The following is a 72,089-nucleotide window of genomic DNA, read 5'->3' on the forward strand; positions in this document are numbered from 1 at the left end:
AGTATTCAATATGGTCTCCTTCAGCACCTTCAGCAGCCAGCATACCTGCCCGTTTATTTTCACATATTCCAACAGGGGAGGCGATCCATAGAAACTTGACAACTCTTCCCTGGTTGATTAGTACCCTCACAGCTCTCTTAATTTCAGCGACTATCACAAGATTTTCTGCCCGATTTTTACTTAGGGTTTGTGACACTGCTTTTAAATCAGTGCAAATCACTGCGCCATTAGTGTTTTGATCAAGGAATCTTAACGCCATAACAATGGCAGTTAGCTCTGCTTGCGTTGAAGAGGCATAGTTCCCAATATGTGCTTTCACTTCATTTCTGCGTTGAAAGGTATTGTTACGAACCAATTCCATCATCAGAGCATGGAGTAGTGACGTCAATGCCATCTGTGAGTCCGCTCCCGAAACCCCCACAAATTGGACGATGCCATCTAGTGGTGACAGGATCATACCAGCAAGAGGCGCTAGATTCCTGTCCTAGTTAGCTAGAGAGGTAGCTGGTGCTGACCTCTGGTGAGGTGCCGCCTAGAAAATCAGCGCCATCTAGTATAGGAGGAGTTGGGTGTCTATGTCTAAGTCAGTAAGTGTTGTTTACTAGTGTCTCCATGTACTGACCAGTGTACTGATGACATGTCTGTATCCACAGAGTCGACGTAGGGCTGCTGTGGTACGAGAACAGTCAGTCTACCCAAGGCAGCCAATGTCTCTCTACTCCATTTTGCTTTACGGAAGCAGTGAGCCGCCACCGGAGAAGAACTGTGAGGTGTTCTACTGTCTGCCTGTGAAATGGCAGTAACGGAATTCGGCGTACCCGGGACTGGCTAACGGAAGAGTCGACTGACAGTTAAGGTGCGACTGAGGAGTACAACCAGCGAGTTGCAAGAAGCTCCTGCCTAGGGGTCGCTACCCTAGTATTTGTAAGTGAAGTGGCCCAGCAGCGCGAGGCTGATAGTATCTGCCAGCACCAGGCTGGACTGTGATTGTGGGCGTTCACGAGAGTGCACCTAGTGAGACTGTGTTTTGGCTGGCCCGTGGCCAGGGTAGATTCGTTGGTGTTTCCCAGTACTGGTTGAGAACGGTACTATGTGTTGAGGAAACACGGTAGCTGACAAGACTGCATCGAATAGTGCTTAGTGTCCAATGAGAGAGACACTTGTGTACATATTAAGTGTAGTAATATTTCTTTTAGGAATATATATGCGGTGATGGGAAAGTGATAATGAATTTATAAATAATTGATGAAGTGTCGTATTTAATGCAACCCTCCCTCCCCCCTTCTTTGTGTTTTACTTGCATTACCGAGCTCACTCCTTGAAAGCCACTACTAACTTGGGGCCGGATACCAGAACTTTAGTACCACCAGAAAAGAACCCGGTTGCGACCCATTGTGGCTGTAACAGGTATTATTCCTATTTACAGTGTATGCTGCACCAGTCCTGCCATTGACAGGATTAGATGACCCATCTGTGTAGATTTGATCCAGTACATCTCCGGATTCTTTATAAATTTCCCCGAGATACTTGTGCCTCATTTCTTGTGGTATCATGTTGGATTTTTTCGTTGCCATTTCATTTATGACAATCCTGCATGAGTTATCCTCCCAGGGAGGTAACCTCTCTACAGGGAGGAGCTCACGGGCTTGCTCAAGCATGTGAAGTTCTACTAGGTAGTAGACTGATCTGTGATGTCATTTTTTGCTTCTCCTGTTTCCTTCTGGAAGTAGCACAGAACTTAGATTTTTCTTGGCAACATCATTGTAATAGGAATCTCTGGCTATCTTAATTGCAAGCTTAGCATTCAGTTCCTTAATTCTGCTTTTAAACACAGGGGAGGGACAGCTCCCCTCATAGATTAGACGATTTGACAGTTCTTGGAACGCCAAGAATGAGTGTCATGGCTTCATTTTGAATGCTTTCAAGCCTATTCATATCGCTTTGGGATAAGGTTCATAAAACTGGTGCTGCATAGTCTATGATGGAGTGCACATAGGCCGTGTACATCATTTTAAGGACAACAATAGAGGCTCCATGTCCATTTGCATATTTATATGAGTTGGTTGAGCTCCTCTTTCTTCCCCTTGTGAGAGCCGACAGTGACACCAAGGTACCTGTAGTTGTCAACCATTCAATTGTTACACCAATAATTTGTAATTCATCATTTGCGCTCCGCTTGTTATGAGTCTTGTTTGTGGAGAGAGTGAAACCGAGCTCAATACATTTCCTTCCATGGGGTTCAATGGACTGTTTAATTTTTCCCAGGGGGTGGGCTTGTATTAGGACATCATCTGCATATCCCACTTATTGCATCCCTTCCGGAAAATCAATATTTGCAATGGAGTTCATAAGTACATTGAATAGTGTGACTTATGACTCCGCCTTGGGGGAGTCCCCCAAGGCAATTCATTGTTCTTGAGACTGCTCCATTGAAGCAGACCTTGGCTTTTCTCCCTGTAAAGTAGTCTTCAACCCATTTCGTGTACATAAACTGTGTTCAATGTGTGTACTGGCATCCGTGTCCTGTACATTCAGCAAGAGAGCATAGTCTAATCTTCCTCCTCTAAGGTGAGTTGGCTGGTCATCTCCCAGGACCCTGAGGTTTTCACTTGCTCTAACATAGTGACAGTTTCTAACATTGGGCTGATGACAGTTAGCACCAAAGTGTGGGTGCCTGGCATTAAGGTCACCGACCAGCAGGGTAGGTTCTTCATTAGTAAATTCAGGTAGTGTGTCAAGGTCAAGTTTATTCTGTGGCACATATAGGTTGATTATATGTAGGGCATTATTGTTTAAGTGAAGGGTTACCCTCAGTGACTCATACCCATAACACAGAACACCGAGAATTATCATCGGTCATCTGGAGAGCTGGAGGTCGAACCTTATTCCAGCCTTGAGGAATACTGTACTGGGTTCCCTCACTCAAACCTTCAGTCTACCTGCCACCCAGAAACCATCAACGGCAGGAGCCCAAGGGCGTGACAAGTGTGATATTACAGTCAGTACTAATCCCGGATTATTTTAAACGTGCACATAGTTTGGTTGAGCAGTAATCACTCAACCTCGCATCATTAGGGTATTACCTCGCAACGACTCTGCTCTGTCTTGAGATCCAATGAGGTTACGAATGTGTAATCTGTCAGAAGTGACAGCTCTAACCTGTCAAGTGTCAAGTTACTAGAGAAGTGACGTGTTGTATGTGTGTGTGAATAATATTATAATGCAAACATATTTGAGAATTAGGATTGTTTACAAATATATTACAGGAAGTATTGAGAGAGATTTATTACTACTAATGTCTTGGTGACACGTAAGTGGACTAATTAGTGGTTGTCTTGGTGACACGTAAGTGGTGTAATTAGCAGTTAGTGGTGTAACTGCAAAGTTGTCACCATTGTCTTGGTGACAAGTTTACAGTATTATAGTATTTTTACGTATTAGAAATTGATTTGTTTTTTACATAATTATAAATAAATATGACATATTTTCTGTATGACATTTGATGAAAATACATTAACTACTGTATGAATAGTGAGGAAAGTGTAGTGAGAGCTGAGAGTTACTTACCTGTGTGGCGTTGTGGAGTCTGGTGGCCCCAGCGTGGTCCATCTCCTGACTACTGCTGTCAGTGTGGCGTCTGGTGGCCCCAGTGTGGTCCATCTCCTGACTACTGCTGTCAGTGTGGCGTCTGGTGGCCCCAGTGTGGTCCATCTCCTGACTACTACTGTCAGTGTGGCGTCTGGTGGCCCCAGTGTGGTCCATCTTCTGACTACTGCTGTCAGTGTGGCGTCTGGTGGCCCCAGTGTGGTCCATCTTCTGACTACTGCTGTCAGTGTGGCGTCTGGTGGCCCCAGTGTGGTCCATCTCCTGACTACTGCTGTCAGTGTGGCGTCTGGTGGCCCCAGTGTGGTCCATCTCCTGACTACTACTGTCAGTGTGGCGTCTGGTGGCCCCAGTGTGGTCCATCTCCTGACTACTGCTGTCAGTGTGGCGTCTGGTGGCCCCAGTGTGGTCCATCTTCTGACTACTGCTATCAGTGTGGCGTCTGGTGGCCCCAGTGTGGTCCATCTTCTGACTACTGCTGTCAGTGTGGCGTCTGGTGGCCCCAGTGTGGTCCATCTTCTGACTACTGCTGTCAGTGTGGCGTCTGGTGGCCCCAGTGTGGTCCATCTTCTGACTACTGCTGTCAGTGTGGCGTCTGGTGGCCCCAGTGTGGTCCATCTTCTGACTACTGCTGTCAGTGTGGCGTCTGGTGGCCCCAGTGTGGTCCATCTTCTGACTACTACTGTCAGTGTGGCGTCTGGTGGCCCCAGTGTGGTCCATCTCCTGACTACTGCTGTCAGTGTGGCGTCTGGTGGCCCCAGTGTGGTCCATCTCCTGACTACTACTGTCAGTGTGGCGTCTGGTGGCCCCAGTGTGGTCCATCTCCTGACTACTGCTGTCAGTGTGGCGTCTGGTGGCCCCAGTGTGGTCCATCTCCTGACTACTACTGTCAGTGTGGCGTCTGGTGGCCCCAGTGTGGTCCATCTCCTGACTACTACTGTCAGTGTGGCGTCTGGTGGCCCCAGTGTGGTCCATCTCCTGACTACTGCTGTCAGAGTGGCGACTGGTGGCCCCAGTGTGGTCCATCTTCTGACTACTACTGTCAGTAAGACGCCAGGACTACTGACAACTACTGTCAGTAAGACGCCAGGACTACTGACAACTACTGTCAGTAAGACGCCCGGACCACTGACTACTACTGTCAGTAAGACGCCAGGACCACTGACAACTACTGTCAGTAAGACGCCAGGACCACTGACAACTACTGTCAGTAAGACGCCAGGACTACTGACAACTACTGTCAGTAAGACGCCAGGACCACTGACTACTACTGTCAGTAAGACGCCAGGACCACTGATAACTACTGTCAGTAAGACGCCAGGACCACTGACAACTACTGTCAGTAAGACGCCAGGACCACTGACTACTACTGTCAGTAAGACGCCAGGACTACTGACAACTACTGTCAGTAAGACGCCAGGACCACTGACTACTACTGTCAGTAAGACGCCAGGACCACTGACTACTACTGTCAGTAAGACGCCAGGATCACTCCGTCCACTGTCTCTGACGATCTTCAGGGGATCAACAGTCTTCTCCTGCTGATGTTCGTGTGGGAAAAACCTGCTGGGATTGATATTAGAGGAGACTACCAGGGACTTGTAATGAACTAAATTAAAAAATTACTGTCTGTAAATTAATTCAACTAAAATCTCTAGCTAGGGCTGTAAATCCTAGCTCCTCTTTTCCTAATGACAGATTGTGGGCTGTAAGAGACAGGTGCTGTGAATGAATTAGTTGATAGAAGTTCCAGTCCACCTGTAGACAGGGATCTCACATCAGCTTGTATTTTATACAAGGATAAGATTTGATAAATTCAGTTATATGACTGAACACTGGCTCTGTTTAAATCAGGGATTTAAACATGTACATAGTCTAGCCTAGCACCATAACTATTAACAGCCAATATATTCTTATACTATAAACAACAAATTAAATTGTAAAAGTATAATAAATGACTTTAAATGTACTGTTACCAAGTACAAAATTATATTCAATTAAATGAACTTATATGATAACTTAAAAATAACTAAGCAAGCAATTGTTAACTTAATTTATATATTCAAGTATATATGCAATGTATTTATATTCAATTTATTAGAATACGGTACAGTCAGCTTGACTGAATCTCTTCCAACACCACGGACACTTTATGAGGTTTTATTTACTTATTGCAGTTGAATCCTTTTCTGACACAATGGACACTCATGAGGTCTAGTGCTTGGATAAAGATTCACAGCTACACTACAATTTTAATAAACTTACTGAAAAATGAGGTGTTGCCTCGCTTTTTAACCGACAGACAGATTTATAGAATATTAAGGTCACACAAGCATACAATTGGCCAATCATATACCAAATTAACCTTCAATATACTTCTCTGCCAGTCAGAGTGCCTGTCTGACAGTGTGCCAGACTGATTAACTTTCTCTTGTTGAGTTTAGGCACGATATTTGATATCACAGTTTTGCTGCATGATGATCTGGTAGCGTTGCTACGTGTTTGTCCCTGCAGTTGCAGAAGAATGATAGTTGATGGTGAAGGTGGAGCCAAGTCACTGTGTGCTCCACTCTACACTTATAGATATAAATGTTCTTGGGATTTTCCTTTTAAATATTGTCCAGGTACTCCCCCAGTTCTAGAAAGTATTCACTGGTGATAAAGATAACTAGATAAGGTGTCCTAAGCCAAATAATGTTAGCTAAGGATCCGTCACTGTTCACTGTTTTGTCAACAAACGGGTAGTGCCGCGGGGTGTGTCCTGGGCCCTTCTCTCAGCCATCGCCCCCCCCCCCATGCTCCCTGAGAACGGTAGCCTTCTATGAATATTGATTGATTATTTTTACAGTCTAGACTTATGATTGAGATAAGATGTGATTATAATATTAATTAGATATAGGATATAAAGATTATAAGTAGTACTTGATAGTACCACTGATTCTTATTAAGGATTCGACTTTATCCCTACCGGATATTGAATCAATGTTCCAACAGTTTTTAAATTAACAGATCCTTCTAGAAGCTTCTGGATCCTTGAGAGATCATGCACAAAGTCACGTAGGCATTAATAGGGCCCTGTAGCGTACGTGGTCATAGTGACATTGTCATCTAGGATCAAGCTGTATAATGAATCTATTATGATTCTAATATGATTTTGATATGATTTTGATATGTTTTAGAAATAATATAGAAATTAAACATTTCTTAGATGATTATTAGATATGGTGGGGAAAAACTTCCCACAGTTCGGGTCAACATAGCCAACCCGCTCCTCTCGACGTGTCATCAACACAGGTCAACAGAGCCTCACAAGTCATCAACACAGGTCAACAGAGCATCACAAATCATCAACACAGGTCAACAGAGCCTCACTAGTCATCAACACAGGTCAACAGAACATCACAAATCATCAACACAGGTCAACAGAGCATCACAAATCATCAACACAGGTCAATAGAGCCTCACTAGTCATCAACACAAGTCAACAGAGCCTCACTAGTCATCAACACAGGTCAACAGAGCCTCACTAGTCATCAACACTTGTCAATAGAGCCTCACTAGTCATCAACACAGGTCAATAGAGCCTCACTAGTCATCATCCCAGGTCAACAGAGCCTCACTAGTCATCAACACAGGTCAACAGAGCCTCACTAGTCATCAACACAGGTCAACAGAGCCTCACTAGTCATCAACACAGGTCAATAGAGCCTCACTAGTCATCAACACAGGTCAATAGAGCCTCACTAGTCATCAACACAGGTCAACAAAGCCTCACTAGTCATCAACACAGGTCAATAGAGCCTCACTAGTCATCAACATAGGTCAACAGAGCCTCACTAGTCATCAACACAGGTCAACAGAGCCTCACTAGTCATCAACACAGGTCAACAGAGCCTCACTAGTCATCAACACAGGTCAACAGAGCCTCACTAGTCATCAACACAGGTCAACAGAGCCTCACTAGTCATCAACACAGGTCAACAGAGCCTCACTAGTCATCAACACAGGTCAACAGAGCCTCACTAGTCATCAACACAGGTCAACAGAGCCTCACTAGTCATCAACACAGGTCAACAGAGCCTCACTAGTCATCAACACAGGTCAATAGAGCCTCACTAGTCATCAACACAGGTCAATAGAGCCTCACTAGTCATCAACACAGGTCAACAGAGCCTCACTAGTCATCAACACAGGTCAACAGAGCCTCACTAGTCATCAACACAGGTCAACAAAGCCTCACTAGTCATCAACACAGGTCAACAGAGCATCACAAGTCATCAACACAGGTCAATAGAGCCTCACTAGTCATCAACACAGGTCAACAAAGCCTCACTAGTAATCACTCACAAGTTAACTGAGTCAACGCCAGTACTGGTGCTGGCTAACCCTGGCCAGTTATCACTGACACAGGAAATGTTGCAACACCACAGTTGTTGTTATCAGTGTTTCATGACAACAGTTGCTGGTCGCTACAATCTGCTGCCGCCACATTATCATGAACAATGTTCTTAGTTAAACATGCAAGACAAAAGTCACTCCAGATTATGTTAATGTTGTCCTTAACTTGTTACCAACATTCCAGCAACATCCAGATGAATTTATACAAGAATAAGTATTGGTGTTGCTCCTGGCTCCGGGCCTCGCTGGTCGAGTGGTGAGAGTCCCAAGACCATTGTTGTTGTGCAGGAGCTGAGTGTTACTCCTGGCTCCGGGCCCCGCTGGTCGAGTGGTGAGAGTCCCAAGACCATTGTTGTTGTGCAGGAGCTGAGTGTTACTCCTGGCTCCGGGCCTCGCTGGTCGAGTGGTGAGAGTCCCAAGACCATTGTTGTTGTGCAGGAGCTGAGTGTTACTCCTGGCTCCGGGCCCCACTGGTCGAGTGGTGAGAGTCCCAAGACCATTGTTGTTGTGCAGGAGCTGAGTGTTACTCCTGGCTCCGGGCCCCACTGGTCGAGTGGTGAGAGTCCCAAGACCATTGTTGTTGTGCAGGAGCTGAGTGTGGCAATTGTATTAGATGTGCCTAGTGTGTCCCTACACCACATGAAACAGCTGTGTCTAGTGTGTTCTGACGCCCCATGAACCAGCTGTGTCTAATGTGTCGCTACACCACATGAACCAGCTGTGCCTAGTGAGTTCTGTCGCCCCATGAACCAGCTGTGCCTAGTGAGTTCTGATGAACCACGAACCAGCTGTGCCTAGTGAGTTCTGATGAACCACGAACCAGCTGTGCCTAGTGTGCTCGGATACCCCATGATCCAGCTCTGCATAATGTCTTATAATGCCCCATGAACCAGCTGTGCCTAGTGTGTTCTGAGGAATAATGAACCGGCTGTGCCTAGTGTGTCCTGACGCCCCACGAACCAGCTGTGTCTAGTGTGTTTTGACGCCCCATGAACCAGCTGTGTCTAGTGTGTTCTGACGCCTCATGAACCAGCTGTGCCTAGTGTGTTCTGACGCACCATGAACCAGCTGTGCCTAGTGTGTTCTGACGCACCATGAACCAGTAGTGACTAGTGTGTTCTGACGTCCCATGAACCAGCTGTGCCTAGTGTGTTCTGACGTCCCAGGAACCAGCTGTCCCTAGTGTGTTCTGACGTCCCATTAACCAGCTGTCCCTAGTGTGTTCTAACTCCCCATGAACCAGCGGTGCCTAGTGTGTTCTGATGTCCCATGAACCAGCTGTGACTAGTGTGTTCTGACGCCCCATGAACCAGCTGTTTCTAGTGTGTTCTGACGCCCCATACACCAGCTGTGACTAGTGTGTTCTGACGCCACATGAACCAGCTGTACCTAGTGTGTTCTGACGACCCATGAACCAGCTGTGCCTAGTGTCTTCTGACGTCCCATGAACCAGCTGTGCCTAGTGTGTTCTGACGTCCCATGAACCAGCTGTGCCTAGTGTGTTCTGACGCCCAATGAACCGGCTGTGTCTAGTGTGTTCTGACGTCCCATGAACCAGCTGTACCTAGTGTGTTCTGACGACCAATGAACCAGATGTGACTAGTGTGTTCTGAAGTCCCATGAACCAGCTGTGCCTAGTGTGTTCTGACGCCCCATGAACCAGCTGTGCCTAGTGTGTACGGATACCCCATGATCCAGCTCTGCATAGTGTGTTCTGATGCCCCATGAACCAGCTGTGCCTAGTGTGTTCTGACACCTAATGAACTGGCTGTGCCTAGTGTGTTCTGACGCCCCATGAACCAGCTGTGTCTAGTGTGTTCTGACGCCCTATAAACCAGCTGTGCCTAGTGTGTTCTGACGCTCCATGAACCAGCTGTCCCTAGTGTGTTCTGGCGCCACAGAATCCAGCTGTGCCTAGTGTGTTCTGACGCCCCATGAACCAGATGTGCCTAGTGTGTTCAGGTGCCCCATGAACCAGCTGTGACTAGTGTGTTCTGAGGCCCATGAACCAGCTATGTCTAGTGTGTTCTGACGCCCCATAAACCCGCTGTGTCTAGTGTGTTCTGACATCCCATGAACCAGCTGTACCCCAGTGTGTTCTGACGTTCCATGAACCAGCTGTGCCTAGTGTGTTCTGATGTCCCATGAACCAGCTGTGACTAGTGTGTTCTGAAGTACCATGAACCAGCTGTAGCTAATGTGTTCTGACTCCCCATGAACCAGCTGTGCCTTGTGTGTCCTGACGCCATATGAACCAGCTGTACCTAGTGTGTGCTGACACCACATGAACCAGCTGTACCTAGTGTGTGCTGACACCACACGAACCAGCTGTTCCTAGTGTTTTCTGACTTCCCATGAACCAGCTGTATCTAGTGTGTTCTGACGCCATATGAACCAGCTGTTCCTAGTGTGTTCTGACGCCACATGAACCAGCTGTGGCTAGTGTGTTCTTACGCCCCATGAACCAGCTGTCCCTAGTGTGTTTTGACGCCTCATGAATCAGCTGTGTCTAGTGTGTTCTGACGCATATGAACCAGTTGTGTCTAATGTGTCCCTACACCACATGAACCAGCTGTGCCTAGTGAGTTCTGTCGCCCCATGAACCAGCTGTGCCTAGTGAGTTCTGATGAACCCCGACCCAGCTGTGCCTAGTGTGTTCTGTTGAACCAAGGACCAGCTGTGCCTAGTGTGTTCTGACGTCCCATGAACCAGCAGTACCTAGTGTGTTCTGACGCCCCATGTACGAGCTGTGTCTAGTGTGTTCTGACGCCCCATTAACCAGCTGTACCTAGAGTGTTCTGACGCCCCATGAACCAGCTGTACCTAGTGTGTTCTGACGCACCATGAACCAGCTGTGCCTAGTATGTTCTAACGTCCCATGAACCAGCTGTCCCTAGTGTGTTCTGACGCCACATGAACCGGTTGTGCTTAATTTGTTCTGCGCCACATGAACCAGCTGTGCCTAGTGTGATCTGATGCCATATGAACCAGCTGTGCCTGGTGTGTCCTGACGCCATATGAACCAGCTGTACCTAGTGTGTTCTGACGTCCCATGAACCAGCTGTGCCTAGTGTGTCCTGACGCCAATTGAACCAGTTGTACCTGGTGTGTTCTGACGCCCCATGAACCAGCTGTACCCAGTGTGTTCTGACGCCCCATGAACCAGCAGTACCTAGTGTGTTTGACGCCCCATGAACCAGCAGTACCTAGTGTGTTCTGACGCCCCATGAACCAGCTGTACCTAGTGTGTTTTGACTCTCCAAGAACCAGCTGTGTCTAGTGTGTTCTGACGCCCCAAGAACCAGCTGTGTCTAGTGTGTTCTAATGCCCCATGAACCAGCTGTACTTAGTGTGTTCTGACGCCCCATGAACCAGCAGTACCTAGTGTGTTCTGACGCCCCATGAACCAGCTGTACCTAGTGTGTTCTGACGCCCCATGAACCAGCAGTACCTAGTGTGTTTTGACGCCCCAATAACCAGCTGTGCCTAGTGTGTTCTGACGCCCCATGAACCAGCTGTGCATAGTGTGTTCTGACGCTCCATGAACCAGCTGTGCCTAGTGTGCTCTGACGCCCCATGAACCAGCTGTGCCTAGTGTGTTCTGACGCCCCATGAACCAGCTGTGCCTAGTGTGTTCTGACCCTCCATGAACCAGCTGTGCCTAGTGTGTTCTGACGCTCCATGAACCAGCTGTGCCTAGTGTGTTTGCACGCCCCATGAACCAGCTGTGACTAGTGTGTTCTGACGTCCCATGAACCATCTGTGCGTAGTGTGTTCTGACGTCCCATGAACCAGCTGTACCTAGTGTGTTCTGACTCCCCATGAACCAGCGGTGCCTAGTGTGTTCTGACGTCCCATGAACCAGCTGTGCCTAGTGTGTTCTGACGTCCAAATGAACCAGCTGTCCCAAGTGTGTTCTGACGCCACATGAATCGGTTGTGCTTTGTTTGTTCTGCGCCACATGAACCAGCTGTGCCTATATAGTGTGATCTGATGCCATATGAACCAGCTGTGCCTGGTGTGTTTTGACGCCCCATGAACCAGCTGTGCCTAGTGTGTCCTGACGCCATATGAACCACATGTGCCTAGTGTGTCCTGACGCCACATGAACCAGCTGTTCCTAGTGTTTTCTGACTACCCATGACCCAGCTGTTCCTAGTGTGCACTGATGCCATATGAACCAGCTGTACCTAGTGTGTTCTGACGCCATATGAACCAGCTGTGGCTAGTGTGTTCTGACGCCCCATGAAGCTGCTGTACCTAGTGTGTTCTGACGCCTCATGAATCAGCTGTGTCTTGTGTGTTCTGACGCACCATGAACCAGCTGTGTCTAGTGTGTTCTGACGCACCATGAACCAGCTGTGTCTAATGTGTCCCTACACTACATGAACCAGCTGTGCCTAGTGTGTTCTTACGCTCCATGAACCAGCTGTACCTAGTGTGTTCTTACGCCTCATGAATCAGCTGTGTCTAGTGTGTTCTGACGCACCATGAACCAGCTGTGTCTAATGTGTCCCTACACTACATGAACCAGCTGTTGCTAGTGTGTTCTGACGCCCCATGAACCAGCTGTACCTAGTGTGTACTGACGCCTCATGAATCAGCTGTGTCTAGTGTGTTCTGAAGCCCCATGAACCAGTTGTGTCTAATGTGTCCCTACACCACATGAACCAGCTGTGCCTAGTGAGTTCTGTCGCCCCTTGAACCAGCTGTGCCTAGTGAGTTCTGATGAACCACGAACCAGATGTGCCTAGTGTGTTCTGATGAACCACGGACCAGCTGTGGCTAGTGTGTTCGGATACCCCATGATCCAGCTCTGCATTGTTATCTTGAGATGAATTCGGGGCTTTAGTGTCTCTGCGGCCCGGTCCTTGACCAGGCCTCCACCCCTAGGAAGCAGCCCGTGACAGCTGACTAACACCTAGGTACCTATTTTACTGCCAGGTAACAGCGGCATAGGGTGAAAGAAACTGTGCCCATTGTTTCTTGCCGGCGCCTGGGATCGAACCCAGGACCACAGGATCACAAATCCAGAGTGCTGTCCGCTCGGCCGACTGGCTCCCCATCATAGTGTCTTATGATGCCCCATGAACCAGCTGTGCCTAGTGTGTTCTGACGCCCCATGAACCAGCAGTGCCTAGTGTGTTCGGACGCCCCATGAACCAGCTGTACCTAATGTGTTCTGACGCCCCATGAACCAGCTGTGCCTAGTGTGTTCGGACGCCCCATGAACCAGCTGTACCTAGTGTGTTCTGACGCCCCATGAACCAGCTGTACCTAGTGTGTTCTGACGCCCCATGAACCATCTGTGCCTAGTGTGTTCGGACGCCCCATGAACCAGCTGTACCTAGTGTGTTCTGACGCCCCATGAACCAGCTGTACCTAGTGTGTTCTGACGCCCCATGAACCAGCTGTGCCTAGTGGTTTTCGGACGCCCCATGAACCAGCTGTACCTAGTGTGTTCTGACGCCCCATGAACCAGCTGTACCTAGTGTGTTCTGACGCCCCATGAACCAGATGTGCCTTGTGTGTTCTGATACACATGAACCAGCTGTGCCTAGTGTGTTCTTACGCCCCATGAACTAGCTGTGCCTAGTGTGTTCTGACGTCCCATGAACCAGCTGTGTCTAGTGTGTTCTGACGCCAAATGAACCAGCTGTGCCTAGTGTGTTCTGACGCCCCATGAACCAGCTGTGTCTAGTGTGTTCTGACACCAAATGAACCAGCTGTGATTAGTGTGTTCTGACGTCCCATGAACCAGCTGTGTCTAGTGTGTTCTGATGCCCCATACATCAGCTGTGACTAGTGTGTTCTGACGCTCAATGAACCAGCTGTGTCTAGTGTGTTCAGACGCCCCATGAACCAGCTGTGACTAGTGTGTTCTGACGCCCCATGAACCAGCTGTGTCTAGTGTGTTCTGACGCCCCATAAACCAGCTGTGTCTAGTGTGTTTTGACGTCCCATGCACCAGCTGTACCTTGTGTGTTCTGACGTCCTATGAACCAGCTGTGACTAGTGTGTTCTGAAGTCCCATGAACCAGCTGAACCTAGTGTGTACTGACGCCCCATGAACTAGCTGTGCCTAGTGTGTTCTGATGCCCCATGAACCAGGTGTGCCTAGTGTGTTCTGGCGCCACAGAAACCAGCTGTGCCTAATGTGTTCTGACGCCCCTTGAACCAACTGTGCCTAGTGTGTTCTGATGCCCCATGAATCAGCTGTGCCTAGTGTGTTTTGACGCCCCAAGAACCAGCTGTGTCTAGTGTGTTCTGACGTCCCATGAACCAGCTGTGCCTGGTGTGTCCTGACGACATATGAACCAGCTGTACCTAGTGTGTACTGACGTCCCATGAACCAGCTGTGCCTAGTGTGTCCTGACGCCATTTGAACCAGGTGTACCTAGTGTGTTCTGACGCCCCATGAACCAGCTGTACCCAGTGTGTTCTGACGCCCCATGAACCAGCAGTACCTAGTGTGTTTGACGCCCCATGAACCAGCAGTACCTAGTGTGTTCTGACGCCCCATAAACCAGCTGTACCTAGTGTGTTTTGACGCCCCAAGAACCAGCTGTGTCTAGTGTGTTCTGACGCCCCAAGAACCAGCTGTGTCTAGTGTGTTCTGATGCCCCATGAACCAGCAGTACTTAGTGTGTTCTGACGCCCCATGAACCAGCAGTACCTAGTGTGTTCTGACGCCCCAAATGAACCAGCTGTACCTATTGTGTTCTAACGCCCCATGAACCAGCAGTACCTAGTGTGTTTTGACGCCCCAAGAACCAGCTGTGCCTAGGGTGTTCTGACGCCCCATGAACCAGCTGTACATAGTGTGTTCTGACGCTCCATGAACCAGCTGTGCCTAGTGTGTTCTAACGCCCCATGAACCAGCTGTGCCTAGTGTGTTCTGACGCCCCATGAACCAGCTGTGCCTAGTGTGTTCTGACCCTCCATGAACCAGCTGTGCCTAGTGTGTTTGCACGCCCTATGAACCAGCTGTGACTAGTGTGTTCTGACGTCCTATGAACCATCTGTGCCTAGTGTGTTCTGACGTCCAATGAACCGGCTGTACCTAGTGTGTTCTGACTCTCAATGAACCAAATGTGCCTAGTATGTTCTGACGTCCCATGAACCAGCTGTGCCTAGTGTGTTCTGACGTCCAAATGAACCAGCTGTCCCTAGTGTGTTCTGACGCCACATGAACCGGTTGTGCTTAGTTTGTTCTGCGCCACATGAACCAGCTGTGCCTATATAGTGTGATCTGATGCCATATGAACCAGCTGTGCCTGGTGTGTTTTGACGCCCCATGAACCAGCTGTGCCTAGTGTGTCCTGACGCCATATGAACCAGCTGTGCCTAGTGTGTCCTGACGCCACATGAACCAGCTGTTCCTAGTGTTTTCTGACTACCCATGAACCAGCTGTTCCTAGTGTGTACTGATGCCATATGAACCAGCTGTACCTAGTGTGTTCTGACGCCATATGAACCAGCTGTGGCTAGTGTGTTCTGACGCCCCATGAAGCTGCTGTACCTAGTGTGTTCTGACGCCTCATGAATCAGCTGTGTCTAGTGTGTTGTGACGCACCATGAACCAGCTGTGTCTAATGTGTCCCTACACTACATGAACAAGCTGTTGCTAGTGTGTTCTGACGCCCCATGAACCAGCTGTACCTAGTGTGTTCTGACGCCTCATGAATCAGCTGTGTCTAGTGTGTTCTGAAGCCCCATGAACCAGTTGTGTCTAATGTGTCCCTACACCACATAAACCAGCTGTGCCTAGTGTGTTCGGACGCCCCATGAACCAGCTGTACCTAGTGTGTTCTGACGCCCCATGAACCAGCTGTACCTAGTGTGTTCTGACGCCCCATGAACCAGCTGTACCTAGTGTGTTCTGACGCCCCATGAACCAGCTGAACCTAGTGTGTTCTGACGCCCCATGAACCAGATGTGCCTAGTGTGTTCTGACGCCCCATGAACCAGCTGTGCCTAGTGTGTTCTGACGTCCCATGAACCAGCTGTGTCTAGTGTGTTCTGACGCCAAATGAACCAGCTGTGCCTAGTGTGTTCTGACGCCCCATGAACCAGCTGTGTCTAGTGTGTTCTGACACCAAATGAACCAGCTGTGATTAGTGTATTCTGACGTCAAATGAACCAGCTGTACCTTGTGTGTTCCGACGTCCTATGAACCAGCTGTGTCTAGTGTGTTCTGATGCCCCATACATCAGCTGTGACTAGTGTGTTCTGACGCCCCATGAACCAGCTGTGTCTAGTGTGTTCTGACGCCCCATGAACCAGCTGTGACTAGTGTGTTCTGACGCCCCATGAACCAGCTGTGTCTAGTGTGTTCTGACGCCAAACACACCAGTTGTGACTACTGTGTTTTGACGCCCCAAGAACCAGCTGTGTCTAGTGTGTTCTGACGTCCCATGAACCAGCTGTGCCTAGTGTGTTCTAACGTCCCATGAACCAGCTGTGACTAGTGTCTTGTCTCCGAATATCATCCTGCTTGGGGACTTCAACCTACGGCACCTGAAATGGAAGCATCTGGCTAATACAGTAATATCAGAAAGAATACCAGGAAGTAGCCTAAATGAACAGGTACATGCAAATGACCTGCTACGGATGTGCGACAGGTTTGCCTTAAACAAGCAAATAGTAGAACCAATTAGGAAGGAGAACACGCTGGATCTCATTTTCACTAATAATGATGAATTGATCAGAAACATAATGATTACAAATACCTGTTACTCAGATCACAACTTAATTGAAGTTATGACAACCATGGGGAATAGACCTTCAAAACCAGTCCAGATTCCCGGTGGAGGAGATTTCAGCAAATTCAACTTCAATAATAAACAGATAAACTGGGAGCAAATAAACAAGGACTGCACAGAAATAAACTAGGAAGAACAGCTAGAAAAGGCATATCTGAACCAGTGCCTGGAAAAAATGAGCTCAGTAGCACTAAAAATATATTTAAACCGCATACCCCTAAGAAAAAAGAGGAAGAGATGCAGATTGGAACGAGAACGTCGTTCCCTATATAGGCAAAGAAAGCGAATCGCGGAACAACTTGAGAGTCGCACCCTATCTCAAGAACAGCGAAGAAGGTTATGTAGAGAAATAGAAACAATTGAACTCAAGCTACAAGAATCATACAAAACCCAGGAGAGGCAAAGAGAGCAAAAGGCCATCAGTGAAAAAGAGAGGAATCCGAAATATTTTTTCTCCTATGCAAAATCAAGATCAAAAACCACATCTAGTATCGGGCCCCTGCGAAAGGGAGATGGAACTTTCACCGATGACAACAAAGAAATGAGCGAGCTACTGAGGAAGCAATACGACTGTTTTCTGCGAGCCATTAAACGCACTAAAGATTTCTAACCAAAATGAGTTTTTCATGGATATGATACCAACATCAAATCATATATCAAATCATATATCAGACGTCACCCTATCCCCACTGGATTTTGAAGAAGCCATAAACAGTATGCCTATGCACTCTGCACCAGGCCCGGATTCTTGGAACTCCATATTCATCAAGAACTGTAAAAAACCACTATCACAGGCCCTCCACATTATGTGGAGACAAAGCCTAGATACTGGCGTTTTCCCTGATATACTAAAAACAGCAGAGATAGCACCAATTCATAAAGGAGGAAATAAGGCAGAGGCAAAAAATTAGACCGATAGCACTAACATAACACATCATAAAAATTTGAGAGAGTGCTAAAAAGTAAGATCACAAAATACATGGAATCACAGCATCTGCATAACCCCGGACAACATGGTTTCAGAACAGGGCGCTCTTGCCTGTCGCAGTTGCTGGACCACTATGATACCTTACCTTACCTTGAGGTGCTTCCGGGGCTTAGCGTCCCCGCGGCCCGGTCGTCGACCAGGCCTCCTGGTTGCCGGACTGATCAACCAGGCTGTTGGAGATATGGCATTAGATGCTATGGAAGACAAACAAAATGCTGATGTAATTTACAAAGATTTCGCAAAAGCTTTTGATAAATGACCATGGTGTTATTGCACATAAAATGCATTCAAAAGGAATTACCGGAAAAATAGGTAGATGGATCTACAATTTCCTGACTAACAGAACACAATGTGTAATAGTCAACAAAATAAAATCCAGCCCATCAACCGTGAAGAGCTCAGTCCCCCAGGGTACTGTGTTTGCTCCAGTACTTTTTCTCATCCTCATATCGGACATAGACAAGAACACAAACTATAGCACTGTATCATCCTTTGCAGATGACACTAGGATCTTCATGAGAGTAGGCAACATAGAGGACACAGCAAACCTCCAATCATATGTAGATCAGGTCTTTCTATGGGCTACAGAAAATAATATGGTGTTTAACGAAGATTAGTTCCAGCTCATGCGCTATGGACAAAATGAAAATATAAAAACGGCAACCATGTAAAAAACTCAGGCAAATCATAACATAGAACGAAAAGGCAATGTCAAGGATCTGGGTGTACTCATGTCTGAAGAATTTACCTTTAAAGAACACAATAAAGTAGCCATCACAACTGCAAGAAAAATGACAGGTTCGATAACAAGAACTTTTCACACTAGAGATCTTATACCGATGATGATACTTTTCAAAATGCTTGTGCTCTCTAGAGTGGAGTACTGTTGCACAATGACAGCCCCTTTTAAAGCTGGAGAAATTGCTGACCTGAAGAGCGTGCAGAGAATCTTTACTGCTAGAATCCACTCAGTAAACCATCAGTAAAAATTATTACTCAGTAAAAAAAGTAACACATCTAAACTATTGGGATCGACTAAAGAGCCTAAATCTGTACTCCCTTGAGCGCAGGCGGGAGAGATACATAATAATTTACACGTGGAAAATATTAGAGGGGCTGGTCCCAAACCTGCACACAGAAATAACATCACATGAGACCAGAAGACATGGCAGGATGTGCAGAATACCCCCATTGAAAAGCAGAAGTGCAACAGGTACTCTGAGAGAGAACTCTATCAACATCAGAGGCCTGAGACTGTTCAACACGCTTCCGCTACACATAAGGGGCATAACTAGCAGACCCCTCAGAGTGTTCAAGAGAACTGGATAAGCACCTCCAAAGGATACCTGATCAACCAGGCTGTGACTCATACATCAGGCTGCGAGCAGCCGCATCCAACAGCCTGGTTGATCAGTCCAGCAACCAGGAGGCCTGGTCGACGACCGAGCCGCGGGGACGCTAAGCCCCGGAAGCCCCTCAAGGTACTTGCCCTACCATCTACATGATTTGATGCTCTGCAAATACAGCACACATCAATTCATTGCACACTTATTTAATAATTATTTTGAGAATATATAACAAGTACTTTATATTTAATTTTTTTTTTTTTATATTTGTAACTATACAATATTTGTATCCCTGGTTTCCATACAGTATATTCTAAACAAAATATATATTAACAAAATACATCACAACAAATAGTTGACAGCTGGTAGACTGCCAAACAACAAAAAGAGCTTTGAATATATGATCAGATATTCTTGAGATGGGACAGGAACCAAAGACTCGCCAGGTCCAAAAAGCACACTTGAAGCCTCCCCAAAACCTCCATTCATTCATTCACAAACTTCTCCCAAGACCATCATGAATTAATGAATGAATGCATGATGGTCTTTCCCCCCAAGATCAAATGATCCAAGGTATGATCCAAATATGGAAATATATTCCCCAAAGATCAAAATATCCAAGATATGATCAAAATATTCAATCAAAACTAGTGACATCAAATCAGCTTATAGAGTGGGTATCAAATCAACAGGAGGGTATAAATAACAGGAGAATTTGAGTTAAACTAGATAGCTGCTTCCGCAAGTCAGACCTTTTCAAATCTGTACTCTCTAGTAAATCAAATGTTTATGTGAATAAATGTCTGACCAGGTTCAGACAAAATCTCTTATTTAAACTGCGGGGTTTCTGGAAAAATTCCCCTGTAATTAAACATTGTTTTGTGGGAGACAATACAATTATAGCTTGGGGGACTGACACTGGAAAAACCTATTTTATAACAACTGAAGCTCACCTCAATTCTCCTGAATGACTGTGGGATAGCTGCTGAATAACCAGAGTTCAAATTATAACCTCATTTAACTACCAATGTGTACTTTAGCTGTGCCTTTCCTTCCAAAAGGTTTTAACTTAAAAAAAAAAAATGGGTCTTCTTTATTATTGTCTCTTTTTTCTTTTTTTACTTCCTTGTTCCATATTACACTGGCTTTGCCTGTGTCCTCTAGTATAAACTTTATCATCCAGTGTACCTGAGTGTATCTCAATTTAATCTACCACATTTTGTTTTAGTGTTTTAGTGTAATTTTAATATTAAACTATAGTGTACTTATTATATTATAGTAAGTAAGCTATTCATTTTATAGATTTCATAATTGCTTTTTGACTTTTATTGGTCATCCATTGTTATTAATTATTCTAGTTCATTTTTACTTTAAGTTTCAATAAGTTTTCATTACTTAAATTACCATTAAGTTTATATTACTTTACAATTTTTAAATCTTTAAAATTTATAACTAAAACTGGACAAACTGCAGGAATGGCCCAAGAATATATACACCAGTTGATTGACAGTTGAAACACGGGACCATAGAGCCAATCCTCAACCCCTGCAAACACAACTAGGTGAGTACAAGTTTTGCTTAGAAATCGAAGAATGAGTTTTGATTACCTGTTACAGTTGTATCTTGAGAAAGTCGATGTTTCTTCATTTTTTTCAAGGACTTATCCTCTTGCTCTACATTCTTGTCTTTCGCTTCCCTGATCTTCCTATTTTGATTTTCCTGAATGTGAACTGAAAATAAGGAAAACCTGAATAAAATATATATCCTCATTAAACAAAAATTTTGTTTCTCTACAGCTGCAGCTACAGATAACACACAGCCACTCTACTTGAATTAATGCACATGCTACACACACAAACACAATACTTCAAATCTACAAAAGTGACAGCAGAGAAGACCCACTCAATTATAGACCTGTATCATTGACAAGTGTAATAGTCAAAATATTGGAAAAAATAACAAAAACTAAATGGGTAGAACACTGGGGGAGAAATGATATAATATCAGACAGACAGTATGGTTTTTGATCTAGAAGATCCGGTGTATCGAATTTACTCAGTTTCTATGATCGAGCAACAGAGATTTTACAGGCAAGAGATGGTTGGGTTGACTGCATCTATCTGAACCTAAAAAACGCTTTTGATAGAGTTCCACATAAAGAGGTTGTTCCGGAAACTGGAAAATATTGGAGGGGTGACAGGTAAGCTTCTAACATGGATGAAAACTTTTCTGACTTATAGGAAAATGAGGGCAGTAATCAGAGGCAATGTATCAGACTGGAGAAATGTTACAAGTGGAGTACCACAGGGCTCAGATCTTGCACCGAAGATGTTCATTGTCTACATAAACAATCTACCAGATGAAATACAGAATTATATGAACATGTTTGCTGATGATGCTAAGATAATAGGAAGAACAAGAAACTTAGATGATTGGCATGCCCTTCAAGATGACCTGGACAAAATAAGTGTATGGAGCACCACTTGGCAAATGGAATTTAAAGTGAATAAATGTCATGTTATGGAATGTGGAATAGGAGAACATAGACCCCACACAACCTATAAATTATGTGAGAAATCCTTAAAAAATTCTAATAAAAAAAAAGAGATCTAGGGATGGTTCTACATAGAAAAGTATCACCTGAGGACCACATAAAGAATGTTGTGCGAGGAGCCTATGCTACACTTTCTAACTTCATAATTGCTTTTAAATACATGGATGGTAAAATACTAAAGAAATTGTTCTATATAAATGTACAAAAAATATTTCTTAATGTTAATCCGGATCTGAAATTCTTCCTGGCCATGTAATAGAACCCCAATAAATCAATATATGAAAATATATTTAAAAATTCTTTGATAAACGGATGAGACTTTGTTGGGTAAAGAAGGCATGAACTTCAGGTTGGATTTTTTTATATATTTTCTTTTATATATATATATATATATATATATATATATATATATATATATATATATATATATATATATATATATATATATGTATTTTCCGCATAAAATGATCAGTGTTTTGTGATCGTCAATTGCATATATATATATATATATATATATATATATATATATATATATATATATATATATATATATATATATATATGCGAACAAGCCTGAATGGTCCCCAGGACAATATGCAACTGAAAACTCACACCCCAGAAGTGACTCGAACCCATACTCCCAGAAGCAACGCAACTGGTATGTACAAGACGCCTTAATCCACTTGACCATCACGACCGGTCGTGATGGTCAAGTGGATTAAGGCGTCTTGTACATACCAGTTGCGTTGCTTCTGGGAGTATGGGTTCGAGTCACTTCTGGGGTGTGAGTTTTCAGTTATATATATATATATATATATATATATATATATATATATATATATATATATATATATATATATATATATATATATATATATATATATATATATATATATATATATTATTAAATATGACCGAAAAAGTAAGATTAATAATTCTAACACGAATTTTCTCAATCTTTCGTACATTACGCTTCACTGTTGGAGGTAAATCAAAAATCACATCTCCAAAATTCATTTTTATTTCTAGTCTGACGCGACACGGGCGCGTTTCGTAAAACTTATTACATTTTCAAGGACTTCACAAATACACAACTGATCAGAACTTACGTATCTCTGAGTTTATATCTACATTTGAGTGAGGTGGGAAGGGTGATGTGGCATTAGAACAAGATGGGATATTAATAGGGTATTAAAAGTATCAACACAAGACAGAACACAAAACAATGGGTATTGAATAGAAGTGTTTGTAGAAAGCCTATTGGTCCATATTTCTTGATGCTTCTATATTGGAGCGGAGTCTTGAGGTGGGTAGAATATAGTTGTGCATTAATTGGCTGTTGATTGCTGGTGTTGACTTCTTGATGTGTAGTGCCTCGCAAACGTCAAGCCGCCTGCTATCGCTGTATCTATCGATGATTTCTGTGTTGTTTACTAGGATTTCTCTGGCGATGGTTTGGTTGTGGGAAGAGATTATATGTTCCTTAATGGAGCCCTGTTGCTTATGCATCGTTAAACGCCTAGAAAGAGATGTTGTTGTCTCGCCTATATACTGTTTATTTTGGAGCTTACAGTCCACAAGAAGGCATCTGAAGGCATAGACGACGTTAGTCTCTTTTAAAGCGTTCTGTTTTGTGTCTGGAGAGTTTCTCATGAGTAGGCTGGCAGTTTTTCTGGTTTTATAGTAAATCGTCAGTTGTATCCTCTGATGCATAAGCCTCTGATGCATAACGATGCATAAGCAACAGGGCTCCATTAAGGAACATATAATCTCTTCCCACAACCAAACCATGGCCAGAGAAATCCTAGTAAACAACACAGAAATCATCGATAGATACAGCGATAGCAGGCGGCTTGACATCTGCGAGGCACTACACATCAAGAAGTCAACACCAGCAATCAACAGCCAATTAATGCACAACTATATTCTACCCACCTCAAGACTCCGCTCCAATATAGAAGCATCAAGAAATATGGACCAATAGGCTTTCTACATACACTTCTATTCAATACCCATTGTTTCGTGTTCTGTCTTGTGTTGATGAAATTAATACCCTATTAATGCCACCTCTTGTTCTGTCTTGTGTTGATGAAATTAATACCCTATTAATGCCACCTCACCCCATCCAACTCACTAAAATGTAGATATAAAATCGGAGATGCGTAAGTTCTATTCAGTTGTGTATTTGTAAAGTCTTTGAAAATGTAATAAGTTTTACGAAACGCGCTCGTGTCGCGTCAGACTAGAAATAAAAATGAATTTTGGAGAATTGATTTTTTATTTACCTCCAACAGTGAAAAGAAATGTACGAAAGATTGAGAAAATTCGTGTTAGAATTATTAATCTTACTTTTTCGGTCATATTTAATAATATATGTCTACAGGAAAGACTGCTACCAAAATATACTAATATATATATATATATATATATATATATATATATATATATATATATATATATATATATATATGATTCGATTATATATGATATGATTTTAAAACGATTCTTCGCGGCAGGGGATCGTATTCCAGGGACCTGCCCGAAACGCTACGCGTACTAGTGGCTGTACAAGAATGTAACAACTCTTGTATATATCTCAAAAAAAAAAAAAAAAAAAAAATATATACATATATATATATGTATATATATATATATATATATATATATATATATATATATATATATATATATATATATATATATATACATATATATATATATGTATATATATATATATATATGTATATATATATATATATATATATATATATATATATATATATATATATATATATATATATATATATATATATATGTCGTACCTAGTAGCCAGAACGCACTTCTATGCCTACTATGCAATGCCCGATTTGCCTAATAAGCCAAGTTTTCAGGAATTAATTGTTTTTCGACTACCTAACCTACCTAACCTAACCTAACCTAACTTTTTCGGCTACCTAACCAAACCTAACCTATAAAGATTGGTTAGGTTAGGTTAGGTAGGGTTGGATAGGTTCAGTCATATATCTACGTTAATTTTAATTCCAATAAAAAAAAATTGCCCTCATACATAATGAAATGGGTAGTTTTATCATTTCATAAGAAAAAAAATAGAGAAAATATAATAATTCAGGAAAAATTGGCTTATTAGGCAAATCGGGCCTTGCATAGTAGTCCAAAAAGTGCGTTCTGGCTATTAGGTACGACATATATATATATATATATATATATATATATATATATATATATATATATATATATATATATATATATATATATATATATATATATATAAACAAACGGACCCAGTCCACGGAACTCACTCCCTATTGAATTTAAAAGCTGTCCAACTTTTGCGTCATTCATAAACAATACAAAAAAGTACCTAATTTCATCTTCATAGTTTTTTACATTTTGCTTTAAAATTGCACTGTATCTATTGCTACCCAATCTCCAAATTTTTATGTACCCAATCCGAACATCTTTACCATTGTTATCATTGCTGTCTTCTTATATGTGCTGTCAATCTGCTGTATGGTGTCTATTAATCTTGTTTAAATTACCAATCAAGCTATCAGTGTAATCAATCAGAGCTTTAATATACCAATGGGCTTTAATATACCTACTATTCTCTCTCATCTCATTTTTTTTCTTGCAATGTCTTTGTTATTTTATTAATTCTGCTAGAATTTACCTAATTAAAATTATCTATTTGATAAAGGACCTGCCTGAAACGCTGCGCATACTAGTGGCTTTACAAAATTGTAAATACTATGCTATGTATTCTCACAAACCTAATGTACCTTTTTGTATATAAATAAATAAATGAAATATATATATATATATATATATATATATATATATATATATATATATATATATATATATATATATATATATATATATATGTCATACCTAGTAGCCAGATCGCACTTCTCGGCCTACTATGCAAGGCCCGATTTGCCTAATAAGCAAAGTTTTCCTGAATTAATTTATTTTCTCAAATATTTTTCTTATGAAATGATAAAGCTACCCATTTCATTATATATGAGGTCAAATTTTTTTAATTGTAGTTAAAATTAACGTAGATATATGACCGAACCTAACCAACCCTACCTAACCTAACCTATCTTTATAGGTTAGGTTAGGTTAGGTAGCCGAAAAAGTTAGGTTAGGTTAGGTTAGGTAGGTTAGGTAGTCGAAAAACAATTAATTCATGAAAACTTGGCTTATTAGGCAAATCGGGCCTTGCATAGTAGGCTGAGAAGTGCGTTCTGGCTACTAGGTACGACATATATATATATATATATATATATATATATATATATATATATATATATATATATATATATATATATATATATGTCGTACCTAGTAGCCAGAACTCACTTTTCAGCCTACAATGCAAGGCCCGATTTGCCTAATAAGCCAAGTTTTCATGAAATAATATATTTTCTCTAATTTTTTTCTTATGAAATGATAAAGCAACCCATTTCATTATGTAAGAGGTGAATTTTTTTTTATTGGAGTTAAAATTAACGTAGATATATGACCGAACCTAACCAACCCTACCTAACCTAACCTATCTTTATAGGTTAGGTTAGGTTAGGTAGCCGAAAAAGTTAGGTTAGGTTAGGTTAGGTAGGTTAGGTAGTCGAAAAGCAATTAATTCATGAAAACTTGGCTTATTAGGCAAATCGGGCCTTGCATAGTAGGCTCAGAAGTGAGTTCTGGCTACTAGGTACGACATATATATATATATATATATATATATATATATATATATATATATATATATATATATATATATATATATATATATATATATTGTACCTAGTAGCCAGAACGTCATACTCGGCCTACTATGCAAGGCCCGATTTGCCTAATAAGCCAAGTTTTCCTGAATTTATGTATTTTTCTCATTTTTTTCTTATGAAATGATAAATCATTCCATTTCATTATTTATAAGTTAATTTTTTGAAATTTGATTTAAAACTAACGTAGATATATGACCTTACCTAACCAACCTTACCTAACCTATCTAAACGTAACCTATACTCACACAACTAAGTCAATAATTTATGTTCCTAATATAATATAATAATTATAATTCAAATAAACTAATTGGAAACAATTTATTGAAAATAAAGTAAATCAATCGGCCTATTAGGCAAATCGGGGATTGCATAGTAGGGCAAGAAGTGAGTTCTGGCTACTAGGTACGACATATATATATGTGTATGTATATATATATATATATATATATATATATATATATATATATATATATATATATATATATATATATATATATATATATATATATGTCGTACCTAGTAGCCAGAACGCACTTCTCGGCCTACTATGCAAGCCCGATTTGCCTAACAAGCCAAGTTTTTCTGAATTAATATATTTTCTCTATTTTTTTCCTTATGAAATGATAAAGCTATCCATTTCATTATGTATGAGGTCAATTTCTTTTTATTGGAGTTAAAATTAACATAGATATATGACCGAACCTAACCAACCCTACCTAACCTAACCTAACCTATCTTTATAGGTTAGGTTAGGTTAGGTAGCCGAAAAAGTTAGGTTAGGTTGGGTTAGGTAGGTTAGGTAGTCGAAAAACAATTAATTCATGAAAATTTGGCTTATTATGCAAATCGGGCCTTGCATAGTAGGCTGAGAAGTGCGTTCTGGCTACTAGGTACGACATATATATATATATATATATATATATATATATATATATATATATATATATATATATATATATATATATATATATAGGCAAAAATATATATATATATATATATATATATATATATATATATATATATATATATATATATATATATATATATATATATATGTCGTACCTAGTAGCCAGAACGCACTTCTCAGCCTACTATGCAAGGCCCGATTTGCATAATAAGCCAAATTTTCATGAATTAATATATTTTCTCTAATTTTTTTCTTATGAAATGATAAAGCTACCCATTTGATTATGTATGAGGTCAATTTTTTTTTATTGGAGTTAAAATTAACGTAGATATATGACCGAACCAACCCAACCCTACCTAACCTAACCTAACCTATTTTTATAGGTTAGGTTAGGTTAGGTAGCCGAAAAAGTTAGGTTAGGTTAGGTTAGGTAGGTTAGGTAGTCGAAAAACAATTAATTCATGAAAACTTGGCTTATTAGGCAAATCGGGCCTTGCATAGTAGGCTGAGAAGTGCGTTCTGGCTACTAGGTACGACATATATATATATATATATATATATATATATATATATATATATATATATATATATATATATATGTCGTACCTAGTAGCCAGAACGCATTTCTCAGCCTACTATGCAAGGCCCGATTTGCCTAATAAGCCAAGTTTTCTGGAATTAATATATTTTCTCTATTTTTTTTCTTATGAAATGATAAAGCTACCCATTTCATTATGTATGAGGTCAATTTTTTTTTAATGGAGTTAAAATTAACGTAGATATATGACCGAACCTAACCAACCCTACCTAACCTAACCTAACCTATCTTCATAGGTTAGGTTCGGTTAGGTAACAGAAAAAGTTAGGTTAGGTTAGGTTAGGTAGGTTAGGTAGTCGAAAAAACATTAATTCACGAAAACTTGGCTTATTAGGCAAATCGGGCCTTGAATAGTAGGCTGATAAGTACGTTCTGGCTATTAGGTACGACATATATATATATATATATATATATATATATATATATATATATATATATATATTATTAAATATGACCGAAAAAGTAAGATTAATAATTCTAACACGAATTTTCTCAATCTTTCGTACATTTCTTTTCACTGTTGGAGGTAAATCAAAAATCAATTCTCCAAAATTCATTTTTATTTCTAGTCTGACGCGACACGAGCGCGTTTCGCAAAACTTATTACATTTTCAAAGACTTTAGTTCACAAATACACAACTGAATAGAACTTACGCATCTCCGATTTTATATCTACATTTGAGTGAGGTGGAAGGGGTGATGTGGCATTAACACAAGACAGAACAAAATGTGGCATTAATAGGGTATTAATTTCATCAACACAAGACAGAACAAGAGTATTAATAGGGTATTAATTTCATCAACACAAGACAGAACAAGAGTATTAATAGGGTATTAATTTCATCAACACAAGACAGAACACGAAACAATGGATATTGAATAGAAGTGTTTGTAGAAAGCCTATTGGTCCATATTTCTTGATGCTTCTATATTGGAGCGGAGTCTTGAGGTGGGTAGAATATAGTTGTGCAATAATTGGCTGTTGATTGCTGGTGTTGACTTCTTGATGTGTAGTGCCTCGCAAACGTCAAGCCGCCTGCTATCGCTGTATCTATCGATGATTTCTGTGTTGTTTACTAGGATTTCTCTGGCGATGGTTTGGTTGTGGGAAGAGATTATATGTTCCTTAATGGAGCCCTGTTGCTTATGCATCGTTAAACTCCTAGAAAGAGATGTTGTTGTCTTGCCTATATACTGGGTTTTTTGGAGCTTACAGTCCCCAAGAGGGCATTTGAAGGTATAGACGACGTTAGTCTCTTTTAAAGCGTTCTGTTTTGTGTCTGGAGAGTTTCTCATGAGTAGGCTGGCCGTTTTTCTGGTTTTATAGTAAATCGTCAGTTGTATCCTCTGGTTTTTGTCTGTAGGGATAACGTTTCTATTAACAATATCTTTCAGGACCCTTTCCTCCGTTTTATGAGCTGTGGAAAAGAAGTTCCTGTAAAATAGTCTAATAGGGGGTATAGGTGTTGTGTTAGTTGTCTCTTCAGAGGTTGCATGGCTTTTCACTTTCCTTCTTATGATGTCTTCGACAAAACCATTGGAGAAGCCGTTATTGACTAGGACCTGCCTTACCCTACAGAGTTCTTCGTCGACTTGCTTCCATTCTGAGCTGTGGCTGAGAGCACGGTCGACATATGCGTTAACAACACTCCTCTTGTACCTGTCTGGGCAGTCGCTGTTGGCATTTAGGCACATTCCTATGTTTGTTTCCTTAGTGTAGACTGCAGTGTGGAAACCTCCGCCCTTTTCCATGACTGTTACATCTAGAAAGGGCAGCTTCCCATCCTTTTCCATCTCGTAAGTGAAACGCAGCACGGAACTCTGCTCAAATGCCTCCTTCAGCTCCTGCAGATGTCTGACATCAGGTACCTGTGTAAAAATGTCGTCAACATACATGCAGTATATGGCCGGTTTCAAGTTCATGTCGACTAAGACTTTTTGCTCGATGGTACCCATGTAGAAGTTTGCAAACAGGACACCTAGGGGAGAACCCATGGCGACCCCATCTACTTGCTTATACATGTGCCCATCCGGGCTCAAGAAGGGTGCCTCTTTAGTACAAGCTTGGAGTAGTTTCCTCAGAATATTTTCTGGTATGTCAAGAGGAGTACAGGCTGGATCACGATACACTCTGTCGGCTATCATTCCGATTGTCTCGTCCACAGGTACGTTGGTAAACAGCGATTCTACGTCCAACGAGGCTCTTATCCCTGTGGTCCGTGTGCCCCGCAGTAAGTCAACAAATTCCTTTGGAGACTTCAGGCTGAAGGCGCAAGGAACATAAGGAGTCAGCAGGCCGTTGAGTCGCTTCGCCAGTCTGTACGTGGGTGTGGGTATCTGGCTAATGATTGGCTGAAGTGGGTTTCCAGGCTTGTGTGTCTTGACATTTCCATACGCATATCCAGGTTTATATTCTCCAATGATCTTTGGCAGGTGGAGTCCGGATTTCTTGGCGTTCACAGTTTCGATCAGTCTGTTGACCTTTGCTTTTAATTCGGCTGTAGTGTCCTTCGTTTCCCTTTGGAACTTAGTTTGGTCAGAGAGTATGATGTTCATTTTCGCCAGATATTCGTCTTTTTTAAGAATGACATATATTGGCGACTTGTCACCTCTCCTGACAACTATCTCCTTGTTCTCACGAAGGCTTTTAGCTGCCGCTTTAAGCTCGGGGGACAGTATGGTGCTTCTGTAATTGCCTCGATTCTTTCCTCCTTCTGCAATAAGTTCTGCTTGTAAGGTATCTTTGGTAGTGACCTTCTTTGGTAATGCCCTTTTGCTCTACGCGAGGTTTCTGTCCACGCTGAGCAGGCCTTAGGACACCTGCGTTCTCATTTGACAGATGTACTGCCCCAGTCAAACTCCCCACCTGATAATGTCCTCGGAGCGGATCACAGCGGGCGCGAACGCCCGGGCTTGGTGCCGGAGGAGGCCACAGCCGGAAGACGAACCAACCCGAAGACGCAGGGGCGCGAACCCCATACGCCATGGGAGAAGGCAAGCTCCAAAACTGGGACACTCGCTCGTCGGTCATCGCCCTTCCGCCGAGCAGAGTTCCGTGCTGCGTTTCACTTACGAGATGGAAAAGGATGGGAAGCTGCCCTTTCTAGATGTAACAGTCATGGAAAAGGGCGGAGGTTTCCACACTGCAGTCTACACTAAGGAAACAAACATAGGAATGTGCCTAAATGCCAACAGCGACTGCCCAGACAGGTACAAGAGGAGTGTTGTTAACGCATATGTCGACCGTGCTCTCAGCCACAGCTCAGAATGGAAGCAAGTCGACGAAGAACTCTGTAGGGTAAGGCAGGTCCTAGTCAATAACGGCTTCTCCAATGGTTTTGTCGAAGACATCATAAGAAGGAAAGTGAAAAGCCATGCAACCTCTGAAGAGACAACTAACACAACACCTATACCCCCTATTAGACTATTTTACAGGAACTTCTTTTCCACAGCTCATAAAACGGAGGAAAGGGTCCTGAAAGATATTGTTAATAGAAACGTTATCCCTACAGACAAAAACCAGAGGATACAACTGACGATTTACTATAAAACCAGAAAAACGGCCAGCCTACTCATGAGAAACTCTCCAGACACAAAACAGAACGCTTTAAAAGAGACTAACGTCGTCTATGCCTTCAAATGCCCTCTTGGGGACTGTAAGCTCCAAAAAACCCAGTATATAGGCAAGACAACAACATCTCTTTCTAGGCGTTTAACGATGCATAAGCAACAGGGCTCCATTAAGGAACATATAATCTCTTCCCACAACCAAACCATCGCCAGAGAAATCCTAGTAAACAACACAGAAATCATCGATAGATACAGCGATAGCAGGCGGCTTGACGTTTGCGAGGCACTACACATCAAGAAGTCAACACCAGCAATCAACAGCCAATTATTGCACAACTATATTCTACCCACCTCAAGACTCCGCTCCAATATAGAAGCATCGAGAAATATGGACCAATAGGCTTTCTACAAACACTTCTATTCAATATCCATTGTTTCGTGTTCTGTCTTGTGTTGATGAAATTAATACCCTATTAATACTCTTGTTCTGTCTTGTGTTGATGAAATTAATACCCTATTAATACTCTTGTTCTGTCTTGTGTTGATGAAATTAATACCCTATTAATACTCTTGTTCTGTCTTGTGTTGATGAAATTAATACCCTATTAATACTCTTGTTCTGTCTTGTGTTGATGAAATTAATACCCTATTAATGCCACATTTTGTTCTGTCTTGTGTTAATGCCACATCACCCCTTCCACCTCACTCAAATGTAGATATAAAATCGGAGATGCGTAAGTTCTATTCAGTTGTGTATTTGTGAACTAAAGTCTTTGAAAATGTAAAAAGTATTACGAAACGTACTCGTGTCGCGTCAGACTAGAAATAAAAATGAATTTTGGAGAATTGATTTTTGATTTACCTCCAAGAGTGAAAAGAAATGTACGAAAGATTGAGAAAATTCGTGTTAGAATTATTAATCTTACTTTTTCGGTCATATTTAATAATATATGTCTACAGGAAAGACTGCTACCAAAATATACTAATATATATATATATATATATATATATATATATATATATATATATATATATATATATATACATACATATATATATATATATATATATATATATATATATATATATATATATATATATATATATATATATATATATATATATATATATAAAAGATTTCTTACATTCTTGAACAGACACTAGCATGCATAGCTTTTTGGGCAAGTCCTTAATCCTAATTTTAACACTCACATTCCCAGTAAGCAGCCCATATCAGCTGTCTAACTCCCAAGTACCTATTTACTGTTAGGTGAATAGGTGCATCAGGGCAAAAGAAACTGCCCATTTGTTTCAGCATCTAATAAAAATAGAACCTTGACCCTTAGGATTACAAACCCAGAGCACTGTCCACTGAGCCGTCAGGCTCTGATGTTAATTTTAATATTACTGTGAACTGGAATACATGAAATAAACTATATCAGCAGTCAAGTATAATACAACTAACAATTGAATTAATAGTGGTCCAGAACGGACAGAAACGTCTTTGTATTTTCATCTTTTTGTGTGTGGTTAGGACAACATTATTGTGACTCATCAGCTGTATAAAATACAACTACTTTATACAACAAATCAGTAATGTAATTGTGGAACCTAAAAACTTGTCTAAAATATATACAAGTTTTGCTTTGAATTTAAAAAACGAAGAATGAGTTTTTATTACCTTTAATAGTTGAATCTTCAGACAGTCTTCGTTTTTTCTTCATTTTCTTTAACTTAAGCTCTTGCTCCCCATTCTTTTCTTTTGCCTCACTGATGTTGATATCTTCTTGGGCATCTATATTATTTGTTGGTATCTTGTTGACACTTGATCCATTGTCCTGCATGTATGCTGAAAATTAAGAAACATGCGTAAATTTAATATGGTATCATCATTACAAAATATGTCCTCCAAAAAACTTTAATTGAAAGAAACACTGAAATGTGAAATTTGGCAGCAATGAAGAACTATGTCATTATGGGAATTTTGGTACCCATATGTAAAGGAAGTCTCATTATCTGATGATATAGACCTGATGCAAAGTAAAGTGTGTCAAAATTATTTGCACACCCTCCTCCACTATGTGGAGTAAAAAAAGATATGTGAATTCGGATAATTATATAACAAATGTTCAAGATATGAGGAAATATTTCATTCAAAATGATCTGCTGCCAGAAATCTTGGTCAAATATCACCAGTTTGCTAACTGTATGTAGTAACTAAGTGATTGTAACCTATCCACCGCTGTCCACTGGATGGAGGCAGTGTGCAAGATAAACATATCAATTGTGACACTAGCTCTCCACACATGTCAGTTGCTTAATTTAAAATCTGTACTCATGGTCGGTCTCGAGCCCCTTGTCAATGTGGTGATGTGTATGGAATTATGTAATTAGGTCATCAAGATTGAAACTTGCTTAGCTAAAATGAATTGCTTGGTTCAGTCCCGGAGCCAATTAATTATGTGCCTCTGCAACCATTTCCACTACCGCTAACAACATGGATATGGGATGCATAATATATGAACTAAACTACTGTACTATGTAAATGCTTTTCATTATTGCCAACACAAAGGAACATGCAGGTTTTATGATTTTCATTGTTAGCTTATGCAAAATAATAATAATAATAATTACCAAGATAAAACAATTCGGTGAGATTATTAACATTTTTGCTTGACAGACCACTTCCTGGTAGCATGCCCTTTGTGGTATTTCTATTGCCGACCTTAAAATAGATGACAGCAACTTGATAACCACCACCTTGTAGCTTAGAGACTTTAGAGGGCCAGGTCCCAAATTTGCACAGCATAATATAACAACATACTGGAGCTAAAGATACAGAAGGAAATTAATAATAGGTGTCATAGGTACAGTCAGAGAGCAGAGTCTTAACAGTAGGGGGTTCAAGGGCTGTTTGCTAGGCTAGGCAAGGGTAGACTAGGCTTGGCTAGTGTTGACTAGGTTATGCTAGGAAGAAGTAGGCTAGGCTGATTTACTCCACCAGTAATTGGCGGTCTGTCTAATTACAAGCTACCACAAGCTACACAAGCTTCACATAGCTTCCTGGCAATATGTTAGTAATGAATAAATAAGATATATTTACTCATTATAATGTTGATACTGAATGTACAACACGAAAAAACATAATTTTAATCTGAAAAAGTATCTTTTTATAAAGAAATTAGACGAAAATAAAGAAATGGTGACACCAAATCAAGTCGACGATCCAAGCATCGGTTAGGTTAGGTTAGGTTAGGTTAGGTTAGGTTTGGTTTGGTTTGGTTAAGTTAGGTTAGATTTGGTTAGGTTATTTTTGGTTAGGTTATTTTTGGTTAGGTTAGGCTTGATTAGGTTAGGTTAGGTTAGGTCAGCCTAACATATCATATTTATTCATTACTAACGTATTGCCAGGAAGCTTTGTGAAGCTTGTGTAGCTTGTGGTAATTAGACAAACCTGTAATTGGGGGGAAAGGGGGGAGGGGGGAACCTCAATATAAGCCTAATTTGTAGCTTCCTGTTCTCCGACACAGTGATTTATTTTACGTCAGGCTTTCAGCACAGCCGCATAAAAAACCCTGGTTATTTATTTATTAATATACGAGAAGGTACACTGGGGGTTAAGAGAGAAAATAGGAATAATGATGATTTTACAATCTTGCCCGAAACGCTATGCGTACTAGTGGCTTTAGGTATTGTATGTACTACCTCTATCTATAAATCAAACAGAATGTTTGTACTGTAACTCTGCATCTATGTATATATTTTTCCTAAATAAATTATTATTATTATTGTAAAGCCACTAGCACGCATAGCGTTTCGGGCAAAGATCCCGTACCCAGAAGCTGGGTATCTTTAGGTGCCCTGTGACTACTCTTATGACATTCCCTAACTCTTATGACATTCCCTAACAGTATTGTTAAACTAATAACAATGAACAGTAGTTCAATATTACCGGAATAATCCAACTCATGTGGCCATGTTTTTGTTGTGAAGCTCGGTCGTTCAGTTCGTATACGAGCATACCTTCTTACGAAGGTTAGAATCTTAAAAATGTCTTACCATTGCTAAGAAATCATAAGATATAATTATTTACAATAATACACTGGTTGTTTTTGTTGATTTAGGGGCGATGACATGAGTAAACTGGTTATGTTGTGTTGATTTAGGGGCAACGAACTGTGGTTATTAGACTATGTTTTGTACAAAAGCAAAAAACAAGATGTAATTCTTTTAATTATAACAATAATAACGACAAAAAGTTAATAATTAATGTACTTGTTAAGCAAAATTCGCAATATCTTAGTTTTCTTTAGGAAAAAAAAATAAAAGACATCTGGAAAAAGATCTGCAGACTATGTCTTACATTTTATTCCGTTATTTACACTAAAAGAACAATTAAACGTACACTATCGCCCGTGCCTGGTGCACGAGCACCAGGCACGGGCACCGGGAGCTTCCCAGACACTGCCTTAATCGACTGAGATTAAGGCAGTGTTATTTTCATTCCTTTAGAACAAGGAAATCTCATTCTTAAACTGTATAATATGAGCTGCGCAATAATTTTTTGCTGATCTTCAATAAAGAAATTCTGGAGGGCTTGTGCAAGGATTAGGATGAGTTAGCCTAGTTTTTACTGTATATCCGTTTCTGGGTACTCAAGGATGACACTGGCGGGCAACACGAGAATAAATATTTGTATAAATTCCAATTTCGATCAGATCTACTTGGGGATAGTTTACAAATGTTCGCCATAAAATTTACGTTTTCTCTAATAGCCGAAGAGCTTATTTGAGAAAACAGTATGGCATTGAATCAGCGTGGTAAAACAGTTGTATTATTGACACGACGAGTATAATCGACGTAGTTTTTATATATGTTGCCGGTCGAACACATCCTTATGTGACGTTTTATACTTATGTTCTTGTAGAACATTCTATTGCGAACACATTGGTACAAAAATGAAATACGTACATCGAAAACTAATGTCAGAACAGTGACAAGAGTATACACTTTTAAATATGGCCGCTCGATCGCCGATACACTAATTTCATTTGGGGAAATTTATTTTTTCATACGCCGTTTTGCGACAATTATTTATAACTGATATAAATGTTGCAAAAGAAGTTTAGGATTAAGTAACATATTACACATTAAAAAAAATGAATACATTAATACCTAAACAGTTTGTAAATACAGTCATAAATTGTGCCAAACATTACACAATATTATTTACTAAGAAGCGTATGACAACTCAAAACGGCATGATTTCACAGGATTTTTTATAGTTGTCAAAAAACTCTGATTTTAATTATCAAGTATTTGTCACAATGTATTTTATATAATTATGAGGCAGTGGAACGACCAAATTGTTCTGTATTATAAATGCATAATGCTAAATTTCTATATACATAACAGTAAAATAATGACCAACTACATTTAAGGATAACTAGGAAATAATAACTGGAAACTTTATTTGAACGAAAATTCAATACCAAATTTCTTAGATGTTTTTCTTAATATAAAGATCAACAGTAACGAATCATATTCATTATGGACAAGTTAACAAAAAAAAACATAATTTTCATTGAGGACCATGTATTAGAGCATACTTAATCACTTTTATATTAAAAGTATTGTGTTTTTTGAAACATTGGGGTTGTAAACAAACAGAACGGCCTACCCGAAAAGTCGTAACATAAGAAGTTGTACATGTTTGCTAATTTATTATTTGATAAATGATTATTACTAATTTACTACGACCATAAAGGTTTCCCATTAGTTAAATTACTGTAGTGTGACTAAATGCTACTACAAAACATATATAAATCCTGGGAAAGTCACAATGACCAGCGACATTAAAGCATAAAAGACTAAATAGTAACAGGCAACTGTCGGCGAACGAAAAATTCATTTCCAAATTTATTAGATGTTTTCCTAAATATAAAGATCGATGGGCTGGAATTTTCTGGATTATGGCCTAATTAAGGCAAAAATATATGTATTTTTACTTGAAGAACATATATCAGAGCATAGTCAGTGAGTTATAGAATAATAAGAGTGTGGTATTTCATTGTATAACAAGAGATAGTCCATGGAAGCGAAAATAGACGTAGTTTAAGACAAAATAACGTCCAAAAACAGCCGTAGAGTCAAACGGCAACTGTTGACGTTCTTTTTAAGAGGACAGGTTGATCAAAAACCCTACCGACCTTGAAGATTTGGTCTGGGAAGCTTACAAGAGGAAATATCCTTACGATTTTTTCCCGGAGAAGTACACTTCTCACGTTGTTCCTCGCAAATGATTTCTGTGTATTCTGTGTTTCCTGTTGTATGCGTGGTTGTTGGGTGCGGATGGGGTGTGTGTGTGAGTGGGTGGGGTGGGATTTGTTTCCCGGTTCCTGCATGCTCTGGTTTGTGTTGTAGGTTTTCTTTGTATGGCTGGAGGGTGGGTGTGCGGTTCCTCTGCGTTTGTGTGTTTGGTTGTGGATGTCGTGTGCGCTTGTTTATGTCATATTGTGTGCCCTTCAGGCTGTTGGCGTGTTCGAGCCAAGGGTTGTGCTCTTTGTTCTGTTTTGCCATTTTGTTTTGCCTCCCGTTTGTTATGGCAGATCTGTTTCCTTTATTGCTATTATTCTTATTATTGCATGTTTCTCGTTTTGTGTTAGTGCCTCTCTGTCTGTGTTTGAGGTGTTAGTAGGCTTGTTTTGTGTGCATTTTGTTCTGGGGTTTTCCCCTATGTTTGTCTTCCGCTGTGTTTATATTTGTGTTATGTTTGTATATGCATTTTTGTTTTGTGGTCAGCCCTTCTGGCTGGTCTTCTCTTGATTTGCTCCTCTGTCTGTGTACATATGTGTTCTTTGTGCTTTGTACCTTTGTTCTATGTTGTATTTGTTTCTTCTTTTATTGTAACATATATCAATGCTTGCATGTAAAAATAAAAATAATAATAATAAAAAACTGCTATGTTCTGAGTAAATCCCCTCAATTGACGGGAAGCAGGATACAGGATTAAGCTTCCCAAGAAACTCTATCCCCAATTATATGGAAAGTGTCGTGACGCTGAACCCCGGTTCATTCCGAACACAGCGATTACACAACACATAACACCTTGCCTCAGCAACCGTTACTACCACCGTGTACTCCTACACACACCAGACCCTTGAGGCGTACCACTAGGTTTGTACTGGAACACAATGAATGAACATATGGAAGGTATTTAAAGGCCGTCGGGTTTTGTCATTTAATTACAAGAATAGACTCTGACAAATAATAACATATTAACATACTCTATTAGGTCAATACACTTCCAATACCCATAGACCACTTGACCTCCGCGATCACCACCCACACTCGTAACTTCCGCCTAAGTCCCTAATACGGAATGATTACTATAACGCTCCACACCCGGTTAGTCTTTCATTCAATACTCACATACTGCAGACTTAACTTGGTCACTAAGATCACATCAGGTTCTCGCATAGCTGTCTGCTACACTTCGTTGCTGCCGCAAACGGAAATCCAGAGGACTTCTCAGTTCAACTCCCACAATCAGACTGACTCCAGTCAGACATCTACCTCAACCATTTCACCCCACCTCTCAAGGCAGGTATAATCCGATTAACCTTATCCCTAGAATCGGTAATCTTGTTCCTAGAAGCCTGACGAAGAATAATTCCTCTTTCCAGGAATTATTAATTTGGCTAAACAGCTTCGGTCTTAATCCATTGACCTTTCTTAGATATGTGATTCATAGTCTGTCTACTTAACATGTACTTCCAATCATCATTCGTTAAGTGTTGTAGTAATGATTCTCTAGCTAATAATTCCTACTAACTTGTGGATTACAACACCACTCCCCTCCTTAAACACGCATATGTCCCCATATGCATCATTGCAATGGTTCCATTAGTGCAAGGACCTGGAGGATGCACCCACCATATGTGTACAACTAAAAAATCATCCAATAAGTTCATCATACACACGATGAAATAAATTAAAATTTTCCCCGACATGACTCACAACACTTCGCCAACATATACATTATATTCACATCATAGCACAGGTAAAATAGTCTGTAATAATTTTTCCCATCTCCAACAATGCACATATACCTAAACTGCTGACATATAATTACATACAAACATAACCATAAAATTACATGGACCAGAATGCTGGCACTTAAACAGAAATGACACTAGTCATTAATATATACACAACACATATATATCTAAGGTTCTTCATCCTTAGTAACAAGTTAATAATAATTTAACATCTTGCCCTGTACTGTTGACATAAGGGCTTACAATGATCACACAATGTTCCACTGGCCTCCTCCACAATTGGCAGCATCACTTCTCTTGTCTTCGTGCCCCATGGTTGCTAGGTCATAGATCCTCCATGACCCACACAAAACCCAGGCTGTCCAGCCTGGTGAATGTTGTCAATGTCCCATCGTTGCTCTGAGCTAACGTGATCCTGGCCTCCAGAGCAACGGAGATTCCTACCCTAGGGGTCATGTTCCCTCGGGTCTGTGCTGACGTCTCGTTCCAGGGCACCAATGCCAGAACGCTGTAGATACCTCATAGCTATCTGGTCATCCTTCCTTGCTGTGCTCACCACAGCTGTAGCACATTACTCTAGGCCCATCTGCCCATAGTGTGTCCACCTGTATTCACACCTTCCCGACCGCTGTTCCTGTAAAATATTCCCTTGGAGCCCCCTGGCTCGATCCCATTATTACATGACACCCCCTCGGCTCCTTACTCTCTCCCCGTATATAGCCTGAGCGCCGCGCAAAACCATTGCAGCTGGCCCTTATCGCTGCTTTGATGTCAGGGGGCGAATTTCGCCTATAACGTCACGTTGGCTTCACTTCCTCCCCCTTTTTTTCTAGAATTACTGAGTGTAGCCTCATGGCTTCCCTTCTACTCTACCTGAAGCTCTGTGACATGATCCCGGGGGACCTTCTCAAGCCTAACACTCAGTAATGGTGTCGATGAGGTAATATACAGTATATACATACACATACATTATCACAATAAATACCTCATTAAAATCATTTCACAACGAATGTCACTAAAGCATCATACTGCCACTGGCTCGCCTCTAGCGAGATTCCTGTAACAACTTAAGAAGAAATTAGTATATCTTATATAGTATATAGTATATTATATAGTATATTACTATATATCTATAGTATATAGATTAGTATATCTTATATTACTAAGAAATTAGTATATCTACTCGGCTCGCCCACTGCAACCACCAACACCTGAAATTTTGAAATTCTACCTTGTAATCTTATCCATAAGACTTGCCCACTCCGACATAATTAACGAAAATTTTAATGAGAATAATGAATTTTTATTAGTCTTTTATGAGTTTTGCTAGATATATCGACTTGGCTCGCCTACTGCAGCCACCAACTCCTGCAATTATCCACATTTCATCTTATCCATACGACTTACCCACTCCGACACACCATCACTTCTGGTCATCCCAACCACTGATGACCTCAATATAACGCCACACATCCCTACAACCACTTCCTGCGTCCTAACGCACCGACCTTGCTACGCCGATACTCACCTTACCGACCACTACCTGGCGCCCCTGCTCCACCATATACTCCACAACACCACACTCCATACCAGGCGTCCAAACGCCACTACACTACACCACCCAGTTGCGTCCCCAACGCTCTCAACACAACACCCGGCGTCCCCAACGCTCTCAACACAACACACGGCGTCCCCAACGCCCTCAACACAACACACGGCGTCCTCAACGCCCTCAACACAACACACGGCGTCCCCAACACAACACCCGGCGTCCCCAACGCCCTCAACACAACACCCGGCGTCCCCAACGCCCTCAACACAACACACGGCGTCCCCAACGCCCTCAACACAACACACGGCGTCCCCAACGCTCTCAACACAACACACGGCGTCCCCAACGCCCTCAACACAACACACGGCGTCCCCAACGCCCTCAACACAACACACGGCGTCCCCAACACCCTCAACACAATACACGGCGTCCCCAACGCCCTCAACACACCACACGGCGTCCCCAACGCCATCAACACAACACACACGGCGTCCCCAACGCCCTCAACCAACACCCGGCGTCCCCAACGCCCTCAACACAACACACGGCGTCCCCAACGCCCTCAACACAACACACGGCGTCCCCAACACAACACACGGCGTCCCCAACGCCCTCAACACAACACCCGGCGTCCCCAACGCCCTCAACACAACACACGGCGTCCCCAACGCCCTCAACACAACACACGGCGTCCCCAACGCCATCAACACAACACACACGGCGTCCCCAACGCCATCAACACAACACACGGCGTCCCCAACGCCATCAACACAACACACACGGCGTCCCCCAACACCATTACCACCACAGGCATATGCCTTGCGCCAGAGCGCATCAAAACACCACGAAACGTCACCACCAATAAGTAACCAGACGCCACACACACTCCCTTTTCTCTCGTAATCCGTTAATTACCTGATCAACACTCATCAGGCATAATTTCTTGTGTAGTGGCCACCCGCCACACTCTACCACCTGCGTTAACATACTTCAACGCTAATGTCTACAATACACCCGGTGTTACAACAACCAGTAACGCTACACATGCTACACCTTGGCGCTACAATCCCAACAATGTCATGCACTATACTACATCCATAATATCAACAGTCAAAACATGCACATTACACTACAGTAAACTAGTCATTACGCTGTCGTCTCATACGCCACTACACATGCATTACACTACTCACTCTCGTCCTTCCGCCAATATACAATCATTCACTACACTTGGCGTCCAAACGCCAGTACACACTGCGTCGCCACCTCTGGACGCCACACACCCCCACCGACGGGACACGCTCTCCGTGTCCCAGGTAACACTCTCCATAATGCTACCTGCACCCACAAAAAAATCTCCATGGACCTCTCCACGGTACACAAGACATCGAACCCCAGACGTCAAATTACGCGTCGCTCGCTATGCCTTGCAGTTCACAATTCACTTCGCCTATTTTCTGTATCGATGTAACGCCTGAAATCGCTCAAATCTTTACGTAATATTTAATAATATTTAAAATATTCGATCTACACTTTACATGATATTTAATTGACTTCAAATTAAGTAGATTTCACGATTGATTTGTCCTTAGCAACGGTTTCTCACTATTACCACCATACCGACGATATAAATCAAGCTCCAAGGTGCGGCTCGCTCGGCCCACCCATTGCTTGGCCCGCACATGGCCCACGCTGGCCCACATTCACCCGCGCTAGTTTTACTCGCCCCTCTGTGTAATCCGCACTACGAATACTGTATAATCCGCACTACGAACACTGCACTTGTTTTGCCTCCCGATGAATCAGTGGTCCAGACTTGCATCTTTGCTGTCTCTTGTTGCAGGAATCTGGAAAGAAAGAAATAAACCCCACATGTGCCCCACAATGGCCTAGTCCCTTTAATTAACTAACACCTCTGACCTGGTCTCACCTGACCCTTCTTTCCTCCGTCTAGTAACCACCATTCTCACCACAACCCGACGTCTACCATTTCCCGAACATTCCCTCACCAACTAAACCAGAAACACACTTCCTTCATCTCGCAAAGTGTTCCAAAACCTGTTTGCGCTGCCACCAAATATGTCGTGACGCTGAACCCCGGTTCATTCCGAACACAGCGATTACACAACACATAACATCTTGCCTCAGCAACCGTTACTACCACCTATACTCCTACACACACCAGACCCTTGAGGCGTACCACTCGGTTTGTACTGGAACACAATGAATGAACATATGGAAGGTACTTAAAGGCCGTCGGGTTTTGTCATTTAATTACAAAGAATAGACTCTGACAAATAAATACATATGAACATACTCTATTAGGTCAATACACTTCCAATACCCATTGACCACTTGACCTCCGCGATCACCACCCACACTCGTAACTTCCGCCTAAGTCCCTAATACGGAATGATTACTACAACGCTCCACACCCGGTTAGTCTTTCATTCAATACTCACATACTGCAGACTTAACTTGGTCACTAAGATCACATTAGGCTCTCGCATAGCTGTCTGCTACACTTCGCTGCTGCCGCAAACGGGGATCCAGAGGACTTCTCAGTTCAACTCCCACAATCAGACTGGCTCCAATCAGCCATCTACCTCAACCATTTCACCCCGCCTCTCAAGGAAGGTATAATCCGATTAACCTTATCCCTAGAAGTAGTAATCTTGTTCCTAGAAGCCTGAAGAAGAATAATTCCTCTTTCCAGGAATTATTAATTTGGCTAAACAGCTTCGGTCTTAATCCATTGACCTTTCTTAGATATGTGATCCATAGTCTGTCTGCTTAACATGTACTTCCAGTCATCATTCGTTAAGTGTTGTAGTAATGATCCTCTAGCTAATAATTCCTACTAACTTGTGGATTACAACAATCATCTCTCTTATCCCCTCAGCATCCTCAGCTTCCCTATCTCCTCAGCATCCTAATCTTCCCTATCCCCTCAACATCCTCAGCTTCCCTATCTCCTCAGCATCCTCATCTTCCCTATCCCCTCAGCATCCTCATCTTCCCTATCCCCTCAGCATCCTCATCTTCCCTATCCCCTCAGCATCCTCATCTTCCCTATCCCCTCAGCATCCTCATCTTCCCTATCCCCTCAGCATCATCATCTTCCCTATCCCCTCAGCATCCTCATCTTCCCTATCCCCTCAGCATCCTCATCTTCCCTATCCCCTCAGCATCCTCATCTTCCCTATCCCCTCAGCATCCTCATCTTCCCTATCCCCTAAGCATCCTCATCTTCCCTATCCCCTCAGCATCATTATCTTCACCATCACCGCAACATCATCTTCACCTTCAGGAGTGTTGCCACCTAGTCTGACTTAGATTTTGTGCAGATAATTTTAACCCTAAAAACCAGCCTTGCGTCACCAGTTGACAGTGTGTGGTTGTGAGTAAGGGTAGTGGCAGTGTCACTGCTCTTGCTCCGCCAGCAGTCACTGTTGACCAGCTGACTGAGGTTGAGACGACAGTCGCCCCTCTGCTACCTGTCTCATCCTCAGCATCCTCATCTTCCCTATCCCCTCAGCATCATCATCTCCCTTATCCCCTCAGCATCATCATCTTCCCTATCCTCTCAGCATCCTCATCTTCCCTATTCTCTCAGCATCCTCATCTTCCTTATCCTCTCGTGATAAGAAGTGTCTTACTTCTTACGACCCTTACTTCACCATTAATCACTGTCAACACCACCCTCACCATTGACAGTTCCACCCTCACTAAATAACGTGATCTGAGATAGTGTAATGACCTCGTTACCTTCAAAACTGATAACAATTAACTAAAACATTGTTTCTGGTCTTGTGAATATCAAGAGTATATTTCCATTGATTTCACGGCCTTTCTACTTCAGTAATAATGAGTTGTGTTGGTGGATTGATGGTTTGGGGTGTGTTGTTGATGGTGGTGATGAGCTTGATGACTTACCGTGAGTGGAGGCGAGTGGAGATGACCAAGATGGAGCTGAGTCTGCTCCAAGATCAAGCAGCAGACTGGCAGAGTCAGCAGACAGGGCTGATGCATCTGGCACGGACTCTTGCAGCCATGATGGGCTTAATCCCAGCACTGCCTGAGCTAGACTCATCTCTCCTCAAGTCTCCAGATGATGACTCCGTCTGGCATTGGATGGCATTATACGCACGGTTGACTGAAACTCTTCAGTAGATTAATGAGTTGAAGAAATTTTTGTGGGAAGTTGGCGTGGAACCACTGCGCCTGACTAAGCCGGCATAGTTGACTTTTCTTATAATAATGAGTGGAATTCTCCTGATGAGTTAGACGTGTGAGATGGTGGTTGATTGGGTGATTGATGATGACGAGTCGAGCAACCAGCTTGAATATGATGAAGATGATGATGATGAGTCGAGCGACCAGCTGGAATATAATGATTGGTCGGGCATGGCGCTTAAATTCGACACCCACACTCCAATGACGGAAAAATTGGAGAAGCTAACAGGATAATTTATGGTTAAAAGTTTACTGTGCTCCAAGACGACCGTGAACTGGGACGGTGTCTATAGTGAACTTGGGACCCACACACTAATGACCAGAACAAATGAGAAACAAAAAGGATAATCAACTGACAAAAGGAAATTCCGCAACAAGACGACCGTAGACTGGGAAGATATCTGCGGTCAGCTACAATAACAGAACCTCAACAACAGTTGAGCAGAACCATTGCCCAGGGCAAGGTTGACTGTCCCCCAGCCCTGTGACAGTTGACAGTTGATATGATGTCATAATGAGTTGAGAGATGTGTTAGATTGTCCCTTGAAGTGAAGTGAAGGGACCAGTCTATTAGAGAGAGTGAGTTGAAGGATGTATTAGAAGGTTGGTGTGTGTGTGTGTGTGTACTCACCTAGTTGTGTCTGCAGGATCGAGCATTGACTCATGGATCCCGCCTTTCGAGCATCGGTTGTTTAAAGCAATGACTCCTGTCCCATTTCCCTATCATATCTGGTTTTAAAATTATGAATAGTATTTGCTTCCACAACCTGTTCCTGAAGTGCATTCCATTTTCCCACTACTCTCACGCTAAAAGAAAACTTCCTAACATCTCTGTGACTCATCTGAGTTTCAAGCTTCCATCCATGTCCTCTCGTTCTGTTACTATTCCGTGTGAACATTTCGTCTATGTCCACTCTGTCAATCCCTCTGAGTATTTTATACGTTCCTATCATGTCCCCCCTCTCCCTCCTTCTTTCTAGTGTCGAAAGGCACAGTTCCCTCAGGCGCTCCTCATACCCCATTCCTCGCAGCTCTGGGACGAGTGTCGTTGCAAACCTCTGAACCTTTTCCAGTTTCATTACATGCTTCTTCAGATGGGGACTCCATGATGAGGCGGCATACTCTAAGACTGGCCTCACGTAGGCAGTGTAAAGCGCCCTAAATGCCTCCTTTCTTAGGTTTCTGAATGATGTTCTAACTTTTGCCAGTATAGAGTCCGCTGCTATCGTTATCCTATTTATACGTGCCTCAGGAGAGAGATTAGGTGTTACGTCCACACCCAGGTCTCTTTCGCGTCGTCACAGGTAGGCTGTTCCTCTTCATTGTGTACTGTCCCTTTGGTCTCCTATCTCCTAGTCCCATTTCCATAACTTTACTCCCTAACTTTAGCTCGTGTTGAATTCCAGTAGCCATTTCTCTGACCATCTCAGCAACCTGTTCAGGTCCTCTTGGAGGATCCTGCAATCCTCATCTGTCACAACTCTTCTCATCAACTTTGCGTCATCCGCAAACATCGACATGTAGGATTCTACGCCTGCAAACATGTCGTTAACATATACAAGAAATAGAATTGGTCCCAGCACCGATCCTTGTGGTACTCCACTTGTTACTGTTCGCCAGTCCGACTTCTCGCCCCTTACCGTAACTCTTTGGCTCCTTCCTGTTAGGTAGTTCCTTATCCATGCTAGGACCTTTCCCCCCATCCCCGCCTGCCTCTCGAGTTTGAATAGCAGTCTCATGTGCGGTACTGTATCAAAGGCTTTTTGGCAGTTCAGAAATATGCAGTCTGCCCAACCATCTCTGTCCTGTCTTATCCTCGTTATTTTATCATAAAATTCCAGAAGGTTTGTTAGGCACGATTTCCCTGTCCAGAACCCATGTTGATGTTTGTTCACAAACCTAGTGTTCTCCAGGTGTGCAACCAGTCGTAGTCTATTTATTCTTTCCAGTATTTTACAGGGGATGCTTGTCAGTGATACGGGTCTATAGTTAAGTGCCTCCTCCCTATCGCCTTTCTTGAAGATCGGCACGACATTTGCCTTCTTCCAGCAGCTGGGCAATTCTCCCGACATAAGTGACTCATTAAAGATCATTGCCAGAGGTATGCTGAGGGCCTGCGTTGCTTCTTTTAGTATCCACGGTGATACTTTGTCTGGTCCAACTGCTTTAGTTGCATCTAGAGTTGTCAACTGTTTCATTTCCTCCTCTGCTGTCACCTCTATATCTGATAGTCTTTCATCTAAGGTAACCCCCTTCCAACAATGGGAGCTGCTCAGGCTCGGTAGTGAACACTGCATGGAAACTGGCCTTCAGTGCCTCGCAGATTTCCTTGTCACTTTCAGTATATGCCCCCTCTGTCTTCCTTAGTCTTGTCACTTGGTCGTTCACCAACATTTTTCTTCTTATATGACTGTGTTGAAACTTAGGTTGTTTTTTCGCTTTGATTGCAATATCGTTCTCATAGACCCTTTCCGATGTTCGTCTTATGTTAATGTAATCGTTCCTAGCTCTGTTGCATCTGATCCAGTTGTCCTCTGTCCTTTGTCTTCTGTACTTCCTCCACTCCCGCCTGCTGGCCATTTTTGCTTCCTGACACTGTCTATTAAACCATGGGTTATATTCCTTCTTATTTTTTCCCTTTACTGTTGGTATAAATCTCTCTTCGGCCTCCTGGCATTTCTGTATGACTAGGTCCATCATATCTTGGACTGTTTTTCCTCTAATTTCTTCCCCCCACCGCACTTCACCCAGATAGTCCCTTATTCTCTTATAGTCCCCTTTCTTGTAGTCAACTCTCCTTTCCCAGATCTCTTGTCCCATGGTCATAAGTTTGAATTCCATCATGTAGTCAAAGACTAGGACACAATGGTCACTGGCCCCTAGAGGTATTTCATGCTCTAAATTCTCAATATCTTCTACGTTTTGGGTGAAAATCAGGTCTAATAGGCTCGGTGCATCTCCTCCTCTTTCCCTTGTGTCTTCCTTCACATGTTGTGTTAGGAAATTCCTGTCTATAACATCTACTAATTTTGCTCCCCACGTTTCGTCCCCTCCATGGGGATTCCTTGATTCCCTATTTATCTCTCCATGATTTAGGTCCCCCATGATCAGCAGCTTCGCTCTCATTCTGTGGGCTAGTGTTGCTGCCTTCTGCAGTTCATCTATACATGCCTTGTTGTTGTCATCATACTCCTGCCTGGGTCTTCTACTGTTTGGTGAGGGGATTGTAGATTACAAAGATCACAATCTTCCTCCCATCTACTGTCAGAGTTCCATGTATGAAGCTTGTGCACTCATTGGTAACCCGTTTTCCCAGGTCTTCAAACTTCCATTTCCGCTTTATTAGGAGTGCCACTCCCCCTCCCTGTCTCTGTGTCCTCTCTTTTCGTATCACCTGGTACCCTTCAGGAAAGATTGCATCTGAGATCATGTCATTAATTTTAGTTTCCACAATTGCAACTATGTCAGGATCTGCCTCACTCACTCTTTCTTTTATCTCTTCTGCTTTATTAGATACCCCATCAGCATTGGTGTACCAAACCTTGAGATTCTTCGTGGAAACTCTTGTACCAGAGTTCTCCCTTTCTCTGGGAGTCTGGGGGGATCTGGGGGTGTCTGAGTGGGGGGTGACTGGGGGCAGGGGGCACCTGGGGGATCTGGGGGGTGTCTGGGGGATGACTGGGGGCGGGGAGGATCCGGGGGGTGTCCAGGGGAGATCCGGGGGGTGTCTAGGGGGTCCGGGGGGTGTATGGGGGGGTGAAAGAGGTCGGGAGGGGTGCTTGGGGGGCTAATGGGGGCTGGGCTTCTAGGAAGGTAGGTAGGAGGGTCTGGGGTAGGGCCTGGGTAGGTAGGTCTGGAGTAGGAAGGGCATACTGGGTCTGAAGATTAGGGAGGGTCTGATAGGCATAGAGGGGTTAGGAGATAGCGTAAGGTTGGGAGTCAGATAGAGGTTGAAAGGTTGGGAGGGGAAGGATAGAGGGGGTGGGGGGAACCTCCCACCCCCCTCGCAAGGGTGGGGGGGGGGTCACATGGAAGGAGAAGGGATGAGGAGGGGTGAGGGTTGGGTAGGTTTTGGGGGTTGAGGGGATGAGGGCTGGGTGGGTTTTTGGGGTTGAGGGGATGAGGGCTGGGTGGGTTTTGGGTGTTGAGGGGACGAGGGCTGGATGGGTTTTGGGGGTTGAGGTGATGAGAGGGTCCTTGGAATGTGGTATGAATTTGACTGTGGTGGGGTCAGAGGGCTCAAGGGAGGTGTTGGGGAGATAAGCAGGGGCAGGGAGGGCTGATTTGGGGAGGGAGTGACCTGAGAAGCAGGTGTGAGCTGGTTAGCATGGGGTGGATTAGCATTGGGGTGTGTAGCTACGCTCAAATGGGAAGAGTTGTATTGTTGTTTGCTTGCTCTGTGGGCTATCTGTTCCTCCTTCGTCATGAATTTGTCAATATATACATTGTAGTAATTTTTGCTACCTCTGAGTAAGTGTTTGTGATGCAGTATGTAATCCACTGCCTCTTCGTTAGTGAACTGTACCAGGACAGGTCGCTTACTGTTACAGTTGTATGGCCCAATGCGTCGGTGGACTTGCACCTCATTCCCTGCTATATGGGCTCTCATGTCTCTCAAGATCCCCTGTAGCTCCAAATTCTCAATCTCCATCTTTTCCTGCCTCGATGGTACCCTGGCCAAGCAATCCATGGATTATGATTGTCCACTTTCTCAGTTCAGGGTCATGCTGGTGGCCCCCTCCCTGGCTGACCCCCACCCCTCCCACACCCGCTACTCCACCTACTACTACTCCCCCTTCCCCTGCCAAGCTTCCCTTATTCCTGCCAAATTCATTAGTAAGCCTAGTTATTTCTCTTTGCCATTCTACCCTGCTCTTCCTGATTTCCTCTTGAATATAATCCATAAACTCTTGTTTGAGTCTTTGAACCTCGTCCTGTATCTTATTAAAGACTTCACTTTTAATCCCCTAGATTAGATCATCTATCCAAACATCCCTCTTCTCTACAAATTTTCCAATCATCTTCTCCACAAACCTATCTTCTTCTTCAATCATAATACTGTTGGACCTAGACTCCCTTCCTGACCTAATCATTGCTATAATCCAACCTTACCCACAGGGGTTCCAAGTATCTTACCGTCCTGCTAACACAATAGGTGAGTGAATCTCCAAGCGTCTTCCCACGTGGTATTGGGAAGGTTGCTGCAGGGGGTGAGGTCACGGTCAGAGGTCGGTGAGGTCTGCTCCACACTGCACATTGCCACAGTACTTCATCAACTATTTTCAATTACGCTACTTATACTGTTTTTCTTCACTGCCTTATGGCTTTGGTCAAAACCCAAGGTTTTTTCATTCACTTGTACTCACTTTTTCACTTCGAAGTTGCCTGATTACCCCTCCCACTCCACTAGTGAACCAGGAGCTCCCAACCCACGTCCACCCAACACGATGGTCACAACACAAGTCGAGTGTGTGTGTGTGTGTGTGTGTACTCACCTACTTATGCTTGCAGAATCGAGCATTGACTCTTGGATCCTGCCTTTCTAGCCATCGGTTGTTTACAGCAATGACTCCGGTCCCATTGTCCTATCATATCTAGTTTTCAAATTATGAATAGACTTTGCTTCGACAACTTGCTCCTTAACTACATTCCATTTTCCAGTACTGTTAAAAAAATCTATTTTTTCCGTTCTATTACTATTACGTTTGAACATTTCATTTATTTCCACTCTGTCAATTCCCCTGAGTATTTTATACGTTCCTATCATATCCTCCCCTCTCCCTTCTTTTTCTAGTGTTGTAAGGTTCAGTTCCTTCAGGTGCTCTTCATATCCCATCCCTCATAACTCTGGGAAGAGTCTCGTCGCAAACTTCTGAACCTTTTCCAGTTTCCTTATGTGTTTCTTCAGGTGGGGGCTCCATGATGGCGCGGCATACTCTAAGACTGGTCTCACATAGGCAGTGTAAAGCGCCCTAAATGCCTCGTTACTTAGGTTTCTGAATGATTTTCTAACTTTTGCTAGTGTAGAGAACGCTGCTGTCGTTATCCTATTTATATGTGCCACAGGAGTTAGATTAGGTGTTACGTCCACGCCCAGGTCTCTTTCTCGCGTCGTCACAGGTAGGCAGTTTCCCTTCATTGTGTCCTATCCCTTTGGTCTCCTATCACCTAGTCCCATTTACATAACTTTACATTTGCTCGTGTTGAACTCCAGTAGCCATTTCTCTGACCATCTCTGCAACCTGTTCAGGTCCTCTTGGAGGATCCTACAATCCTCAACTGTCACAACTCTTCTCATTAACTTTGCGTCATCCACAAACATCGACATGTAGGATTCTACTCCTGTAAACATGTAGTTAACGTATATTAGAAATAGAGTGGGTCCCAGCACCTATCCTTGAGGTACTCCACTCGTTACTGTTCGCCAGTCCGACTTCTTGCCCCTTACCTCTTTGGCTCCTTCCTGTTGGGTAGTTCCTTATCCATGCTAGGACCTTTCCTCCCACCCCCGCCTGCCTCTCGAGTTTGAACAGCAGTCTCATGTGCGGTACTGTATCAAAGGCTTTTTGGCAGTCCAGAAATATACAGTCTGCCCAACCATCTCTGTCCTGTCTTATCCTCGTTATTTTATCATAGAATTCCAAAAGGTTTGTTAGGCAAGATTTCCCTAACCAGAACCCATGTTGATTGTTCATAAACCTAACGTTCTCCAGGTGTGCAACCAGTCGTAGCCTAATTATTCTCTCAAGTATTTTACAGGGGATGTTTGCCAGTGATACGGGTCTATAGTTAAGTGCCTCCTCCCTATCACCTTTCTTGAAGATCGGTACGACATTTGCCTTCTTCCAGCAACTGGGCAATTCTCCCGACATAAGTGACTCATTAAAGTTCATTGCCAGAGGCACGCTGAGAGCCTGTGCAACAGTGTTCCCAGCAGACACTGTTGCAAGAGCGTGCCCAGCAGACACTGTTGCAAGAGTGTTCCCAGCAGATACAGTTTCAAGAGTGTGCTCTGCAGACACTGTTTCAAGAGTTTGCTCAGCAGACACTGTTGCAAGAGTGTTCCCAGCAGATACAGTTTCAAGAGTGTGCTCTGCAGACACTGTTGGAAGAGTGTGGCCAACAGACACTGTTGCAAGAGTGTGCCCAGCAGACACTGTTGCAAGAGTGTGCCCACAGACACTGTTGGAAGAGTGTGGCCAGCAGACACTGTTGCAAGTGTGGTTAGCAGATACTGGGGATGATTATGGTCTCCGAGGACACGCCATGGGATGATTAGGCTCCCAGCTCCTCGCGAGGAGATGAATATGCTCGTCAGAGGCTCCCCATGGAATGATAATGCTCCCCAGAAACTCCCCATGGGATGATTATGCTCCCCAGAGACTCCCCATGGGATTATTATGCTCCCCAGAGACTCCCCATGGGATTATTATGCTCCCCAGAGACTCCCCATGGGATGATTATGCTCCCCAGAGACTCCCCATGGGATTATTATGCTCCCCAGAGACTCCCCATGGGATGATTATGCTCCCAGGGACTCCTCATGGGATGATTATGCTCCCCAGAGACTCCCCATGGGATGATTATGCTCCCCAAGAGACTCCCCATGGGATGATTATGCTCCCCAGGGACTCCCCATGGGATGATTATGCTCCCCAGGAGACTCCCCATGGGATGATTATGCTCCCCAGGAGACTCCCCATGGGATGATTATGCTCCCTAGGAGACTCCCCATGGGATGATTATGCTCCCCAGGAGACTCCCCATGGGATGATTATGCTCCCCAGGAGACTCCCCATGGGATGATTATGCTCCCCAGGAGACTCCCCATGGGATGATTATGCTCCCCAGAGACTCCCCATGGGATGATTATGCTCCCCAGGGACTCACCCAAGGATGATAGTAGTAGGGATGCCGCATCAACAGTAACTGTTCGTTTTTCGAGCTCGGTTACCGCTGACGAGTCTGGCATTGCATGTAAAATTTGTTAGAGTTCTATTGGTCCCTAAGCCACTGAGGGTTCTAGGTAAAATTTGTCTGAGATCTGCTTACTGCTACGTCTACGGTCGTACTGCTAAGCCACGAGGGGGGGGGGGGGGGGGTCGGTTCCGAGTAAATTTTTTCAAAGATTTACTTACTGCTAAGCCGCCATTCGTTTCAGATTAAAATTTTTGACCGTTTTACAGTTTAAGACCGAAATTTTTCTGAGACCATTTTCTGGGAATATGTTTATAGAAGTTTTGTTAAGGAAAATAGACCCCTTAGCAGTAACGTTTGGTTTTTTGTCCATTTACTACTGTTTCACTCGTTTTAGACCGAAAATGTTCAGAGATCAATTTAAGAGTTTAAGACCGAAATATGTCAGTCCAGTTTAGGACCAAAATTGTTCAGAGTTTTAATCGTCGCTGCATTCTTAAAGAGTTTTTATAGAAGAAATTCATATATTGTCAAAGTCCAGTTTAAGACCAAAATTTGTCGAAGACCAGTTTATGACCCCAATACAAAGTTTTACTTATACCTGCATTCTTATTAGAGTTCTTATTGAAAAAATAAACTACAGACTTGAACAAATATTTTTAAAAAGTTCATCAGATATTAGCTCTTGGGCCTGGTTCTTTATGTTTATAAGTGTAGTTTCGCTACTAATAGACCAGTTTAAAACAAAAAAGAAAAAACAGTACCAAGTTTTAGCTCCTATATTCAGCCATGGAATATTTGTACAACTTCGTTAGTATCAGTCCAACTCCTCCTAAAATTTAACACCCACTGTATTTGAGATGTGGTAAAAAATAAAAATAAAATTATTGAGTTTAGCTTCTTTTCCCCACCTTATGCCCCTCTTGTATCTTCGTTAATACCTAATCAATTCCCCTGAAATTTAAACCCGGTATATTTCAGACTCAGTAAGTCAGATCAAGTCACTTACTGAGTTCTAGCTCTTGTCCTCTTCCTTACTTCACTCTCACAACTCCGCTATTAACCAATCATTTTCCACGATATTTAAAACAGTCATATTTCGAATATAGTAAGAAAAGAAAATAGAGTTACCAAGTTGAAGCTCCCATCCTCCACCTTTCTTCATTCGCACAACTCCGCTATTATCTGATTAATTTCCTTGAAATTTAAAATAGTCATACTTCTGATGGAGCTAGTAAAGAAAATATTGTTAGCCAGTACTAGCTTCTGTCCTCCGCCTTATTGTGCTCATGTAACTCCACTATTAACTGATCAATTTCCTCGAGATTTAAAACACAGTTATTTCAGCCGCAGTAAATAAGATCAAGGATATTACTGAGTTTCAGCTTATGTTCTCTGCCTTAGATCATTCGTACAACTTTGCTACTGTCAGTTCAATCTCCCCTCAAAATATAAAACATGCGTAACTCACACTTAGTAAGAAAGAAAACAGTGTTACCGAGTTTCAGCCCTTGTCCTCCACCTTAGTTCAACGTTCATCAGACGTAATTATTCCAGAACATCAGACCCGCTCCCTCCCTATCACCTTATCAAAGTAAACATTTCCTCTCTTTCGATACGCTTGTTTACTCAGCTATGTAAATAATCACTTTCCGGGTAATACTCACACGGCCAGAACACACCTTATCTCCCTCACCCCTTACCTTTCCCCCTCCCTTATCTCCCCCCTCCCCACACCCGTATCTTTCCCTCTCTCACCCCTACTCCCCCGCATCTCGTCCATTCCCTAACTTCTCCTTCCCCAACTCCACCCAAGAATCCCAAGAAAAAAATTCTAAACCATTATGAGCAAGTGTTTGTTCCGCCTTTGCTGTTTCTGCAAAATTTTTCAACAAATCCATTGGTACCCGTTCCTAAGGTGCTTTAGTCGCTGGGTACACATAAATAAGGTTTGGTCCCACGACATGTCCCTTGTGCTGTATGCAGGTTAAACATCTATCAACATAATGAACAATCTCTTTTGCCATTTTGAGCCAAAAATACTTCAATCGACATCACTGGAGTGTGTGATCCTTTCCTGGATATGCACTTGCAGGAGCCTCATGGATAATCTTTAACACAACTGGTACTAATACTGCTGGAATGACTAACTGACAACACTTCCTCCAGGGTGTCCCTAGCTTTACTACTCTACACAGTAAATTGTCTAACATCACTAACTCTTTCAATGGTACTGGAAGTTTGTGAATCAGATGAGTGTTTTGCTTTTTGTCAAAAACTTCATGATAGGTGCCCATGTGGGGTCTTGTCACTGTTCTGTCTCGACTACTGCAGTATCTAATGATGGATAATCTACCTGAATTACAGCTACGTTTTGAGAAAACGCATCAGCTACAACATTTTGTTTTCCTGGAATATAACCAAATGTGGGGTTGAATTCTTGAATTGTGAGCAAATATCTAGCAAACTTTCTAACGGGATTCTTATTCTTGAACAAATAAATTAATGATTGATGATTTGTAAGTACAAGGACAGGATTTTTATAGAATGTATCCATGAAATGTTTAAGAGCCCATACAACTGCTCAAGCTTCACGTTCTGTTGCACTATAATTTTTCTTCTCTTTAGATAATGTACGGCTAGAATAAGCTATTGCATGATCTCTGTGTCCCTCAGCTTGAAGTAATGCAGCATCATCAACCCAAGCCTTCATCACTTGCATTTATGACTAACGTGAAAGGTTTAGAAAAATCTAGGTACCTGAGGACAGGTGAAGAGATCAGTGCTGCTTCGAGTTTATTGAATTTCTGCTCTTGAATTTCTTCTCAAACAAAGGATTCATCATTTATTTGTAACTTGTAAAGTGGGGCGGCTATGATAGAGAAATCAGCAATAAAATGAACGATAAAATCCCACAAAACCCATAAACTGTCTTAAGGCTTCTGCATTCTGTGGCATTTTCGATTCATTCAAAGTGATTCCTGAGAGGGGTGACTGTATGACCTATGAAAATAATCATCTCCTTTAAAAATGAACTCTTTGAGAGATTTATCTTTAAGTTTGCTTCCACTAGGTTTACAAGAACTTTCTTTAAGTTCTGGAAATGAGTTGGAACATCTTGTGACATTATTATGAGATCATCAAGGTACACTAGAAGAGTACTACTTGGTACTAAAAACCCTGATTTGTGCCATGGAGAGGCTGCAGGATCCAGTAAGTTCAGTAGAACTTTGGTTTCAACTCCTTTTGACCATGTCGTAGCTCAGTCGATTAAGGCAGCGTCTGGGATGCTCTCTGACACAGGTTCAAATCCTCGTCACGGCCCTTGTGGATTTGTTCATTTGATGAATCACGCAATTGTGATTTCTGTGTGTAATGAAGTAAGGGTGAAGAGGGAGAACGGCCTATTGTCATAGCTAGAGCGCATGAGGGGATTTGTGTAAAACCCTGGTTTGTGCCTCGGAGAGGCTGCAGGATCCAGTAAGTTCAGTAGAACTTTGGTTTCAAATCCTTTTGACCATGTCGTAGCTCAGTCGATTAAGGCAGTGTCTGGGATGCTCTCGGACGCAGGTTCGAATCCTCGTCACGGCCCTTGTGGATTTGTTCATGTAATGTAAGTAACACTTAAATTGATCACATGCTAAGGTAACATTCAAATCATAATTCTGAAAGAACAACTTCCTATTAAGGTCAGGGAAGGAATCAAAATGCTCTCTGGCCAATTCTTTAACTGCTGGAAACCAATTATTTCTTACTGCACTGAATTCCAACCAACTCCAATATTTAACAAGTCACTGAAAGTTTAATAAATAAGATTTGTGATTATTTCCTTGGTAAATCACCATTAACGCATAGCACGGTAAGGATTAGCTACCAGTTACTTAACTCAGGTGTGCAGGATATGCAAATCAACAATAGCCAGTAGGAAAACAGTGTCAGAGCGTGTTGAGAAAAGCATTGAGTCGCGACGTGGTGTTTGTTTACTCTTGGAAACGACAGCAGCGCGCGTAGCGGGAGCATTACGAATCTTGGGCTGACGTTACTGGGGTGGTGTTACACAACTAGTGTTTGCTTTGTGGGGGTCAATATTTACGGTCTCGGAGTTTCTGTCTGTGAGGTTAGGAAAGGCCCGGCCCCCAGGGAAAACAATTCCCAGAAAAGTATTAATTACTATATCTGCAATTTAGAGAGATTAATCATCCCACTCCAACAAGGATGATGGAAACTCCTATATATCAACCTTAACATATAATTCATTTCTTAACCCTAATCATCCTCAAATACAATTATTTTGTTATCACCTCAATCTTATGTTAATTCCCTGAATCCACATAGACAGGAGACGAGGGTTACAAACAACTAGATGTAAGACTAAGTTCCTTAAGGGACACAACACACACTGGGTAACTTAAAACAGAAACACGTGGTCACCCTAAGACCACCACTTGGTCACCCAGAGGTAACACTTGGGGTTCAAAACACTGACTTAGAGGACCTAAACAAATACCCTAAGGACACATTATGGCACACCCCCTATATGGCACGGTAATACTAAACAATGGTACTTAACTAGGTATTGAAAGGATTAGGAGAGAGTAGGAGGAACGAGAGGGAGAGTGTACACAACGCCAGTCCAGACCCACAACCAGCCAGCACCGAGCCTCTGAACAGAAGAGCTCTCATACGACATGTGGCCGCTGCCTGAAGTAAAGAACTCCTCGTACAGTAACAATTACTAGTCTTCCAATACAACACTTAACTTGCTACTAATCAGTTCTAAGTATAACTAACATCTAGCGTTAGAGTATACTAATATTCAATTAACACAGAGTATACCAGCTCTGTGAGCAACAAGGTTATTCCTACGTCTGGCAGGGAAGTGGAATCATCAACCAAGTAGAGCACCTAAGGACTTGAGAAACATAGTATAATACTTAGCTAAATTCCCTCCTACATTACCCAACCGATCAATTAATGTTCAATATTTTGCTTAATCAAATACCCACACATAATCCCCAACAGTCAGGGCCAATCACTACAAATACATGAGAGCAAAAGGTCCCTGTTAAAATGTAAATAGAACCCTACTGAGCCTGGTTTCTTGGCAGATGCAATTGGTGGTGGTGGTGGTGGCAATGGTGGCGGTGGTCATGGTGGTGGTCGTGGCGGTGGTGGTGGTGGTGGTGGTGGTGGCGATGGTGGTGGTGGCAATGGTGGCGGTGGTCATGGTGGTGGTCGTGGCGGTGGTGGTGGTGGTGGTGGTGGTGGCGATGGTGGTGGTGGCAATGGTGGCGGTGGTCATGGTAGTGGTAGTGGCGGTGGTGGTGGTGGTGGTGGTGGTGGCGATGGTGGTGGTGGCGGTGGCGGTGGTGGTGGTGGTGGTGAGGGTGGCGGTGGTGGCGGTGGTGGTAGTGGCAGTGGCGGTGGTGGTGGTGGCGATGGTGGTGGTGGCGGTGGTGGTGGTGGTGATGGCGGTGGTCATGGTGGTGGCGGCGGTGGTCATGGTGGTGGCGGCGGTGGTGGTGGTGGTGGTGGTGGTGGTGGTGGCGGTGGTGGTGGTGGTCGTGGTGGTGATGGCGGTGGTCATGGTGGTGGCGGCGGCGGTGGTGGTGGTGGTGATGGCGGTGGTCATGGTGGTGGCGGCGGTGGTGGTGGTGGTCGTGGTGGTGGTGGTGGTGGTGGTGGTGGCGGTGGTGGTGGTGGTGGTGGTGGTGGTTTGTGGTGGTGGTGGTGGCGGTGGTGGTGGTGGTCGTGGTGGTGGTGGTGGTGGTGGTGGTGGTGGCGGTGGTGGTGGTGGTGGTGGTGGTGATGGTGGTGGTCATGGTGGTGGCGGCGGTGGTGGTGGTGGTGGTGATGGCGGTGGTCATGGTGGTGGTGGCGGTGGTGGTGGTGGTCGTGGTGGTGGTGGTGGTGGTGGTGGTGGCGGTGGTGGTCGTGGTGGTGGTGGTGGTGGTGGTGGTGGCGGTGGTGGTGGTGGTCGTGGTGGTGGTGATGGCGGTGGTGATGGTGGTGGCGGTGGTGATGGTGGTGGTGGTGGTGGTGGTGGTGGTGGTGATGGCGGTGGTGGTGGTTGGGGTGGTGGCGGTGGTCGTGGTGGTGGTGGCGGTTGCGGCGGTGGTGGTGGTGGTGGTGGTGGCGGTGGTCGTGGTGGTGGTGGTGGTTGCGGCGGTGGTGGTGGTGGTGGTGGTGGTGGTGGCGGTGGTCGTGGTGGTGGTGGCGGTTGCGGCGGTGGTGGTGGTGGTGGTGGTGGTGGTGGCGGTGGTCGTGGCGGTTGCGGCGGTGGTGGTGGTGGTGGTGGTGGTGGTGGTGGTGGCGGTGGTCGTGGCGGTTGCGGCGGTGGTGGTGGTGGTGGTGGTGGTGGTGGTCGTGGTGGTGGTGGCGGTTGCGGCGGTGGTGGTGGTGGTGGTGGTGGTGGTGGTGGTGGTGGTGGTGGTGGTGGTGGTGGTGGCGGTGGTCGTGGTGGTGGTGGTGGTTGCGGCGGTGGTGGTGGTGGTGGTGGTGGTGGTGGTGGTGGTGGTGGCGGTGGTCGTGGTGGTGGTGGCGGTTGCGGCGGCGGTGGTGGTGGTGGTGGTGGTGGTGGTAGCGGTGGTGGTTGTGGGAACCGCCCTGTGAGATTTATATTTATTTAATTTATATGAATTTATATAGAATTTATATTTACATTAATTTATATCTTTCGATAGCAATTGGTAAGATGTTAAGTGGACTGTATTTCTGCAATAATCTCACAAATCGATCCTTACACATTAGGGGGGGGGGGGTTATATTAAATTTATATATATGCAGCCAATCAAACTACTGTTTTAACTACATATATTAGTAAATTAAAATTGGAGGTGCCTTATCTTATTGTACAGCAGGCTTAGTCCACCAGATATAACTGGGATGTAGACACCAAATTATCCTCGTATGAGGCTAGTTTCCATCACCCAAGAAACTGTTGTATCAAGCCTTGCTTCCTCTTCTTGTCCTGTCAAAGGCCACTAGCTATGAAGCCGGAATCCTAATATATGACAGCTATATCAGAGAAAACATTGTATATTAAATAATAAGGACCAATGCTTAATTATCCTTTATTAAGAGGCTGTTCGCATCCTAACCGGTTCGCCCTCATCTAACTAACATTAACTGGCCAAAAATGTTTAGATAAACGGGTTTCGGTAGGACACTTCCCTTGCTTATGTTGACAGTGTGTTGATGATGGTAGAACACTTTGATCTCCATAATACTTCGTCTAAGAGAAATTATAGGAGCTGAATTTGCTCCTGTGCGCCTCTGGTCTTAACAAACAATGGCTGCCCTTCCACCACTGACGCCTGGCTCACTTTGTCTAGATGTCAATAAGTGATAGAAGGGTCACATTTACTCTATTTTGATACTGATAATTAAGTTAATTAAAATAAGATGTTTTTATGATGTTAAAAGTCCGAAGACTAATGTATTTAGGAATAGTTCCCAACAGAATAGTTGGTGAATTTATAATAGTATGTGGCAATGATATCCCGTTTTCTATTGACGGAAAACTCCACTACAAGCTATATTTTCTATGGGTAATTTGTACACAATGGCAGCAATATTATCTGCCTGTTGAATGTAATATTATTAAATAGTGTTGGGTTTTCCAACAGTGGTGGTGGTGGCGGTGGTGGTGGTGGTGGTGGTGGTAATGGCGGTGGTGGTGGTGGCAACGGTGGTGGTGTTGGTGGCAATGGTGGTAGTGGTGGTGGTTGTGGCGGTGGTGGTAGAGGCATTGGCGGCGGTGGTGGTAGCGGTGATGGTGGTGGTGGAGACATTGGCGGTGGTAGTGGTGGTGGTGGTGGCGGTGGTGGTGGTGGCGGTGGTGGTGGTGGCAGTGGTGGTGGCGGAGGTAGAGGCGTTGGCGGTGGTGGTGGTGGCAGTGGTGGTGGCAGGGGTGGTGGTGGTGGTGGTGGTGGTGGTGGTGGTGGTGGTAGCGGTGATGGTGGTGGTGGTGGTGGTGGTGGTGGTGGTGGTGGCAGGGGTGGTGGTGGTGGCGGCGGTTGTGGTAGTGGTGGTAATGGAGGTGGTGGCTGTTGGCGGTGTGAGTTTCTGGTGAGGAAAACAATTCTCATCCCCGAGATGCTACCAGTGGTTCTACTCTTTTTCTTGTTGGTTGGAGACATAGTAAGCTCTTACTTGGGAGTCTAACGAATACACTTAGATTCCTTCTAGTTATCTTTATTGGGTGGGGTAAGACAAGACCAGCCCAACTGGGGTCCTACCTGCACTGATCCTGGCTATACACTGCTGGATCTCACTTCAGGAGGCGCCAATGCGGCTCTGTAGGCAGAGCCGCATTGGGACGTCAGAGGCTTAATGCCTTGTGATTTGCTAGCACTCCAACTATCTACTATTTGAAGGTTGACACATTGGTGGCTCTCAGGGAGGCCAACAGTGGTGGCTCTCAGCGAGGCTCTCAGGGAGGCTCTCAGGGAGGCCAACAGTGGAGGCTCTCAGGGAGGCCAACAGTGGAGGCTCTCAGGGAGGCCAACAGTGGAGGCTCTCAGGGAGGCCAACAGTGGTGGCTCTCAGGGAGGCCAACAGTGGAGGCTCTCAGGGAGGCCAACAGTGGAGGCTCTCAGAAAGGCCAACAGTGGAGGCTCTCAGGGAGGCCAACAGTGGTGGCTCTCAGGGAGGCCAACAGTGGAGGCTCTCAGGGAGGCCAACAGTGGAGGCTCTCAGGGAGGCCAACAGTGGTGGCTCTCAGGGAGGCCAACAGTGGTGGCTCTCAGGGAGGCTCTCAGGGAGGCCAACAGTGGTGGCTCTCAGAGAGGCCAACAGTGGAGGCTCTCAGGGAGGCCAACAGTGGTGGCTCTCAGCGAGGCCAACAGTGGTGGCTCTCAGGGAGGCCAACAGTGGAGGCTCTCAGGGAGGCCAACAGTGGTGGCTCTCAGGGAGGCCAACAGTGGTGGCTCTCAGGGAGGCCAACAGTGGTGGCTCTCAGAGAGGCCAACAGTGGAGGCTCTCAGGGAGGCTATCAGGGAGGCCAACAGTGGTGGCTCTCAGCGAGGCCAACAGTGGTGGCTCTCAGGGAGGCTCTCAGGGAGGCCAACAGTGGAGGCTCTCAGCGAGGCCAACAGTGGTGGCTCTCAGGGAGGCCAACAGTGGAGGCTCTCAGGGAGGCCAACAGTGGAGGCTCTCAGGGAGGCTAACAGTGGAGGCTCTCAGCGAGGCTAACAGTGGTGGCTCTCAGGGAGGCCAACAGTGGAGGCTCTCAGGGAGGCCAACAGTGGAGGCTCTCAGGGAGGCCAACAGTGGTGGCTCTCAGGGAGGCCAACAGTGGTGGCTCTCAGCGAGGCCAACAGTGGAGGCTCTCAGGGAGGCCAACAGTGGAGGCTCTCAGTGAGGCCAACAGTTGTGGCTCTCAGGGAGGCCAACAGTGGTGGCTCTCAGGGAGGCCAACAGTGGAGGCTCTCAGCGAGGCCAACAGTGGTGGCTCTCAGGGAGGCCAACAGTGGTGGCTCTCAGGGAGGCCAACAGTGGTGGCTCTCAGGGAGGCTCTCAGGGAGGCCAACAGTGGTGGCTCTCAGGGAGGCCAACAGTGGAGGCTCTCAGTGAGGCCAACAGTGGAGGCTCTCAGTGAGGCCAACAGTAGTGGGTGAGCCACTCCAAGAGGAAGACGAGAGCAGAGAGGAGCCAGGAGAGGAGGAGGATACAGAAGACACCTTGGAGGTCGTGGAGGCTGAGGGACTTGTTGCTCTCCTCCGGCTGCTGCTGCTGCTGTCGGCTCTCCCAGTCCGGCCCCAGCAGGCTCTCCGTCTCCACCTGAGGGAACCAACACACTTCAATGTTTACATCTTGGTGCCTCAAGGACCTTAAACACTGTAGTCAGTAGTGGGAGTGTTACATTGTGTTCAGTAGTGTGGGTGTAATATTGTATTCAGTAGTGGGAGTGTAACATTGTATTCAGTAGTGAGAGTGTAACATTGTATTCAGTGGTGGGAGTGTTACATTGTATTCAGTAGTGGGAGTGTTACATTGTATTCAGTAGTGGGAGTGTTACATTGTATTAAGTAGTGGGAGTGTATTCAGTAGTGGGAGTGTAACATTGTATTCAGTGGTGGGAAAGTAACATTGTATTCAGTAGTGGGAGTGTAACATTGTATTCAGTAGTGTGGGTGTAATATTGTATTCAGTAGTGGGAGTGTAACATTGTATTCAGTAGTGGGAGTGTAACATTGTATTCAGTAGTGGGAGTGTAACATTGTATTCAGTAGTGGGAGTGTAACATTGTATTCAGTAGTGGGAGAGTAACATTGTATTCAGTAGTGGGAGTGTAACATTGTATTCAGTAGTGGGAGTGTGACATTGTATTCAGTAGTATTGGTGTAATATTGTATTCAGTAGTGGGAGTGTAACATTGTATTCAGTAGTGGGAGTGTAACATTGTATTCAGTAGTGTGGGTGTAACATTGTATTCAGTAGTGGGAGTGTAACATTGTATTCAGTAGTGGGAGTGTAACATTGTATTCAGTAGTGGGGGTGTAATATTGTATTCAGTAGTGGGAGTGTAACATTGTATTCAGTAGTGGGAGTGTAACATTGTATTCAGTAGTGTGGGTGTAATATTGTATTCAGTAGTGGGAGTGTAACATTGTATTCAGTAGTTGGGGTGTAATATTGTATTCAGTAGTGGGAGTGTAATATTGTATTCAGTAGTGGGAGTGTAACATTGTATTCAGTAGTGGGAGTGTAACATTGTATTCAGTAGTGGGAGTGTTACATTGTATTCAGTAGTGGGAGTGTAACATTGTATTTAGTAGTGGGAGTGTAACATTGTATTCAGTAGTGGGAGTGTAATATATTATTCAGTAGTGGGAGTGTAACATTGTATTCAGTAGTGGGAGTGTAACATTGTATTCAGTAGTGTGGGTGTAATATTGTATTCAGTAGTGGGAGTGTAACATTGTATTCAGTAGTGGGAGTGTAATATTGTATTCAGTAGAGGGAGTGTAACATTGTATTCAGTAGTGGGAGTGTAATATTGTATTCAGTAGTGGGAGTGTAACATTGTATTCAGTAGTGGGAGTGTAACATTGTATTCAGTAGTGTGGGTGTAATATTGTATTCACAAGTGGGAGTGTAACATTGTATTCAGTAGTGGGAGTGTAACATTGTATTCAGTAGTGGGAGTGTAACAGTGTATTCAGTAGTGGGGGTGTAACATTGTATTCAGTAGTGGAAGTGTAACATTGTATTCAGTAGTGGGAGTGTAACATTGTATTCAGTAGTGGGAGAGTAACATTGTATTCAGTAGTGGGAGTGTAACATTGTATTCAGTAGTGGGAGTGTAACATTGTATTCAGTAGTGGGGGTGTAACATTGTAATCAGTAGTTGGAGTGTAACACTGTAATCAGTAGTGGGAGTGTAACACTGTATTCAGTAGTGAGAGTGTAACACTGTATTCAGTAGTGGGAGTGTAACACTGTATTTAGTAGTGGGGGTGTATCATTGTATTCAGTAGTGGAGGTGTAACACTGTATTCAGTAGTGTTAGTGTAACATTGTATTCAGTAGTAGTAGTGTCACACTGTATTTAGTAGTGGGGGTGTATCATTGTATTCAGTAGTGGAGGTGTAACAATGTATTCAATAGTGTGGGTGTAATATTGTATTCAAAAGTTGCAGGTTAACATTGTATTCAATAGTAAGAGTGAAACATTATATTCAGTAGTGGGGGCGAAACATTGAATTCAATAGTTGGGTGTAATACAGTATTGTATTCAGTTGTGGTGATGCAACATTTTATTTAGTAGTGAGGGTGTAATATTGTATTCAGTAGAGGGGTTGTAGCATTTTAATCAGTTGTGTGGGCGAAACATTGAATTCAGTAGTACTCACCTAATTGTACTCACCTAATTGTGCTTGCGGGGGTTGAGCTCTGGCTCTTTGGTCTTGCCTCTCAACTGTCAATTAACTGATGAACAGATTCCTGAGCCTAATGGGCTCTATCATATCTACATTTGAAATTGAGTATGGAGTCAAATTCAATTAATCCTCTGAGGCATGACTTTCCATCCCTGAAACCATGTTGGTGATGCGACACAAAGTTCCTTCGCTCCAGGTGTTCGGCTAGCTTTTATGCACAATTTTCTCCATTAGCTTGCATGGTATGCAAGTTAGGGACACTGGCCTGTAGTTCAGTGCCTCCTGTCTATCCCCCTTCTTGTATATCGGGATGACGTTTGCTGCCTTCTAAATTTCTGGTAGTTCACCTGATACCATTTATTTGTTATACACCATGGAGAGTGGCAGGCACAATGCTTCTGCTCCTTCCTTTAGTATGCATGGTGATATTCCATCTGGCCCTATAGCCTGTGTCACATCCAACTCTAGCAAAAGCGTCCTTACATCTACACTGGTAGTCTCAAATACCTCTAGTGGTGCCTGGTTAATTATTTCCCCTCTTATCTCTGGAACTTCTCCTTGCTCTAACGTGAAGACTTCCTGGAATTTCATATTAAGTTCCACGCACACTTCTTTGTCGTTTGAAGTAAATCTGTCTGCCCCTATCCTTGGTTTCATTACCTGTTCCTTCACTGTTGTCTTTCTCCTGATGTTGTTGTGCCGCAATTTGTATGTGTCTTAGCCTTGCTTGATATGTCGTTTTCATATTGCCCTTCTGATTCTCTTCTCACCCTGACGTATTCATTCCTGGCTCTCAGGTAACCTTCTCTGTTCTCAAGTGTCCTGTTATTTCTATAGATTCTCCATGCTTTTTACTTTGTTACTTAGCTAGCTTACATCTCTGATTAAACCATAGGTTTCTCATCTGCATTTAATTTTTTATCTTTTGGGCCGGGACAAACTGGCCGGGATAGTGTGTGTGTAACATTTTATTCAGTAGTGGGGCCACAGCATTATATTCAGAAGTAGGGGCATAACATTGTATTCAGTAGTAGGGGTGTAACATTGTATTCAGTAGTAGGGGTGTAACATTGTATTCAATTTTGGGAGTGTAACATTGTATTCATAAGTAGGGGCGAAACATTGAATTTAGTAGTGGGGTGTAATATTGTATTCAGTAGTGGGGGTATAACATTGTATTCAGTAGTGGGAGTGTAACATTGTATTCAGTAGTGGGAGTGTAACATTGTATTCAGTAGTGGGAGTGTAACATTGTATTCAGTAGTGGGAGTGTAACATTGTATTCAGTAGTGGGAGTGTAACACTGTATTCAGTAGTGGGAGTGTAACATTGTATTCAGTAGTGGGAGTGTAACACTGTATTCAGTAGTGGGAGTGTAACATTATAATCAGAAGTATGGTTGTATCACTGTATTCAGTATTGGGATTGGAGTGTAATATTGTAGTCAGTAGTGGTAGTATAGCATTGTATACATTAGTGGTTATCTTGAGGTTATCTTGAGATGATTTCTGGGCTTGTTGTCCCCGCAGCCCGGTCCTCGACCAGGCCTTTACCCCTAGGAAGCAGCCTGTAGCAGCTGTCTAACTCCCAGGTACTTATTTACTGCTAGATAACAGGCGCATCAGGGTGAAAGAAACATTTTACCCATTTGCCGCCACCTCCACAGGAGATCGAAACCCAGAACCTCAGAACTACAAATCCGAAGCGCTGTACACCCAGCTGTTAGGTGCCCCGGTAGTGGTGAAAAATTGTATTCCGTGTAGGGGTGTACCATTGTGGTCAGTAATGAGGGTTTAACAATGTATTCAGTAGTTGGGGTGTAACATTTTTTTCAGTAATGGGTAAGTTACATTGTATACAGTAGTGGAGGTTTAACATTACAGTCAGTAGTGGTGGTGTAACATTGAATTCAGTAGTGGTGGTGTGACACTGTATTCAGCAATAGGGGTGTAACATTGTATTCAGTAGTGGTGGTGTAAGATTGTATTCATTCGTGGGGTGTAACATTGGATTCAGTAGTGGTGATGTAACATTGCTTTCAGTTGCAGAGTGTAACATCGTACACTCTGCACACTTAGCTGGTACAACTCTGTCAATACCTGAAAAATTTCCTCGATATTTTAAACACAACTATTTCAGACATAGTAAAATACAATTAATTAGTTACCGACCTCAAGTTCTTGTCCTTCACTTTTATTCATTGTATAACTTTGTTAGTAACGGACCAATTTCCCTGAAATTTAAACCCGTTACATTTTTAACGTATGAAAATAGATTCAAACAATTACCAAGCTTCAGCTCCTGTCCCCGCCTTAACCCCCTCGCGTATCTTCGCTAATACCCAATAAATTTTCCCGAAATTTAAAGCAGACATATTTCTGTCTGAGTAAGAAAAGAAAAATAGTGTTACCGAACTCCAGCTTTTGGCCCACACCTTAATTCGCTCCTGTAAATTCACTACTATCAGTCCAAATCCCCTGAGATTTAAACCTCATTATATTTCAGACCCCCGGTAAAATAAATCAAAAGAAAATTACCGAACTATAAGTCTTGTTCTCCGTCTTAGTTCAATGTTCATCAAAATTATTTCAGATCAAGATGCTCACCAGTCTATCAGAGTAAATATCCCGTCCTTTAATACCTCTTTTTCACCAATCTGTGTAAATAATCACTAACGTGCTAATATTTATACAGTCAGATCGCACCCTACCTTCAATACATTTTGTTTACTCAAATAAGCAATAATCACACGGTCAAATTACACCTAACCTTTGCCCTCTCTTACCTTATCATCCCTTACCTTCCCGTCCCTTACCTCCTTACCTTCCCCAACTCCCTTTCGCTCTAATATCCTCCCTTACCTTCTCCCTTTATCTTCCCCTCCCTTACCTCCCCCTTCATCCCTCCATCACCGCTTACTCCCCTTTAATCTGGCCTATTCACCAACCTCACTCAAACTTTCCTCCCCAGAATTTAAAGCAATACAGCTTCTGTTCTCATTATTCATGTTCACTCCATGTTCTCTATGCTCTTTGTCATAATCGCCATGTTCTGCAAAATGTTCTCAACATATTCACTGTGTTAATCAGCTTTTCTTACACGTTCTCTGTGTTCTTTGTCATGGTCCCCATTTGTTCACGGTAAGTCTATATTCTCCGCATGTTCACTGTGTTCATCACCTTCACTTACATGTTCTTTAAACTCAAATTAACCAAGACATTCTTTACTTGTCATTTCTTAACTACAAATTACTTGTCAATCAACTGAATATAGTCACGTTCAACCTCTTTTTCTTGTCAATTTTAACTAAAAGTATTCATCAATCAACTAAAAATTGTCAAAGGAAACTTTCCGATACTGTTCATAACTAACTTTATCTATCGATATTCAACTTAAAATAGATGTGTTCATCATTGTTTAACTAAAATATTCGTTAATCAACTGAAAATAGTCATGTTCAACATCTTTTCTTGTCATATTATAACTGAAAGTATTCATCAATCAACTGACAATAGTCACATTCATCATCATTTCTTGTCGTTTTGTAACTAAAATAACACTTCTCTTAACTGAAAATTGTCAAATGTAGCTTCGTTCAGCACTGTTCTTAACTTAACCACTTAACCTTCCTGCCTTCTTTAACTTTGTTTTCTTATATATGTTCATTTATCTTAGTAATAATTATATAAGTCAGTATTAAAGAGTCAGATCTACTAAGACTTGAGATTCAAAAAAGAAAAACAAGAGAGCATGGGAGGGGGGGGGAGCAAGGGAGAGAGAGAGAGAGAGAGAGAGAGAGAGAGAGAGAGAGAGAGAGAGAGAGAGAGAGAGAGAGAGAGAGAGAGAGAGAGAGAGCGGGGGAGAGGGGGAAGAGAGAGAACGAGGAAGAGAAAACAAAGTAAAAGGAAGGAAGGTTAAGTGAGAAGACGAGTTTGGGTAAAATATACAAAAAGGAGAAACAAAACTATATCTATGGTTAGGTTAAGGATAAAATTTTCAACAAAATATGTCCAACACAATAAACTACATCTGAAAGGTTTGGTTAAAAGTCAAAGAATAAGAACAAAATATATAAAACCTAATAAATACACAAAGATCAAAAGAGGTTAGGTTAAAGGGGGGAAGAGTAAAAATAATTATAACAATCATAATAAATACAACTTATGAGCAACTTAACGAATTTTAAGTAAAAAGGTTACAAAGTGCATAAACTATCATATCTAACAAATATCTCTTTAAATGCTAAAATACCCTATCTTTAACAAATTCCCCTTGAAATGCATAAACATCCTCTTGTGAAATTAACGCTTGAAACAAGTAAATGTCTAAATATATCAAAATACTTTGAAATGCTGAAGTACCCGATATAAAACAAATAGCATTTGAAATGCATAAATGACCATTTATAAATGACCATTTGAGAAATTAACCTTTGAAACGAACAAATGAATGTGGATTTAGGATGTGTTAGGTAAGTTAGGTTAGGTTAGATTAGGTAAGTTAGGTTAGGTTAGGTTAGGTAAGTTAGGGTAGGAAAGTTAGCTTAGGTTAGTTAGTTAAGTTAGGATATATAAGGTTAGGATAGGTAAGATAGGTTTGGTTAGGTTAGGTTAGGATAGGTTGGGATGGGTTAGGTAAGTTAGTTAAGTTAGGATATATAAGGTTAGGATAGGTAAGATAGGTTAAGTTAGGTTAGGATAGGTTGGGATGGGTTAGGTAAGTTAGGTTAGGTTAGGTTAGGATAGGTTGGGATGGGTTAGGTAAGTTAGGTTAGGTTAGGTAAGTTAAGTTAGGTAAGTTAGGTTAGGTAAGGTTAAATTTAGTTATGCTATGTTAGGTAAGTTACATTAAGTTAGGACAGGTTAGGTAAGTTAAGATAGGATAGGAAATATTAGGTTTGGATATGTAAGTTACATTTAAGTCAAGTTAAATTAGGTTAGGTAAGTTAGATTAGGTTAGTTAAGTTAGGTTAGGTTAGTTAACCCTTAAATGGTGCATAGCTATATACCATTTGACACCCACAGGCGCATACAAAAAAAAAAAAAAAAATTTCTTCCTGACCTGTTAATTTGTGTTCACTGATCACGGGAAAAGTAATAAAAAAATCGTAAGTGGCATATATTGCCCGCTATAGGGCGGGGAAGTCTGGCAAAAAATAGGCGTTGACTCAGCGTGCGTCCCAGGCGGTCTGTTGATCGCCAGCTGTCAGGCCGGAGTTGCCACAAAGATATAAATTACCTAATTATTTCAATGTCTCTGAGTGATTTTTCGTAGTTTTTTTGCTGTAATATTATTCAATAGTGTGTAGTGTGATATATTTATTTAATAAAATGAGTGAATCATCGCTGTACTAAAAAATATGGTGTGCATATTGCTGACTCAATCATGTTCATCAAACAGTGAACAAATACTTTGTCGGTTATTACACTATATACACAGGTTATATATAAGTATCTGCATGTTTTGTTCTCCATAACGAACCACTAAGTTGCTATTATCAGTCAAAAAGTAACGAGAAGTGATCGCCGTGTACCAGCCAGCCACTCACGCCTTCCCTCAAGCCACCTGACTCACCCACATTCTCCTCCCACAATACTGTTTTTGCTTTTATTCACTATATACAGACGTTATATATAATTATCTATATTCGTGTTCACCATAACGAACCACTAAGTTGGTATGCTGAGTGGCAGTGGCAGCCCGCCACTGGCTGCCACTCCCTCCCTCACCTCACCTGACTTGCCACAATTCTCCACCCACCATACTGTTTTTGCTTTTATATACATACATTATATATAAGTATTTACATGTTTTGTTCACCATAACTGTACATCTAAGCTTGTATGGTGAGTAAAGGCACAAAGACGTAGGACCTCACACAGTCAGCTGATGGATGCCGCCCTCAAGGCCAGACGCACTAATATTTCTCCTCCAACATTGCTGTTTGTGGTGTTATTACGCTATATACACACATTATATATAAATATCTACCTGTATTATTCACCATACTTGTACAAGAAAACTGGTATGGTGCCCAAAGACCATCGTGGTCATCAGTAAACAACATGGTAAGTCCTGCAGACGACGCTCCTCCCTCACCAAAATAGCGGCTCCCAACCTACTCCTCTTGCTGTTTATACCCTCCATACACACGTTATATATAAGTATCTACATTTGTCTTCACCATAGCGAACCACTGAGCTGGTATGGTGAGTGCAGTCAATAAAAGGTGGCCACACACAGTCAGAAGATAACGCCACTACCCTCCCCTCCCACAGCGTTACTCCTCCCTCCATGGAGCACAGCGCTAAATATCACCACAATCCTGCTATTATCAGAACCCTGGTCAGTTTTATCACAGTCAGGGGTCTTCTGTAATAATATCATCGCTACATAATAGCATGAACAAGTATATTATGGCATTTTTAGGCGATGCTGTGGTCACAAGCTGAACAGCAATGCTGTGAGCTCATGCTGCGTGCGTCAGGCTTGGTAGGTCACTCAATACTGAGGCCCCTAACACCCAGGAGTTTGGCCCACGATTTTTTTTAAATGGCGTCTGTTTACAATAGCCCTGATGAAGGTGTGGTGAACCCCGTGTATCCGCGGGCCGTTTAAATCTTGCGTAGTACTCCAAAGCATCACATGATGTGATGCGCAATTTACTGCAAGTCGGTCAAAGCATCATATGATGCGATCCACAATTGAAGGGTTAAGTTAGGTTAGGTTAGATTAGGTAAGTTATGTTAAGTTAGGATAAGTTAGGTAAGTTAAGATAGGTTAGGTTAAATTAGGTTAGGTTAGGTAAGTTATGTTAGGTTAAGATAAGTTTGGTTAGGCTAGGTTACATTAGGTAAGTTACATTAGGTTAGGTTAGATTAGGTAAGTTATGTTAA

The 72,089-nt window shown here is 43.0% G+C and overlaps 2 protein-coding genes across 2 annotated transcripts in view; both read right to left on the reverse strand.

Annotated features, from left to right (window-relative positions):
• The window catches only part of LOC123766487 (uncharacterized), a 131,478-nt gene extending 124,801 nt beyond the window's left edge, over nucleotides 1-6,677 (reverse strand). The window contains exons 1-2 of the mRNA XM_069311920.1: nucleotides 5,869-6,677; nucleotides 3,568-5,361 (exon numbers count right to left, since the gene is read on the reverse strand). Of these exons, the coding sequence (XP_069168021.1) occupies nucleotides 3,568-4,629 (1,062 nt within the window). The 5' untranslated portion in view covers nucleotides 4,630-5,361; nucleotides 5,869-6,677. The remainder of the gene's footprint in view (nucleotides 1-3,567; nucleotides 5,362-5,868) is intronic.
• A 14,001-nt stretch (nucleotides 6,678-20,678) lies between these two features.
• Nucleotides 20,679-34,352, reverse strand: LOC138356192 (uncharacterized). Its single transcript, XM_069311921.1, has 3 exons — nucleotides 34,178-34,352; nucleotides 33,225-33,392; nucleotides 20,679-20,830 (listed from the first exon to the last, which is right to left on the reverse strand). Exons 1-3 carry the CDS (start codon nucleotides 34,350-34,352, stop codon nucleotides 20,679-20,681), a joined length of 495 nt encoding a protein of 164 aa, XP_069168022.1.
• Nucleotides 34,353-72,089: the final 37,737 nt, after the last annotated feature.

This window comes from Procambarus clarkii, chromosome 71 (assembly GCF_040958095.1).
Source record: "Procambarus clarkii isolate CNS0578487 chromosome 71, FALCON_Pclarkii_2.0, whole genome shotgun sequence".
In the NCBI taxonomy this organism is placed as follows: Eukaryota; Metazoa; Arthropoda; class Malacostraca; order Decapoda; family Cambaridae; genus Procambarus; species Procambarus clarkii.

Bases quoted from the DNA above. Each gene is read 5' to 3' on its own strand.
- LOC138356192 (XM_069311921.1), bottom strand. From the start codon at position 34,352: ATGCTGTGCAAATTTGGGACCTGGCCCTCTAAAGTCTCTAAGCTACAA. The intron at 33,393-34,177 runs GTAATTATTATT...CTTAATTTTCAG, and splicing joins CACCGAATTGTTTTATCTTG to CATACATGCAGGACAATGGA. The intron at 20,831-33,224 runs GTAATAAAAACT...CCTTATTTTCAG, and splicing joins TGAAGATTCAACTATTAAAG to TTCACATTCAGGAAAATCAA.